General features: G+C 32.3%; 4 protein-coding genes across 7 annotated transcripts; 1 reads left to right on the top strand and 3 right to left on the bottom strand.

Annotated features, from left to right (window-relative positions):
- Nucleotides 1–309: 309 nt before the first annotated feature.
- Nucleotides 310–2,945, bottom strand: LOC112293466 (cytochrome P450 77A3). Its single transcript, XM_024542912.3, has 4 exons — nucleotides 2,460–2,945; nucleotides 1,692–2,216; nucleotides 1,125–1,400; nucleotides 310–903 (listed from the first exon to the last, which is right to left on the bottom strand). The coding sequence occupies exons 1-4, from the start codon at nucleotides 2,793–2,795 to the stop codon at nucleotides 418–420; spliced, it is 1,623 nt and encodes a 540-aa protein (XP_024398680.1). The 5' UTR covers nucleotides 2,796–2,945; the 3' UTR covers nucleotides 310–417.
- Nucleotides 2,946–4,212: 1,267 nt separating this feature from the next.
- Nucleotides 4,213–10,965, bottom strand: LOC112293465 (uncharacterized). 3 transcript variants are annotated; one of them, XM_090257037.1, is made up of 20 exons: nucleotides 10,775–10,915; nucleotides 10,080–10,408; nucleotides 9,589–9,675; nucleotides 9,243–9,311; nucleotides 8,961–9,093; nucleotides 8,712–8,758; nucleotides 8,314–8,400; nucleotides 8,122–8,183; nucleotides 7,812–7,854; nucleotides 7,486–7,566; nucleotides 7,239–7,355; nucleotides 6,969–7,074; nucleotides 6,685–6,745; nucleotides 6,481–6,523; nucleotides 5,835–6,050; nucleotides 5,453–5,614; nucleotides 5,204–5,335; nucleotides 4,923–5,069; nucleotides 4,623–4,778; nucleotides 4,213–4,440 (listed from the first exon to the last, which is right to left on the bottom strand). In XM_090257037.1, the coding sequence occupies exons 2-20, from the start codon at nucleotides 10,209–10,211 to the stop codon at nucleotides 4,339–4,341; spliced, it is 1,983 nt and encodes a 660-aa protein (XP_090113163.1). In that variant the 5' UTR covers nucleotides 10,212–10,408; nucleotides 10,775–10,915; the 3' UTR covers nucleotides 4,213–4,338. The 3 variants fall into 3 exon arrangements, with proteins under 3 accessions (XP_090113163.1, XP_090113164.1, XP_024398678.1); XM_090257038.1 differs by having other exon boundaries at nucleotides 8,961–9,067; nucleotides 10,080–10,965; XM_024542910.3 differs by lacking the exon at nucleotides 10,775–10,915 and having other exon boundaries at nucleotides 10,080–10,532.
- A 60-nt stretch (nucleotides 10,966–11,025) lies between these two features.
- On the bottom strand, nucleotides 11,026–14,134 carry LOC112293467 (uncharacterized). Of its 2 annotated transcripts, none has more exons than XM_073539524.2 (8): nucleotides 13,999–14,134; nucleotides 13,271–13,587; nucleotides 12,942–13,148; nucleotides 12,616–12,823; nucleotides 12,326–12,435; nucleotides 12,045–12,180; nucleotides 11,673–11,765; nucleotides 11,026–11,429 (listed from the first exon to the last, which is right to left on the bottom strand). In XM_073539524.2, the coding sequence occupies exons 3-8, from the start codon at nucleotides 13,061–13,063 to the stop codon at nucleotides 11,208–11,210; spliced, it is 891 nt and encodes a 296-aa protein (XP_073395625.1). In that variant the 5' UTR covers nucleotides 13,064–13,148; nucleotides 13,271–13,587; nucleotides 13,999–14,134; the 3' UTR covers nucleotides 11,026–11,207. The 2 variants fall into 2 exon arrangements, with proteins under 2 accessions (XP_073395625.1, XP_073395624.1); XM_073539523.2 differs by having other exon boundaries at nucleotides 12,942–13,051.
- A 21,374-nt stretch (nucleotides 14,135–35,508) lies between these two features.
- Nucleotides 35,509–37,657, top strand: LOC112292979 (uncharacterized). Its single transcript, XM_024541977.3, has 6 exons — nucleotides 35,509–35,618; nucleotides 35,883–35,968; nucleotides 36,214–36,350; nucleotides 36,484–36,613; nucleotides 36,979–37,170; nucleotides 37,290–37,657. Exons 2-6 carry the CDS (start codon nucleotides 35,915–35,917, stop codon nucleotides 37,497–37,499), a joined length of 723 nt encoding a protein of 240 aa, XP_024397745.2. The 5' UTR covers nucleotides 35,509–35,618; nucleotides 35,883–35,914; the 3' UTR covers nucleotides 37,500–37,657.
- Nucleotides 37,658–60,948: the final 23,291 nt, after the last annotated feature.

Raw genomic sequence — 60,948 nt, 5'->3', positions numbered from 1 at the left:
TTGTTTTATCAGCTTACAAAATATAACACTAGACATTACTTTTTTAAACATTCAATTGTATATTCCGAAAAAAACAGACATTCATGTCACATTATCTTCTCAAAAATATTTAAAATTAATTCATTCGTTTTCATATGAATAATAGTTATGAACTACTAAACCATGATATAATTTTTTTAATAACCATTTGGCCATAGAACACAAATCAAATAAGCATTAAATTTTCTTAAGTTGTATCATCATCAGTTTCTTAATTAGAAATTTTATCACAACTACGACAATCAAATAAATTATTGATTGTTTTGCAAATTCTTATTTTTATAGATATCAAGGCTAATCTTATATTCATTTAAATCAACATGTTATCATTATACTCCATTTCATGCCCAAAAGAAGGAGAATGAGATATTAATCAAATCACAAATGAGGATTCAAACATGCCACCAAAGGTTTTCTCAAAACATTGATTACACCCCATTCAACTGTATCACTTGTTTTAAAAGGCATAATTTCCACATATAAATGTGAAAATTCAAAACATTGCAAAAGTTTTACCAAAAAGATATACACATGCAAAATTTCCAACCCTCTACCCGGACAAAATTGTTGTGTCATCAAATGGACAATGTTCTTTTGTTTCTCAAATGCATTGTTAAGATTTACACCTATCCCAATGAATCGATTTGGATCAAAACATGATGGGTTTTCATAAATGTTTGCATCTTGACCCAAAGCACCGAGGTGACAAACAATTTGAGTATTCATGGGAAGTTGAAACCCACCAATATTAAGTTCTTTTGTGGTTGAATGTGGGATTGTCAACATAATTGGAGATGAAACTCTCATACTTTCTTTTACAATTGCAACTAAATAAGGCATGTTGTCAAATTCAGTAGTTGAAATCTACACTTAATAACAATATGGTAAGTTTTTTTATAATTGTTTTTTGATATAATGATACATTGGTTTTTATTTTATATATATATATATATATATATATATATGCATTTATATGTAATCTCATGTGTAATACAAGGAAACAATACATCTTTGTACACTAAAAACATTATATATCACCAAAGTATGTATGGATATATATATATATATATATATAAAGTACTCACATTGGTTCGTTTGCTGCATACAATATCAATTTCTTGATGTAGTTTTGCTTGCACTTGTGGGTTTGCCATAAGATGAGCAAAGGTCCATTCCAAAATGGTAGAAACATGGTCCGTACTGGCCAATATTAATTCACTCAACAACCAAACAATTTCTTTGTCCTGTAATTGTTCATCCTTTTGAAGACAAACTAAGTGGTCTAGTAAATCAACAGGTTCTGATCGAGGAACTTTGATGTTTGCTCGTTGCTTGTATCCTCGAATAACATCAAGCAAGACCTAATATATCCCACCACACCTAAATTACATACATGCATAATTCTTATATATATATATATATATATATATATAAATGTGTGTGTGTGTGTGTATATATATTCTGTTTTACACATGAAATTGGAATTACATGAAAGATAAAATTCCCACAAAACATTAACACAAATTAGATGTGTTTAAAAGTTATACATTATACATAATTTATTTTTATTATTATTATTATTATTATGTTACAATTTTTTTAAGTGTAAAAAAATACAAGATGGTAATTAAACATGATAAAATGTTTTGTACCTTTTCAATGGTTCCCGATATTGCGGCACGTTGTATATCAATGGGTGAATGGAAAGGGAGTGATGTTGGAACAAAATCACTTATGATGAATGCGGGACCAAGTCTAATAACTTCAATGAATAAGGCTTCAAGTTGCATCATGAGGGGGTCTTTGTGAGAGCCGACACCACCGGCAATTGCATCCACATGTCTCCCAAAGCAAATGTTAAATATGAATTTGAACGAGGCGTGGCGCAAATGAGGCCGTAATCCTATTCCAAATGGCTTCATGCCACCTTCTTTGGTCATCTCATTTTCAAGGTTTTTTAGCATTATTTGGATGTCAAGTTGATTAATGGATTGGAAACTCATATTATGTGCAACTGGCAATAAGTGATCAATATAAATTTGCCATAGCTTATGCCATTGTGTCCAATTGTATGGTAGAACACATTTTAGGTTTTGATAATTGTCTGGATGCAAATACTCACATGGCCTAGGAATGTTTTTGGGATGGCCAAATTTGAATTTGTATCTTTTTAAAACCTAAAAAAAAGTTTTAAATCAATTAAAACTATATACAAAAAAGATATCTATTTAACAAGTTAAAAATGGATTTAAAATAAACACAATTGGTTCAATTACTAAACATGACATTACATATACAATACTAAATTATGTAGGCACCATCTTTATTTTTTTGACCAAGACATGAACAAATGAAAAATAAATAAAAAAATTGAATGCCTTTGCATATTTGTTTGTTTAGAATTGGCCCACATGAAGTACCTGAGTTGCAATCACTGTAGATGTGATAAGAATTGTGGGAAATTTTCCCAGACTTAAAGTCATTATTCCTCCATACTCACAATTGCAAATTTTTGCCAAAGCCTGGCATGGTTTTTTGGATTGCATTGATGTGCAAAACACATTCCATGGAGGAGGTCCTGGAGGCAATTTTATCTTTACTCTGAGATAATGTGTGTTGTATAACACATAAGCACCCCCACAAACAACAATCAATCCAATGGCACTCAATACCAACTGTGGGAATTTTGAATGAGTAGTTTCTAACCCAATTGTTGGCAATGCTACATCAAAACTAACATCATCATCTTTTTCCATAAGCACATGTCACTATAATGTTGTTTGTAAATAATAAAAATGTAGGTATTCTAGAGCAATCTGTTAATTGATTTAAAAAAAAAAAAATCATTACAAGAATTATGTGTATTTATAACATTTATTAATCATTCTAAAAGTGAGCATGCTTTAATATATACATACACAATCATGAACATTCTTTATATATACTAACGATATTTGTATGAACTGAATTTTAAAATAAATAAAGATTTTTGTTACAATCTATTTTGTGTCATAAATCATGCTCGTTAAAATACTACGCACTTTTGAAGATTTCTCATATCATGCGCCCCTTCAAAATCAATAAATCGTTCAAAATAGTCATGATGAAATATTAGCATCTTAGGATATTCTTATCCTACAGGATGATTGCATTCATCTGAAAATGATTTTTTTGGGTGGATTCTGATGTATGAATCATGCATTTATTGTAAACAGTATTTAATTATGTAAATTTATACATAACAATATGTTAGGTACAAAAACGGGGGATTCTATTCACACACCTCTTACAACTTTATAATTATTTCTCTGCACAATCAAACAAATTTTGGTAACCTTACGCGTTCGTGCATTTTGTTTGTAATCCAATCCCGATTTTTTTTCATGTGTGAGAAAATCAAGGATTTGCAGTCACTTGTTGCGGTTAATGCAGACCACAGAATCCAGGATGACATGGGTTCAGTGAAGTCATTTGACTAGGGAAGATATGGTCCACTTTCGTTAAATTATTCAAGCCATTCAGATGTTTCTGAAAGGATTTCACTTCCATCGTTGAAAAATATTCTAATCAATTGTTCACAATTTCGAGAGTTTCTTGCAGATCTTGTAACATGCTAAATTACTTTCCTTCCCCATTCTGAAGACACCTTACCCGTCCGTGTCAGATACTAATTCATATTGTTCTTGTACATGGACAAGCTCACGCAACTGCGATGACAAAATTCGTTTCAAGACCTTGGATCGCATACCAATGCCCTCTTGCACATGATATGCTTCCGATCCTGCAACAAAATCTGATTTGACAGTCTTTGCATAAATTTGGCCTCTTTCTATAATTTGTTCTTGTTGCAACGCTCAAGGATTACCTCAGAGGATAGGCATGTTGGAAATCATGTCACCTTCATATTGGACTACACTAAAGCAGAAAGATTGGAGGATTTGAGTGCAGACATGAAAATATGTTACCAACTCGTCATCACATGTTCAAACAGACGGTTTTGAATAATTTTAACGTTTAGCTCTTCACGTGGATCAAGGTTAGCAATTAAGAATTAGTCACTCATTTCGATTGGAAAGCTTTACTGAAAGGTGATACTGCCTCATTGCAACAGAAAGAGAGTGGATGATTAAGAACCTACAAAGTAGGAATAAAGAACACGTCATAACGGATAGATTAAATCCACAAAAAACTGCGTGGTTTGTCACGATAAAATTCATCAAATTGTATAACAAAATGCAGCTCTTTTGGAGCTGAACCACATATATGAAAGAACGAGCCTGCTTGCAGATTAAGGCGCTCCTACCTGGCTGCTCGCTTTGCCTTGTCTTTACCTTTGCGTGTAGGTTGAGTCTTAGCTTCTTCAGCTTCTATTGCCTTTTGTTCAGCCTCGAGTTTCTCCAGCTGCGCAGAAGAATTCATCTTTGTGATTAACAAACGCATATACACGCCTTTGTATAGCATATGCACAATCAAATAAAGCAGAACTATAAAGAACCATAGAGTGGTCTTCGCACAAGTACGAGCAAAAAAGTCTACATGGAAAACATAAAAAAATCCAAGTTTAGAACTAGCAGGAAGTTGACCTCGTCAAGAACTGGACGAAGCTCCCTGTAGCGACCCTCTGCTAAATCAAACCCATCCTTCCGTAGTTCTTTGCCAGTATGTTGAGTGTGCTCGTAGGCTGCCATTTGCCAATACATGTTTGTTCGAGCAAAAAAATCCTTCAAGCTTTCTCCTGGCTGCAGTCATTTCATTCTAATGTCAGTTCATGTTGCTCCAGTAATGAGAAACGAAATAAACTAGCTTCGTTGAAAAATTATCCCCCTCTTTACAGGCAGCAGATAAGCCGGAGAAACATAAATGTCAACTAATAGTGCACGTACAGCAGGTGTTCGAGCAGCATCTGCTAATCCAAGCTCTGCACGTAGTTTTGCTATCTCAGCCTTCCTGTCTTTGCGCTGTAGCTTCTTTCCTTCACCTCGGAGTAGCGCAGCTGCTGCTTCTGCTGTGGTTACTGTAGAACTCCCAGCCTACAATTGATGGACCAGAGTAAGTTATACTGAACCAATCAAAATATCTATCTATCTATCTATCTATCATTGCATACATACACACATACACTTTCCAGACCACATGTGAATTTAAAACAGATATAGCGGTTTACTTTCTGATCGTCTTCGTCGTCATCATCTTCATCATCACCATCTTCATCGCCATCATCATCCTCGTCGTCATCATCCTCATCCTCATCATCATCTTCGTCATCAACTTCTATCCACTCATCTGTGTCTGTGGCCTGCAAATCAAATCAACATGACATTACAGAATAAGGCTCTCAAAACAACTCACGACAGCAGATTACTTCAACAATAGCGCAAAATAGGACAGCACATATGTGCAAGATATTCTGTACCTCAATAACAAGATTCCAAGCATCTAGCTTGTTTAGATCCATTGAATATAAATCATCAAGGGTCACTTCCCGTTCCCCAATTTCCATCATGCCTCCATAAAGGTAGAGCGTGTCACGACCAACAACCATTAAACTATTTATACGACCACAAGGTTTCACAATCTGCAAAATCACAATTCCAATGTATAAGTTAAAATCTTCGTACTTCCCACAAGCATACACACGTACATACAGATCCTTTACTATCACTCCCGGTCTTCGTGAGAACGATGCCTACCTACATAAAGTAGGTGATCTTCTATTGAAGCTACTATATCTCAAACAAGAAAATACATGACATCATAAAGATTAGACAATGGTAGTAAGAATACAAAAAGCCGACCTCAGGTTCAGCTTCGACATCAGCAGTAACTGTGTCGTCAATCACAACATTATCCTCAATGCGTTTAGCCAATCCTTCACTCTCATGGACGCTCACATCGTTGCTTGAAACGTCCATATCAACATCATCGTTTGCAGGCCTAGCTTCTTCGAAATCAAACGACTCTGCAATTGCTTTCTGCTTTTTACTCTTTGATGGTCCAGCCTGACCTTTAGCCTGTTAAAACAAGATTACAATATCATAACACACACCGAAATTGGAGTTTTCTTCCAGAACGCATCACAAAATCATATGCAGAAGTCTCTCCAGCTTTCATTTGACTTGGTACACTTAAGTGTGGACCACTCCAGATCAAAAACAGTGCAGCTAATGCGTCACCGTTAAGATTTAACTCACAACACTTTCCAATCCATAATTGCATGACGTTGCAATGCACTAGTATTGCTCAGCTCCCTACATTAGATACCATTGGCGTTGAAATTGAAACTATGCATACGGCTAAAATGATAAGTTATTTGAAATGCATCAAGATTTTTGCAAACAACACTAATCCAAAGTTCACGCTCTTATTGAAGTAGAATAGAGGAATTTGAAATTGCATCATGACCACAGTGAAATGTTGGGAATAGAAAATATGTTATCATACTTTCCCTTTCGGTGCCTTTGGCCGTCGCAGCTCCAGAGGAAACCTGGCCAACAAGTACAAGCATGAAAATAAACATTAACTTTCAAAATTAAACTCTAAATTTCCTTGCAGTATCTGGAAGAAATTGCGATGTAAGTGAGCACATCCGTCTGCTTTAGTCTGTATATTGTCCAAGAATGAGTTTGTAGGAGTTAAAGTACTTACCATCGCCGATTGTCCATTTGAAAAGCGTACATTTCATTCATAAATGTACTACGTATTACATCTGAAATTGAACACCAACGAATAAATATCAGATATTGCTCAATACCCCACTTCATTTTGCAATCTAAGTTAATCAAATAGCCGGAAGAAATGCAAAAATTTGACAAACGCTTCTGATTTCATTTGTAATCAGAAGTTTAGCTAAACAGTAACTGACAAGGTTTGAACCAGCAAGTGCAAGACGTGATTAATGTACCAAGAAGATTGAAAACATGTTGGGGTACCTTTATCTTCAGTGTCTACCACTCCGCCAAACAAAATAGCTCTCTTTTTATGGATACACATTGAAAACCCTGCTCTTGGTCCAGGAGGCATTCCAAGTTTTTTGACCTGATCACAAGAAATCAATGTTAAAATAGTGCAAATAATTAAGAATTTCCAAAACCTAGTAAGATATCCGCAAGTCTAGTAGGGATCAAATTCAACAAAAACAAAAACAAAACAAAAAACAAAAAACACATTGGATTGACAGACATCGGTGCCCAGAATATAACCTTATTCCATTCAAATGTGCGAGGGTCCAACACCCACATATCTGCATGGACCACACCTTTTTCTGATCCATCCTTCTCATTCCCAGCATCTTTGTAGTAACCACCATACAAAAAGATCTGTTATCAACAGACACATTTAGCCACATGTTCTAAATCAACAATTATATTCTTCATTATTTCGATAACACACGATACAACATCATCACTTCGCCAAGAATGTATTTGAAGAGAGTTTAGACAAGAAAACCTCGTCAAGGTAGGAGGCAAACTGAAACGCACTTCTTGGTGATGGCCAAGCAGCTCCGGGTTTGGGTTTGATTTCTTGCCACTACACATGCAAAACATGACTTGAGAAGTAAGAATATTGCATACCAGTCTTCAAAATTCTCGCTTACAGTAATATCACAAATAAGGGACTCTGAAGTCTAGCTGGACGTTTAAACTGATAATCCAGTTTGCACAAGAAAATAATTAACACATCTGAGACATGCTAAGGTGCTAATTGTTAGCACGAATAAGCTATGTTTGCGCAGAATCATATGAGCATAGCTAGCACGTGAAAAGATAGAGTACCTTATAGTCATCCAGATCAAGCACATGAAGATCGTTGTAATACCTGATCCATAGCAACCCGACCAACATGTGAGACTCGTTAAAGCAGTCTTCTCTACATACAAGTCTAGACCAACTAAGCCTAACTACATGTCCTGCATACTGAAAGCTGGTGAAGAGTACACCAGTATGCTTTAACACTGCTTCAATCTGAACGGAATCCTCGATGCCCATCATTTACCGAAAGCCCAAAGAGAAGCTCATCCCTAATATCTAATCTTCCCGAAATTCAACGTTGAAGTAAACAAATTTTGAAATAAAATCACCTTACCTGACTTCTCTAAGGGTATCATAAAAGCCTCCGAAGATAATAAGCTTGTGCTTGTAGAGAAGCTGCATTCTCCACAACGATGATTAACTACCATCTAGATAATTAATATTTATTTCAATGTACTAGCTCACACACGCAAAAACCTAGTACTGCTGTCATAAAAAGTACATGAATAATGAGGCGAGGCAGTACCATTCTATGCCCAGACCGTGGACTCGGAGCACCCTTAAGGCTCAACTGTTCCCATACGTTTGTATTGATGTCGAATCTCCACAAATCCTGCTCACAACAAACCATATACATATAAGAATAATGAATCACATGAGCATTGCGATTGTATTGAGCCATAGAAACTACTCATTGACTTGCAACTACATCATTTGCTAATCAGAGACAAGCACTATTCACAGCGCCCTCAAGTTGCGATTGAGTATCCAAACAATGAATCTATTTTATAGATATAGTTATTCATTCTGCTAAACTTGAGACTGAATGTTGGAAGATTTAACGTGATTGTCCGGAAGCTATTGAATTGAAGATATATTACTATAGAGGAACTATATTTTGTCCAAAAATACAGAAAAAGCCACCTTGTAGTGATGGAACTTCTCTTGATTAGGAGAGGTGAATTCTCCACCTACAAATATACCGCAAGTAGATTATGTTACGCATGAAAAGCGACAGTGCAATCAACCATGAGTGGTACATTTCTTAGACTGATATATTATAAGAAATCTCAGGGAATTAAAGAAATCTGAACTAGAAAATAAGTTATCCTATTATCAATCAATGGAAAAATAGAAAGAAAAAGATTAGCCTTCAGTGAGTAAATAACATACCAAAAATGAAGAGGGAGTTTTTCCAGGCAACAGCTTGATGGGCGCTGCGAGGGGGTGGACTGTTGGGGCTTGACACCAGCTTCCAATCACCTTTCTCCACGTTAAATCTGTACAAATCCCCATAGACAAAAGTCTGACAAAGAGACTCTCAGTATGCTGACAAACTCTACTAAATCTTTCAGAAATTCTTGAGTACCACGTAAGCTGAGGCCTGTACTACAGCTACACAAGCCATCTATCTAGAACGACGGGAGGGTGAATTACGAATTCTAGAATGCATACTTTATCGCCATTGTAGTACTCTCCTCCATAGAAAATTAGCTCGGTGTCCTTCAGGGGATTCACTGTCATCTGCAAAAACACTCAGACTTACAGGTCAGACTTACACAACAATACAGATAAGTGCAACAGCTTTGGTTTAACCGTTTGTTCAAAAGTAAAAATTGTCCAAGTCATCAGTTCAGCTAGAAGTTGCCAGAAGGCGGAACGAGTAACAAGGCTATCAAAAGGCACTATTCGGATGGAAGGAGCAGTTCAATTGAAGCGATCACTTCACCCTGTCAATAAAGCACTGCAAAGAGTTCGCTGGCTAAAAGAAAAGAAGGCCAACTTGAGGAAATTCTCATACCGATCCATTGCAGCGAGGCGAAGGAGCAGGCACATTCTCATCTACGTGAACCGCAACTTTTTTAGCCTCTTCTTTCTTGATTTGAGCCTGTCACGAACACAGAACTAACACAATTGCTACAATATCCAGGTTGCTGGAGGAAAGTGCTACAACATAATGCGGATCCTGGAGTTTTTCTTTACACTCAACATTACGCTCCGTTATACTAGAATGACAATCCACAGCGAGACAAAATCGTAAATCCAACAATCGAATCAGATTACAAACATTCCGAACTCAAATCAATAAGACTCCAACAGTACAACACTGCATTGGTCCCGAAGTTATTATCATCCAAATCCCTCTAAAACCCTAAACCCAGTTCACCCCAAAAATTAATTGAGTCCTAAAACCCTTCAGAAACCTGCGACCAGAATGGAGGCTTCGAAAAAGAAAATTCAACACAAATCCAGACCACAACAGAAGATCACAACAAGGCACTAAAACGATACCAAAATGGCATCAATGTCGTCTTCTTCCGACACAAGCTTGTCCTCACGGCGATTCCGCTTTTCAGTGGCCTTGGCAGTCTTGCGCTCGGTCTTTTCCTTGCCCTTACCGGGCTTCTTTTGCTTCTTCCCCATCACGATGGCTACGCGCTCCCCCTTGTCTGAATCCAATCCACGCTTGCTTCTGAGGAAGCTGGGGGATTAGGGTTTAAGGGGTTTGAGAGTTATAACTAGAACACTGCACATGAATGCATCCGAATAGATGAATGCAGGTAAGATGAATGAACCATCGCGGTGCCGATGGGATGGATGAGAGGCGGTTCGAACAGGCCCTGTCGCATGAACACGGTTGCCGTCGGTCATCAAATTTTGCACGAAATTGTTTGCAGTCGCATAAAAATTTGCACGGTGTAGAACTGTTGATGATGCTGCAATATAAGCTTCTCGTATGATCTTAGAAACTGTGGCTATATGTGATTCTGATGGAATTCTGTAGAGTATCTGGTAAGTGTGATTCTCATACGATCTTGTTTTTCGGGTGATCTTTTTTTTGTAGCAGCATCGCCTGTAGTTAGTGATCGTCTTTTAGTTGTCATCACCACTACTTTTGAAAGAGTATGATAACCTTAAATTGTTGCAATGTGTTCTGTTCTAACCTTTGCGACTGATCATCTATACTTGCTTATAATAGTTCTTACCTGCCATTACGTTCCTTATCCTTGTGGACAAGACCAACGGCGGGGCGGTTAGAGGTTTTGGCTAAATTGGCCAAAGACATTGAAGCAGCTTTTCCCCTTCAGTAACATCGCAGTTTCCAATACTTTCTGGCGAGATTCTCGAGGAAAACTTTTGTAAACTTTAGTCAAAACGTCAAGCTTTTTGGCGTTAAGACTCTAACTTCTAACGTAAAACCCAAATAAACTTAGGTAGAGAACTTAGGAGCACTGCCTTCTTTCAAGAATAGCTTCGTTCAGAGCGGTACCAATTAGTACATCATAGGTCTAGTGAATTTCCATAAAAAACTAAATTGATCAACTTGAACGGTGAACTAGAAGGTTTGATGTGCTTGAGTCCAATCTCTCATTCGGTCCTGCAGTACAATTTAACGATTAAGATTGTTCATTAGATAGCTCAGTTCTGTTGTGCTTCCTTCAATCTTTGTTTGAGAGTTGACATCCTGCCTGAGGAGGGGAGGTTAAGAGCCAGTAATGCCCTTCGAACTTCGGCCGTATCCATGGCTTCGATCTGCTCATCTGATAGAGCTCCAGAAAGGGACTTGGGAAGTGGTGGCGGGGCGGGTTCGGAACCACCAAGAATGCGGGGAGGTGATTTCCATGGGTTGAGTTTTCTACCCTGTCATTAACGTCGTGACTCTAGGTTAATATACATCTCTTCCCGGCTAGAGTCATGATCCAGGAAACTTTTTACAGCTGAAAAATTATCCATTGAAAGAGAAAAAAAAAAAAAAAAAAAGAAAAAAAAGAAAAAAAAGAAAGAAAAACGGTGATGCAACGGGATGCTGATAAATGGATGAGCCTGGACCACAAAGCATGCCAGCAAAATAGAATAAGTTCCTGGATGAGATGAAAAATCTACCTCTCTGACTGCATCCTCGACCGCTTTGTATGTTGGCTGGGAAGGAAACACCCCAACGACTTCTGATTTACCATCTAACAGCATTAAATGGACCTGCATACCACCACCACCAAACTGCTTAGTGATCCTTGTCAACAACAAATTAGCTTTCGAGAAAAACAGCTCAATTGTTCGATTGGCCTGTGATACTAAACAACAAACTCCGTAACTTTGCAGCCGTAACTGCTGCAATCACCTGCTTAGCTGCTTTAACTCCAACACCCAAGCAGATAATTAAGTGGAATTCAACATATCAAATTTCTATATGATTTATGCTAAAATTCCTGGTGTACACTTTTGTCCGTCCATTCGTTCTTCCAAACACAGGCATACCTGCCAACTGCCTGGATAGCATTTTAAGATGCGCACAACCCCGCCAGAGCTGGAGGTGACGTTGGATGCTTCACCGACTCGTTGCTCTGTCAACGTGTAGACAATCTCGAACGAGTTCACAAACTCTTCAGCCTGTCTGTCAACACCCTGATAGTCACTACGGAAATCTTCTAATGCTTATTACTTCTTCATTCACAAGTAATTGACAATTAAATAAGTCCGAACACAAAGAATAACAGGATGGACGAATTGTAGATGAGGATTGCAATTTCCTCAACGACCTTCTCCATGGACCGAAGCCGAAATCGGATACCACTTGCCCAGAATTTCGCCATTGCGGATTTATCAAAAGCAGTGGGCGATTTTCATCACTGCTCGCCAGTGACCGGATCTGCCCTAAAAAAATCACTCAGTTAGACTGTTTTGTGTGTACTAGAACATTGCACCAGAAACAAAGTGTAGGTTGGATTGTAGGCTTCATGAGTCGGGTTTGGTCAAAATTCTGAGAATAAGGATATATAAAAGCACTCATCCTTGGTTTTCCGATTCGCCATCTAACCATTCTACATACCTGCTTCAGGGACTCTGCGATAGGAAACACAACTGCAGCGATACTTTTGTCAGCGGGATATACAAGGCCAACAGGATCCATTTCATTGTCAACTTCCCCTATGCGCCGCGTCTCAACTTTGTCAGCCGATGGAGAGATGGTCTGGAAGATTTTCCCCACCATTTTAACGCATGCTAAGTACTCTGCTCCAATTCCGCATGGATAATCCCTGCAAGCACATCAAGATGTCGGATCCAGGAACCTGAAGAGGATACAACCTTCAATAAGTACATTAAATTACATATCACGAACATTTTATCAAAGAGTACCGCCCTCGTAGAGCTTACCTGGGCTCAGTGTCGAGGTAGTTGAACTGGCGTTGATCCACAGGGAGCAAGAGCTGTAGCTGTTGCCTCTTCTTCCCACTTGCTAATGCCCTTTGCACTGCACCACTAGCCTTGATTTGCATTCATCCAGGTTCCTCTCGTGTGAGAGGCGAGAACACAGAAAAGAGATTATTCTTGCTTACAAATGTGTTCCAATATCATCAGAATCTGTCAAAGAAGTATCCGTGATTGCATATGTTTGATTAAATGACGGTCGATTCGTCTTTACCTGATTTAAAAAATAAAAATAAAAATGAAGCACTGTTGACTATAAACGGATAATAAGTCACCTGCTCAATGGCTTCTTCAATAGTCTGGGGGATTGACCACTGTTCAGTATCAACTCCACTTCCTGCACTGACTTCTTTGCCAGCGTCAAGGGCCATGGTTACTGAAAGCCTTCTGGGAAACACCCTCTGCCATGGAGAGTTCAATCTACTACCAGTTATCTGCTGCGGATTCTCTCCTCCGCATTTGATAAAGGCGTCTGAAGTTGAGCATGTAAAAATGCCACCGGAGGTTCTCTGTCGCCCATAACCAGCTCCATTGCACAAGGATGACAATGCAGACGATACCGCCAAATTTGTAGACGCGGCCATTGTCACGCCTATCGATAGAATATGCAAAAAAGATGGAAAAAGAAAGCGATGTGATACAGCAGCCACAGGACTACAAAGCTGATAACGATAAACATTCACAGAACTTGACAATCCAAAAAGTTAACCAAGAAAACTTTCCCGAATACAAAAAGCTGAAACATCTTGCTCGATCTCGATCTCTCTCTCTCTCTCTCTCTCTCTCTCTCTCTCTCTCTCTCTCAATTCACAAATTCATCACACGTTGCAGTGCGAATGCCACAAATTAGATGCAACGAGTCACATTCAATTCATCCACAGCACAACCATGAAACGCTCAATCAATTTCGGATTAAGCTCACCACGAAGTTGCTTCAAGAGCATCACAATCTAAGTGGAGAAAAATGTACAACCACGACATCGAATTAAAAGTTATACAGAACCTTAAGCACAGCGCGCAACTCGCATCCAACTTACGCCACCTACGCTTGATCCCTCTCTCTCTTTCTCTCGCTCCGCGCGCATCCAGAATTCGAACAAAGCTGAACGGGGTTCAGTCACGGAGTCACACCAACTACAGAGATCAGTAATCGCGCCACATCGATGAGCGAAAAGGAAAAATATTTCTCCTCAAAGCAGATGACAGCACGAAGATTGCGGGAGAGAATCCCGGGAGGACCAATTGGGGGCAGCTCTTCCCCACTGCCTCCCTGCCCGCTGCCCCCAACCCCGCCCCCGCGCCTCCTCTCAATCCCCTTTCGGATATTCCCCCGTTCACACCGTATGAACTCCTGTCCTTTTCGGATCAGCTGGATGCGTGGCTACGGTTTCGTTTCTGGATGGATATTTCACTAAAGTTGAATACTGTTGACGAGGGATTTATTTTTTAATTCTCTTGCTTTTCTTAATCTTTATGACATATATATATATATATATATATATACACATTTTAATATTTTTATAAAAGCATTTTACAATCTTTTGAGAATTTTAAGTGAAGAAGAACATATTTTTCAAGTTAATACACTAAATGATACCAAGCTACAAGTCTAGTTTGCCCTTACAAGTATTGAAGAAATAAGGTGGAAAAAATAGTAATTATAAATTAATAAATCTAGATAAAATATGGCACTTCATCTTATGTTAATTTTTACATACTTATATCAACACACTTGTGATCTAGCCTTTTCACATTGCATTCAAATTTGTAGAGGCTCTCCATACATATCCATGTTGAGTTTTTATCACAACCTAATTTTAAGATTCAATCATTATTCCAAATGCACACTGAAATTGTGGCCAAAAAAAAAATTCTAACAATTCTTTTTTATTCTTTCTCTTAATTGTGCATATTGTATTATGACATCTAAATATATATATATATATATATATATACACACATAACAATTGACTTGTACATTTCATCTTCTAGACTTTCATATTCTTTTAAAGTTTATTTTTTATTGACTTTCTAATAATATTATTTTATTATGTTATCTTTAATATGCCAAAATTATTTTTTATTTATATTTTTTTATGTTATTTATGTTAAATAGTTATGTCATTATTATGCATTAATTCATTTTACTTTAAATATCAAGTTTAGTTTTAAAAAAATTGACATAATAAAAAAATATAAAATATAAAATATAAATATAAATATAATAATAAAACTTATATATATATGTGTATTTATTTAATATAAAAAATAATTTAAAAGTGTGCATCAAAATTACAAATATTATAAATTCTTTTTTTATTTCAACAATAAGACATACATTTAATATCACTTCATACAAATTTGATTTTAAAAACCAAATAAAAATATATAATGATTTTTTTCCTTTCTTCTTTAGCCAATATAGTTTCTACTCATTTCTTTTTACAAAAAAAAAAAAAAAAAAACAAAACAAAACAAAAAATATATAATTAATAAAAATAACCTTCTAACTTTTATAAATGCTTCTATAATTTGCCTCCATTTTATAAAAAGGTGCCTCTAGCACCTCTTCCTAATAGATTTGATTCCAATGTCTTTCTCTTGCCTCTTCTTTAGAGGAATGAACTAGATGGATGTAATTTTTATTACAACCAATTTAGTGTGATTGACAAAGGGATAAGCTGTTAGCAATAGAAGAGACAAGTTTTACCAAAGGTGGTTGTAGGTCTCCAAGAATGGCTCAACTCAGCAATGGTGTAAGACAACAATGGAATAAATACCATCTAATGGAATACAAATATAAAAGAGGTATAGAATAGTTATGTATTTCAATACTTGTTGAGATTGTCACACTTGACGACTTTTATATTATAATATTGAGATGGACAACATTTCCATTAGTCCTACAATTTGGATTCTTGTACAATTGTATTGGCTAATATAATATTTGTGCTAAGCCTACTTCTTATTTCTATATATGTAGAAAAATTCCTTCATAAGAAAGCTATGGTGTGGAGGCATCAAATGAGACTTGGTCACGTGTATATTGCATATTATAACCAACAAGATTAATATTAGTGAGATCAAGGTATAGATTATAATAAATTAAATCAAATTCCATATCTAAAAATTTAATGGCTTCTATTTTGGATCAAATTGTTTGAAAAGATAATCGTTATTTTTCTTTGTTCTAAGTAATGATGCAATATAATCCTTTAAACTTGGCTAGAAACTTATCTAACTTTTGTAATATAAAACAACGTCTTCTACCAAAAACTTTCTTGTATATATTATTTTTTTTATCATATTCTTCATTTTGTAGTTGTTGGGCCTTACTGATGTTGTTATGAGCATGTGTATGTAAATAATTGTGGCATTGATGTAATTCATTTAAGCATGAAAGTATATCAATTGATTCTTGTACTATTCAAGCTAAGTGTTATGGCACAATAGATAGTTTAGATTTATAACCATAAAGTCTTTTAAAAGAAACAAAGACTTTCATGAAATATATGCTTGTGCATTATGCAAACATAATAGTCGATAATATGATATGCTAGTATTTGCTATATTTACCATTCTTCTCCATAAGAAAGTATAGTATACAATTCAATCTTTTTGTCACTTTGTTGTATTATAGGTGATATTTAGAAGTGGTTGTATGCTTTGTTTGTAGATGGATGACTAACATATCTATCAACAAATAACAAAATTTGGTTCCAATGTTTGTTAAGATCTCCATAGAACTATTATGTTGAATCATGATTGAAGAAAGAAGAATAAGGCAATTTTCTTGTAATCCTTTAATTTTAATACTTGGACTTTTATTCACTTAGTAAAATATCATGTGGCTACTATGACATATATGTGTCTTATGTTGGTTGTTATTAAGGGCCCCATGAGATCCATCTCCACTCATACAAACAACTCTAAAATAAGAATTGAGGTTGGTATGTAGTATATGATACTTTTATTATGATTATATTTTATTAAACATATTAATATTGATAAATTAAATTACTTATATTATCTACCATGCCAATTTAATAATATATCTCTTGAAGGTGCTTGAAATTTCTTTGTATTGCAAACTATCTCTACATTCTTACTATGTGAAATAATTCTAAAATCTAAAAGAGATTGAAGGCTTTAAATACTTGTAGAATACAAAACTTCTATAGAAATATATTTTTATTAAAAAAATATCAAATTAAGTGAAATATTGGAGTAGATAGTACCTTATTCTTTGGCCAAATTTTTATCTAGATTAATGGCAATTGAAATAATTTGGCATGCCTTCACAAATGCTGTTGTATTTTGTGAAGTTTGCTTGAAAATGCACCAAACACGTAGCTGTGGAAGATAAAATAGAACTTGCAATAAGATCCTAACAACTCTAATAGAATCCTAAAAAAATTCCAATTAAATTGTAAGAATGCTAATAAATCTTTACTTAAATTCCAAATGAGTCTTAGAAACTTACAAAAGAAACATTAAAAAATCATAAATTAATCTTAATATATATAAAATAAAAAATCCTAAAAAATATCAAATAAATATTTCAAAAATATTAAAAAATAAAAATTCTAATTGAATTCTAATCAAACTTTAATATAGTCTTCAACAAGTTCTAATGAAATCCTAAATCAATTCTAACCAAATCCTAAATAAATCTTAATAAATTACTATAGCTTTTTGAAATCTCATTAATATTAATTAAATTATTGGTCTTCACTAAAATCTCAATTAGACTTCAATCAATAAGAAATTATCAAGCACAAAAAATTTGAAAAGAATCAAACTTTTCAATTGCAAGAAAAGCTCATAAAACCTCTTTGTTGTTAGTTGCCTTCCTTCTCTTACTTCAATATAAATCTTTCAACAAAGAATTCTCTTTACGAAACCATCCAATTCTTCCAAAAATTGAGTTATATGAACTTATTCAAGTCTAAATTGCTATCCCAAATTTTTGCTTCAATCAAATTGGAAAATATTATGAGATTGTAAAATCCTTCACTCACCATAAATTTCAATTATTCAAGATTACAATCTACAAAAACTCTCATATTCTTTAATCTAACCGCTTGATTGATCTCAAATTTTTCACTTACATTTACAACAAGTACAATAAAAAGTTTCCAAATTTTAATTTATAAATATGCTATGAAACTTGAAAAATCTTTAAATTTGTAAATTTATTTATATTTCTCAAAATCCACATCCATTGAATACATGACTATCTTCAAAAATCCTTCAAAACCTCAATATTAATCAAAGTGAAACAAAATCATTTTTTTTTTTTTCATAATTTTTCTTCCTAATCTCTTTTTGTGATTGACAATAAAATCCTAAAATCATCTCAAGTACATAAAAATTATTAAAAATTGATATCCAATTTGAAGTAATTTTTGCTTAAATCTATTATTAATTCTCTTCTAAAAATATCTATATTATTTATTTATTAAATTTACTTTATTTTGAGGCATTTATGCCCCTAAAAAATAAATAGAAGTTATTTCTATAAAAGAAAATAATAAGACTAATTTTTTTTACTACCTTCCTATCATTTATCTTTATTTTTTTTTATATCTTTCTACTAGGTTCTTTTATAATAACATCCATATTTTTATTTTTTACTATATAATTGAGTTACCACATAACAACACATCAAATAATACAACCTCTATTACAATTATTTACATACTTCTTAAGCAACTCACTTTGTTTGATGGTCAAATCAAGAGTGCTTACTTATGTGAATTCAATCTTTAATTATCCACACCAACTATCATAATAATAAAGTTTATTGTGATTTATTCATGATTTTTGATAATTTCTAAAAAAAAGATATAGGTTTAAATTTTGTATAAAGATTTTATATTTTTAGTAATTTTAATTTGTATATTTTGATATGTATGTAAAAGTATCATTGGAACCATAATCCATAAGTTGTAACTAAGACATATGATATTTATATAAACTAAGATAACAAATGATATATCTTTTTGTGTCCCTTCTTTCTTCCTTCCCCCCCCTCCTTCTTCTCTTTTTTTTCTTTCAAATAGTGTCACATGATTTATAAAAAAAAAATAAAAAATTAAGATCCATTAGTGATGAAGTCGATTATAAAGTCTTAAAGCTAATAGATGGAATCAAGATTCTTAAATATTATATAAGATTTGGAAGCAATAAGCTTGGCTTGTGAATAATAGTACAATTATAAGATTATAAGATTAAAGGCCATTGAGCCATATGCTTGTCAAGGACATGAATCTCAAAGAAAAAAAAATCCTTAATATATTCATGTATCACTTAAAAGAACTCAAAAGTCACTTAAAGGTGATATATTATTGAATTAGAATGGCTATTGTCAAAAACAAAAAGACTAGAAAAACTTCGAACAAGACTAAGGATTAAAAAAGCATTGACAAGAGTGAAGAAGGCTTAACTCTTACCTCCATACATACTCTTAATTAAGAGCTATGTGGCAATGTCCTATAAGAACTCTAAAATATGTTGACTTTGCAAGACACATATCTTAAATTGCAAGACAAGTTTTCTATATGTATGCCACATAGTTAGCTTATTCTACAAGCTATCAACATGTGATTAACTTGTTGACTAAGTTTCTAACCTATCAATGAACTATAAATATATGTAAAGTCAAAGTAGTGTTTATAAAGTTTTTAGAAAAATTCTCTAGGTCTTATGAAATTAACTTGTTTTTATTTATTTTTACCTATTCCTATTTAATGATATAGATATTTACTAGAATACCTATGTATACCTATGACAATACCTCCACTTCTAGGAGCAAGATCCATAAGGAGCAATCTTTATATATTAAAGAAATCTAAGATGTGACAAATTGTATTTGCCACATATTTTGAACTTTGTTTTCTTTGAAGATGGTTGATAGGTCTTCTTTGCCATCAATACTGTATAATATCAAGACAAGAAGACTATCCAATTACTTGATCATAATTGAGGCCTTCTTAACTTCTTTCAAATAAAACATTTGAAACACCGTGAGGAGTTGTTCATACTTCTAATAAAATCACCAAACACTGGAACTTTTCTCTAAGGTCATGATACCAAATACGTTGTATCTTGCCATCTATTCAAGGAAGGACATGTTGTTCTTGATGATCTTCATCTCAATTTTGTCGACTTGAAGGTTATAACAATTATAATGTCTCATTTGGTGACTTCGCAAATGATAATTCTTGAGTTGAATCTACTGATTGTTGGTTCTCTATCTTTTTAGTGTCACAAATACACAAAAGCTACAAAAAAAGGTAGAAGGTAGAATATTATTTTCCTTTAATCTTGTTTCTTTTATAGCAAAGATTTTTTATTTTTTATCTTGATTTTGATGGATGTCATTGATGAAAAGCTTCAACTCTCTTTGCTATATTTGTAAGATTTTTTGCTGGCTCCCATGTGTATTCACTAATATCATATCCATGCCTATAGACAAGATATTTTAACTTATTCAACACTCCCTAGAATCTAAGATTTCTTCCACCTCAAACTCTTGATTATTAACCACTTCTATAGGAGGAAGTGGCATTTGTCTTCTTTCCAAGATAGTTATTGTCTTATATGGTTCAAGAAGAGATATGTGAAATATAAAGTGGATATTCATAGAATCCAATAGATATAATCGATAAGCAACAAAATTGACTTATTCACAAATAAGAAAAGGTTCCAACTTACGATAGTCCATCTTATCACAAGAACGAGTATTCTTGATATTACGATGAAGTAATCATAGCTTGTCATCTACATTGAATTGTGGTTATTTCTTGTGATAGGCATCTACATTGGTCTTTTGTCGTTCTTAAGCTTCTTTTAATTATATCTTTATTATTACATATACTTTTGACAAACAATTTACTAAATCTTTTGTTGTAGGATTATCAACTTTTGAAAAGTCAAAAGTATGAAGTTGTAGATGATAAAAATAATTAAAAAAATAGGTATTTGTTGAATGGAAGAATGTATTGAATTATTGTATGTAAACTCTGTCAATAGCAAAAGACTTGTTCAATTATCTTGATCATAGCTGATGGTACACGTCAAATACTACTTCAAAATTTGATTCACCTATTCCATTTTCTTATCAATTTGAAGATAAAAAGCCAAAGAGAGATTTATATCTATTTTTAGAATCTTGAATAAGATTTTCTAAAAACTTGATACAAATTGAGTCTCCTTATTTAATATAATATCCTTTGGTAATCCATGATAGGAATAGCTATTATCAATGAAAAGCTTAGTTGTTTCTTCATCTAAAATAGATTTTGTATATAATACAAAATGTGCCATTTTGGTGAAGCAATCTATAATATGAACTTAAACATGGAAGATGTAAAATTAAAAATATAGAGTCATATGAACTTAAACATGGAAGATCTATAATAAAATCTATAGAAATAGAAGACCAAGGTTGTTGAAGTATAGGCAATTCTTAAAGAAGTCCACAAGATCAATGATGAAGAATTTTTAATCTTGAATAAACATCAAATGATTAGACAAAGTCTTTTACTACCTTTTACATTTGTAATCACCAAAAATCTTTGGATATAAGCTCTAAAGTCTTGTTATATCCAAAATATCTTGCTGTTGAAAAGTCATGATGTACTTGAAGAACATGTAAATATGCTTCTTCTTCTAGAACATAAAGGCATCCTATGAAATAAAATAGATTGTTATTGAATTCAAACTTTGAAATACCATGAGACTTAGAAGAAAGATTCTTGATATCATAAATAAGAAGATTAAAGGACATACTTGATTGAATTTGTTTGACAAAGGTCAAATCAATAATCAATGTTAATTTTATTGCTTCAAGATGAAAATACTCTAGCTTCAAGATAATTGTTTTTTATTGATCAAAAGATATAATTCTTTCTTTTGATACAAAATAAGAGCATTTAGAAAGAACATCTCATAAATCTTCTTATTTTTCAGATGGATATGTGATTTTAAAATCAAACCTTGATAAAAATATCTTCCAACAGACTTGGCGATAATTCAAAGTATGTACTAACATAAAATATTTGAGGATCTTGTGATCTATATGTATTATGACTGGACTTGAAGCACCTTCTAAATAATAACGCCATTCTTAAAAAGAATGCACAATTGTAAGAAGTTCTTTGTTGTGGATTTCATAGTTAATATCGGCTACTAAAAATTTCTTGGAATAGAATGCTATTAGATGGAGTTTGTCATCTATTCCCATTTATGACAATACTACATCTAAGGCAAAGTTTGATGCATTTGTTTTCATAAAGAATGCCTTAGAAAAGTCAACACAATATAAAATTGGTGTGAAAATAAATTCTTTTTTCAAAGCAATAAATGATGTTTTGGCTTCTTTATTGTACTCATGTTTGTCTTTACAAATCAAATATGTAAATAGAGCTGCAACTTGAAAAAAAATCTTGATGAAGATTTGATAATAATTAGCAAAGTCCAAAAAGTATTGCACATCTCATATTGTTCTTGAGATATTTCAATCTATAATAGTTTGGATTTTTTTTGGATCCATCATAAGGCCTTCATTGGAAATGATGTATCTCAAAAAATCAACTTGAATAGTGTAGAATGCACACTTTTTCATCTTCATGTATAATCTTGCATATCTTAGTTTTTGTAACACACAATAAACATGAACTTTATGTTCTTTTATGTTCTTAAAATAGATTAAAATATCATTCAAATAATGAAAGATAAAATCATCAAGAAATTCATAAAAGATATCATTCATAAGATGTTGAAAAGCAGTTAATACATTTGTGAGTCCAAAAGGCATGCCATTATATTTGAAATGTCCATACCTAGTTTGGAAAGCAATCTTCCATTCATCTCTTTTTTTGATATAGATCAAATTATATGCTCCTCATAGATCTATTTTTGTATAGATCTTTTCTTGATTTAATTGATCAAGAAGTTCTGAAATCAAAGATAGAAGATACCTATTTTTAGTAGTGATCTTGTTAAATCTTCAATAATCCATATACATCTGTAGAGATCTGTCTTTTTCTTCACAAATAAGATAGGAGCTGGGATTGGAGATTTAGAATGGCGTATAAAGTTTTTAGCCAAATTCTCATCAATATATTCTTTGAGTGTATCCAACTCATTTTGTAATAGGTTATAAATTAGACCAAATAGTGGTTGAGTTCTTTCTTGAAGATTAATGGTACTATCACAAGGATAATACTTTGGAAAAATATCTGTATTTTTGTTTTCAAAAATATCTTAGAAATCTTAATATTAGCTAGAGATACTACTTGATATCTTCTCACTATTAGCAATGGACATGGCATATATAGAAAAAGATGGTCTTTCATTTGTAGCATGTATGAAAGCTCTTGCATCTATCAATAATTTGAATGTATAAGATTTATGGATTTCTACTTGCCTAAGATGACCTTGAGGTAAACTATAAAAAAAATCAAGATTGTGAGAAATCCAGTTTATTTGAAGGTTATATCATTCTAATCACAATAATTCTAAAATAATTGGATTAGAAGGAGATTTAATTACATTAAATATTATGAAATTATCATAAGCACTAGTTGCTACTTCTACAAGAATAGTTTCATATGTAACATCCTTAGAAGATAATAAACATACATCTATTACTTCTACATGCATAGGTTTTATTTTCTTATCTAAAGATATATCTTGTTTTTTGACAAAGTCTTCATCTACAAAATAGGTTGAGACTCTTGAATCCAAGAAGCTAAGACTTTGTGATTTTTTAGTCCTAAACAAACTTCTATCGTAAAACAAGATGAGAGATCTAAAGAGAGAATAAGATCTTTATCAGATGTTGCATATGATTCTAGCTGCACGGTCCCTACTGTAGATGAAGTAACTTATTTTTTGACACATTGTCTTCTTTGTCCATTGTGCTTCTTATTTTATAATTACATAATTTCTTTGGATAATATTGAGCAAAATATTTAGCTTCTTTATAATATAAGTATAAGCCTTCTTGACATTGTGAATTCTTTTCCTGCTCTATGAAGGTTTTAAAACGTTTTGTATCAATTTGCATTAGTTCTGGCCTAAATGAATAAGTTTTTAAAAATTTAGGAGTTGCCTTTATTATTTGATTTATTTATCTCTAGCAAAATCTTTATTCTTGATGTCTTTTAAATAATCAATTGCCACATACAATGGCTTAAGTAATGAATTATTCAAAAGATTTTATTTTTGATATTGTCAGTAACAAATCTTTGACACTATCTTTTAATCCATATCCAAATGGATTGATAAGGGCTTTATTATTCAAATCCATGTTGCAAGTAAGGTTTTGAAATTCAATAGCATATATAGTGTCTCACCGTGATCCTTGCCATAAAGATAAGAATTTGGTCTGTCATACTCTTTTTCAATGACGTTCTTTGAATGTGGCCTTAAACACTTTTTGGAATGAATTCAAATCATAAAGGAGTTGCAAATCTTTTTTTATTAAAGATGCTAACTAAAAAAGAATACTTTCTAATAAAAATTTGCCTGTAAATCTAATTTGAGTAAATCCATTGAAATATTAGAAAGGATGCAATCTTAGATAGTGCTTGACTTATTACAAAAATCAAGAATCTTATCCTTAAATTTTTGATTTGTTACAAAAATTTAGGATCCTTATCCCTGTCATACTTGTAGAAGCAAAACTCCTTAAATTTGGTTGTAAGGTTGATTTACTTGCTTCCTTCAATTGCACAAATTTTTGCGGTAAATTCTAAACTTCTTCCATAGGCATAGGCATAGTACTTCCATGATTCACGTTAGAAATACATGACATTTTTATTCTTATGAGCTAATAAAAATTGATTAGAAATCTTCATGAGCTTATTATTCAAAATACAACAACAAAAGTGGCATAATCCACTCACTTCTAAAACAAGACAAAAATAATACATTTTTACTTTTGTCAAATTGTCAAGGGCATGAATCTTGAAAAATGAAAATCCTTAATATACTCATGTATCATTGAAAAGAATTCAAAAGTCACTCAAAGATGATATATTATTGAACTAGAATGACTATTGCTAAAAATAAAAAGACTAGAAAGTCTTAGAACAAGACTAAGGACTAGAAAAGCATTGACAAGAGTGAAGAAGGCTTCACTCTTACCTCCATATATACTCTTAATTAAGAACTATGTGGCAATGTCCTATAAGACCTCTAAAACATGTTGACTTTGCAAGACACATATCTTAACTTGCAAGACAAGTTTTCTATATGTGCGCCACATAGTTAACTTATTTTGCAAGCTACCAACATGTGGTTAATTTTTTGACCAAGTTTCTAATCTATCAATCAACTATAAACATATGTAAAGTCAAAGTAATGTCTATGAAGCTTCTAGGAATTTTTTTTAAAAGGTCTTATGAAATTAACTCATTTTTATCTACTTTTATATATTCCTACCTAATCATGTAGATATTTACTAGAGTACCAATGTATATTCGTGACAATACTCCATCAAATCACATGAATATATGGAGACTTCAAGAAGGTGTGGTCAGTTTTAAGAACAAATTATGAGTCATGAAGGTATAATTAAAAGTGATTGAGAACAAAGATAATAGCAATGCCTTCTTTGTTCATCATACTAAAATATTTCTTGGCTTTTAAAAGATATTACAAAGTATATGTGATTACTTATTTTTGATAATCAATATTTAAGTAAGGATAGTTTTAACAACGTCTTAGTTAGTACCAACGTCTTAGTTATATATAAGATAAAGGATAGATAGAAATGTAGATAAATAATAAAAGAAACATTGTATAGGTGGGTCTTGAATTTATCAAAAGTAGCATATTTTATATGACTCCAAATAAAGACCATATCTTTTTTAATAAAACAATAGAATAGTGCAGCAAGTATTGCAAAATCTTTGACATACAGTTGATAGTAGTTGATCAGAACAATGAAAGATTAGATACATTTAAGGTTTATATATCCAAGAAATTGAGAGATTACTTGTACCTTGTTAAAATCGAGGCATAAACCTACTATAAAGATGACATGTCCAAGGTACATGTGCTTTGATAGACCAATGATATATTTCTTGGACTTAAATTTGTGGCTTGCACATCAAATCTATGTAAAGATTTGTTAAAAATTAATAGGTGAGAATCAAAGACTCTAAAGTATATGTTATCATCAATATATACTAGGATACATTTTTAGCAAAGCTTGTCTAGTACCATATATATGATACATTGAAAAGGTTGTGTGACATTGCAAAGATCTATAGACATGGTATTAAATTGAAATAAGTCTTGTCAACAAATAAAAGGTGGTTTTTCTTTCACTTCATTCAATCACAAGACTTGCATAAATCTATAGATTAAGTAAATATTAAAGAAGATTGTAAGTCCATATAATCAATCAAATGTATTGTCAATTTGAGAAAGAAAGTAGGTGACCTTCTTTATAATAGAATTTGTATTGGTAGTCAATGCCAAATCAGGTGGTATCATTTAATTTTTCTATCAAAACTACTAGCAAGGCCTATAAAAAATGAGATGGATTGGCTACCTTCAAATTGAGTAATTTTTGTATTTTGGCTTTAATAATGTCATACTCTTTTACAATTTTTTAATAGCCTACTTGTTGCATAAGAGGTGCATCTATGAAAATGTTGTGAGTGATTAAAGTAGGTATGCTCAAAAACAATGGAGCTTATACTAAATTATTGAGGTTATTGTAGATAAGACATGTAACACAATATCACTGCTCTATCATAAGGAAGATATCTAAATATATGTCTTGTATGGTGGCAAAGAATTTCTTATGATCTTTTTGTCTGAATCTAGATTCTTCTTTTGTATTGGCTAAAACAAGAATTATACAAGTTTTAAGAATCTTTCTTTAATACATTATCAAGCTATCATACAAAAATATGCTTGTTTCTCCTTGAGAGACAATAAGATATCATATAGCCTTAAAGACACTATAATGCTTGTGCCCAATATCCTAGTAAATAGAGCGTAGTGGGTCAATTATCACAAGTATGATGGAGAAATTATTTGACCAAATATGAAAGTTCGCCAATTGAATCTACTTTCTAGGTTGAAAAAGCATGGTAAGTCTTTTGTTATGTAATGATGGAATTGTGAAGATCTTATATAGATATTAGTATAAGTTACTACTAAGTAAGTGAATGATTATGTTTTTCTTAAAGAGCTGATTTATATTATCCAACTAATAAAGCATTGAGATTTCAATGGTAATGTTTGAGGTGACAAGAAAACTTTAGGCGATTAAAACAAGTAATAGTAGGAAGAAGTGAAAAATTTAGAACTCACATTGCAAATGGTATCTTTTGAGAATGATTCTTACATTAAATCCGCTTAGTTGAGAGAAAAAATGGATTCTTAGATCTAATGTGGAATAAGATTTTTTTTTTGATTATGAATTCATTAAATCTTTTCTTTGAAATTATTGTTATAAATATTTGCTAGTTGATACAAGAGAGAATTGGATATCGAGCACATGAATTAGAAAAGATGCATGAGCCTAGGAAATATGTGTTAAAAAAAAGTGATAAAATAAAAATAAAGTAGTACATATATTAAAAGGAAATTAGAATGGCTAATGCCAAAAGACAAAGAAACTAGAGACTCTTGAATCTAGACTAGAAGCAAGAAAGGAGTTGATAAGAGTGAAGACAGCTTCACACTTGCCTTTATATATATCATCTAATTAGGAGCTACATGGTAATGTTCTATAGGACCTCTAATATATGTTGACTTTGCAAGGCACATGTCTTAAAATACAAGGCAAGTTTTCTACATGTGCACCTCATAGTTAACTTGTTCTTCAAGCTACCAACATGTGTGGCACATGGCTAACTTGTTGTCTATGTTTCTAACCTAAAAAATCAATTATAAATACCTATAAAGTCAAAAGAGTGTCTATGAAGCTTTTAAGAAGCTTCCATAGAAGATATTAGGAAATTAACCTAATTTTACTTATTTTTATATAATCATATAAGTAATTATTGATTTACATGTATATGTCTGTGACATTCAATGCGATTCCATTATGATAAGAGATTCTTTTTTTGATCAAGGTCATCTATGTTGAGTTACTAAATCTTATGTATTAATTGCTCATCAAAACCTTATGAATGTTTAAGAATCTCCCAAACTTACTAACTTAGTATTTTTCTATTATCTATCAATCTCAAAGATAAGAACATAATAAAGAAAAATAAACAAGTGAGACTTCTTTCAAAGAAAGATGACAAAATAGAAATAACTTGATTTGTACATTAAAAAAAGGAACTGAAATGACTATTGCCAGAAGACAAAAAAACTAGAGACCCTTGAAACTAGACTGGAAGGAAGAAAGGAGTTGACAAGAGTGAAGAGGGCTTTATTCTTGTCTCTATATATACTATCTAACTAGGGGCTATGTGGCGACGTTCGATAGGACCTCCAATATGTGTTGACTTTATAGAATACATGCCTTGACTTACAAGATAAGTTTTTCTACGTATGGGCCACATAGTTAGCTTAGTCTTCAAGCTAACAACATGTGTGGCACATGGCCAACTTGTTGACCACGTTTTTAATCCAAAAAGTCAATTAAAGACACCAATAAAGTCAAAGTAGCATCTATAAAGCTTCTAGGAAGCTTTCATATCAAATACTATAGAATTAATTTCTTTTTACCTGCTTTTACTTACTTCTACTTATTTATACATGTAATTATTGGCTTACATGTGTATGTTCGTGACATTACCCTCTCTTCTAGGGACGAGTTCCACGAGGAGTAGTAATCATATGTTGAAGAAATCTATGATGCGACGAATTGTATTTGCCACATACTCTGATCTTTGTTCTCTTCAAAGATGATTGATAGGGCCTCTCAACCATTGGTAGTGTCCCATACTAGGACGGAAGGACCACCCAATTATTTGATCATTATTGAGGCCTTCATAACTTCCTTCAAATAAAACATTTGGAACACCATCAGGAGTTGTTCCTACCTCTAGTAAAATCACCAAACATTGGAAGTCCCTTCCAAGGTCGTGATACCAAATGCGTTGTATTTTGCCATCTATTGGAGGAAGAACATGTCGTTCTTGAAGATCTTCATTTTGATTACGTTGTCTTGAAGATTGAAACAATCGTAATGTCTCATCTGATAAGTCAACAAATGAAGGCTCTAGAGTCAAATCCACTGATTGTTGGTTCTCCATCTCCTGAGCGTCACAACTACAAAGAAGCTACAAATAAGGATTGAAAGTAGAATGTTATCTTGCCTAGATCTTAATTCTTTTATAAAGAAGGTTTTTATCTTGATTTTGATAGATGTCGTCGATAAAAAGCCTCCACCACCTTTATTGCATTTGTAAGATTCTTTACTCGCTCCCATGTGTATTCATTAATATCATATCCACGTCAATGGACAAGATATTCTAATTTTTTTTGGCGCTGCCTTGAATCTAAGATTTCTTTCACTTCAAATTCTTCATTATTGTCCACTTCTATAGGAGGAGGTGGAGCTTGTCTTCTTCTTGGTATGTCCATTATCTTGTTTGGTTCAAGAAGAGACACATAGAATACTGGATGGATTTTCATTGACTTTCGTAGATATAAACAATATGCAACTCGATTAATTTGTGCAGAAATAGAAAATGGTCCAAGCCTTCGATAATCGAACTTATTACAGGGACAAGTGGTCTTAATATTGCGACGAAGTAACCATACCTTATCACCCATGTGGAATGGTGGTTGTTCTTTTCGATAGACATCCACATTGATCTTTTGTTGTTCTTGAGCTTCTTTTAACTGTGCCTTCATTGTTGCATGTAGCTCTGACAAATGAATTGCCAAATCTTTCGCAGCAAGATGATCAACTTTTGAAAAGTCAAAAGTATCAAGTTGTGGATGATAACCATAATTAATAAAGAAAGGTGTTTGTTTGGTAGAAGAATGTACCGTGTTATTGTAAGCAAACTCTGCCAATGGCAAAAGAGTTGTCCAATCATCTTGTTGGTAGTTAATGGTACATCTTAAATACTGCTCCAAAACTTGATTAACATGCTCAGTGTGTCCATCATTTGAGGATGGAATGTCGAAGATAATTTTATATCCACTTTTAGAATCTTGAAAAGAATCCACCAAAATCTTAATACAAATTGAGTTCCTCTATCTGATATAATATCCTTGGATAATCCATGATAGTGATAGATATTGTCAAGAAAGAGCTTAGCTATTTCTTCACCTGTGTTAAATTTTGTACATAATACAAAATATGCCATCTTAGTAAAACGATCTACTATCATGAATATAGAGTCATAAGAACTTGAGATTGGAAGGTCCATGATGAAATCCATAGAAATAGAAGACCATGGTAGTTCTAGAATGGATAATGGCTGAAGAAGTCCATAAGGTCGATGACAAGGAGTTTTTGATCTTGAGCAAACATTACAAGATTGTACAAAATCTTTGACTGCTTTCTACATTTGTGGCCATCAAAAGTCCCTGAATATTAGTTCCAAAGTTTTATTGTATCCAAAATGTCATGTTGATGGAAAGTCATGACGAGCTTGAAGAACACGTAATCGAGCTTTACCTTCTAGAACATATAGGCGTCCCTCAAAATATAATAGATTCTTCTTAAATTTAAACTTGGAAGTATCATGAGACTTTGAAGGATTTTCCTTAATATCACAAATAAGAGGATTAGAAGACATACTTGACTGAACTTGCTTAATAAAAGTTGAATCAATAATTAGTGTTGATTTCATTGCTCGAAGATAAAGATGCTCTAGCTTTAGGAGAATTGTCTGTTGTTGATGAAAAGCAGCATCTCCTTCCTTTGGTGCAAGATAAGATCGTCTAGAGAGTGCATTTGACAAATCTTGTTGTTTTTCTGGGCGATAAGTGATCTTGAATTCGAATCTTGACAAAGACATATTCCAACAGACTTAGCGACGATTCAAAATACGTGCTGACATAAAATATTCAAGGTTCTTGTGATCCATATACTTTGTGACTGGACTAGAAGCACCTTTTAGTTAATGGTGCCATTCTTAAAACAAATCCACGATTGCAAGAAGTTCTTTGTCGTGGATCTTGTAGTTGATCTCGACTGCTAGAAATTTTTTGGAATGAAAAGATATTGGATAAAGTTTATCTCTATTTCCATTTGTGACAATATAGCACCCAAAACAAAATCTGATGCGTCTGTTTCCATAAAAAAATGGCTTAAAAAAATCGACGTAATACAAGATTGGTACTAAAACAAAGGTTATCTTCAAAGCTTCAAATGCTATTTCTGCTTCTTGATTCCATTGAAGTTTGTCTTTGCAAGTCAAACATGTAAGAGGAGCTGCAACTTGAGAGAAGTCTTTGATGAAGATCCAATAGTAGTTGGCAATTCCCAAAAAAACATTAGACATCTCTTACCGTTTTTGGGATCTTTCAATCCATAATAGTTTGAACTTTCTTAAGATCCATCATAAGTCCATCATTTGAAATGATGTATCCTAAAAAGTCGACTTGGGTAGTGTGAAATACACACTTTTCTATCTCAGCAAAGAGTCTAACATCTCTTAGTTTTTGTAATACTTGGCGAACATGAAGTTCATGTTCTTCTGGGTTCTTAGAATAGATTAAGATGTTGTCTAGATAACACACAACAAAATCATCTAAAAACTCTCAAAAGACATCATTCATTAGATGTTGAAATGCTACTGGTGCATTTGTTAGTCCAAAAGGTATGACGTTGTATTCGAAATGTCCATACCTTATTCGAAACGCAGTCTTTCATTCATCTCCTTCTTTGATGTGTACCAAATTGTATGCTCTCCATAGATCTATTTTTGTATAGATCTTAGCTTGATTCAACTGATCAAGAAGTCCAGATATCAAAGGTAGTGGGTACTTATTTTTGATAGCGATTTTGTTGAATCGTCGATAATCAACACACATCTGCAATGATCTATCTTTTTTCTTCACAAATAAAATTGAAGCTCCTACTGGACATTTGGAATGGCATATGAAGTTCTTGGCCAAATTCTCTTCAATATATTCCTTGAGTTCAACCAACTCATTTTGAGATAAATTGTAGATTGGTCCAAATGGCGATTGTGCTCCTTCTTGAAGGTCAATTGAGCATACATAGGAACGATGTTTTGGAAGAGTATCTGCATACTTTTTCTCAAATACATCTTGAAAATCTTCATATTGGCTTGAAATGCCACTTGAAGTCTTTCTACCAGTAGAAACAGGTGTGGCATAAATGACATAAGGTGATTCTTCTTTTGCAGCATATAAAAAAGTACTTGCATCTATAAATATAGGTTTAGTTATACTAAACTGATGACTTTCTACTTGATTAACTACACTCTTAATTATACTTTCAGAAAACTCAAGACTACGAAAAGTCCAATCTATTTTAGGATTATATTTTTCTAGCCATGATAAACCTAAAATGATTGGATTAGAAGGAGATCTAATAATATTAAATATTATAAAGCTACTATGACCATTAGTTGTTATTTCTATAGGAAGAGTTTCATGAGTAACATCTCCTGAAGACAATGGACGACCATCTATGACTTTTACATGAACAGGTTTAGTTTTCTTTACTAAAAATATGCTATGTCTTTTAGCAAATTTTTCATCTAAGAAACATGCTAAGGTTCCTAAATCTAGCAAGGTAGAGGCTTTGAGATGTTTAGATCCTAGAATAACATTTATCGTATAACATGGAGAGGATTCTGTAGAGAGGATAGGACCTTCACTAGGCGTTGTACAAGGTTCCAACTGCACGGTCCCTATTTTAGCTGGACAAATTCGTTTTCCGACATGCTATCTTCTTTGATCACCGTACTCCTTATTTTACGGTTGCATTACTTCTTTGGACAATGTTGAGTAGTATGCTTAGGTTCTCCACAATATAAGCACAATCCTTCTTGACGACGACGAGTCTTTTTTTGCTCAGTAAGAGGTTTGAAACGTACTGCATCAATTTGCATATCCTCTACTTCCGAATATATGTGTTGAATAGATGTTGGTGTTGCTATTGAATTATAGTAATATTGAAGTCCACTTGTACGGTTCTCAGATCGGAATTCAAAAAGGTGATTATTGGACTTCACAACAAAGTCAATTGCTTGACTCAATGTTTGAGGATCAAATAAGTTGAACATTAATTTTTTTACCTCATATTATAATCCATAGAGAAATTGGCTAATAAGTGCAACATCATTCCACTTGATATCAGTTGCAAGTTGTCAAAATTATGAAGCATACATCGTTATTGATCGATTGTCTTATCGTAAAATACGAATCTTATTAATTGCAACACGAATTGCATCATGTTCTCCATACATGGATCAAAATTCCGCCAAAAAAGCATGTAGATTATCCAAAATTGGATCTTGTTGTTCAAGATAAGATAAAAATCATGATAATGGTGAACCTGAAAGAAGTGTACCAATGAATCTAACTTGTGATCATGGAGTTGGATAGCTTTGGGATTGAAGTTCAATCATAAGTTGTACTTGATTGATAAATCTTCTAAACTTTGATCTGGTGCCATCAAACTTCTCGGGTAGGGCAATTCTTAGTTCTTTAACATTGGAAGCGCATTCCACCATAAGATGAGGAACATGATTTGGTGCAGATATTGAAGCAGTTCCAATCATTTTTATATCTTCACTTCCTGCCAATCTTGTTGCTCTTTGTGGTGGTAAATTGAGTTGATGCATCGCAAACATTAACTCCTTCAATTGTTCTTGCATTTGTGCCATTGCACTCTTCATTTTAGCAAGTTCTGCCATGATAACACTTAGAAAAAAAGATGTCTAATATCGCTCAAGACAAATAGAAGAGAGGACTTGAGAACAAAGAAAATACTAAGGACAATATCAGTTTAGAAGAAGATAATCTGCAACTTCTCATATGCTTATGTCTTATCAAGAAAAAGAGGTAATCCACTCTTAATCAAGATTAGACAAAGCTCTGATATTGTAAGTGTACTCTTGTCAATCTGTCAAGGACAAGAACATTATAAAGAAAAATAAACAAGTGAGACTTCTTTCAAAGAAAGATGACAAAATAGAAATAACTATATATGTATATTAAAAAAAGGAAATGAAATGGCTATTGCCAAAAGACAAGAAAACTAGAGACCCTTGAAACTAGACTGGAAGCAAGAAAGGAGTTGACAAGAGTGAAGAGAGCTTTATTCTTGTCTCTATATATACTATCTAACTAGGGGCTACGTGGCGACGTTCTATAGGACCTTCAATATGTGTTGACTTTGTAGGACACATGCCTTGACTTACAAGGCAAGTTTTTCTATGTATGGGCCACATAGTTAGCTTGGTCTTCAAGCTAACAACATGTGTGGCACATGGCCAACTTGTTGACCACGTTTTTAATCCAAAAAGTCAATTAAAGACACCAATAAAGTCAAAGTAGCGTCTATAAAGCTTCTAGGAAGCTTTCATATCAAATACTATAGAATTAATTTCTTTTTACCTGCTTTTACTTACTTCTACTTATTTATACATGTAATTATTGGCTTACATGTATATGTCTGTGACAATCAAATAGAGCCCTAACAATAAAATACTTGCCACAATTGATGCACATTAAATTTGTGCGTTTGCAGATTTTCATATTATATCCTATATCTCTACCAAAGAATTGGATGGACATGATTGTTATTACAACCAATGTGGTATGATTGGCAAAAAGACAAGTTGTTTACAAAAGAAGAGACAAGTTTCATCAAAGATGGTCATGAGTCTCCAAACATGGCTCAACTTAACAAAGGCATGAGATGATAATGGGATGAATACCATTCAATGTAGTACAAGCATAACAAATGCATAGAACAATCATGTATCCTAATACATATTGAGGTTGACGTACTATATAACTTTTATATTAAAATATTGAAATGTACAACATTTTTATTCATTGTACAATTTAGGCTAAGATAGGATTTGTACTAAGCCTACTTCTTATCTTTACACCCCCTTGATGGTGCCACCGAAGTTGGCATCAAACCTCAAGACCTGCTATATGTGGTGCATAGAAGCGCCTAGGAGAGGGCGATATGGCAGCGGATGTGAAAAAGGCCACTGGGACGCAAGAAAGTAAGTGACTTTGGATTATTATTATTCCACACGGAGAAGGGAAGGAAGAGGACACACCATCGCCAACGCCATCCGAGGAAGCGAAGAAACCTACGAGAGGGCGACGACGAGGTGGACGATAAGAAATACCACGACGACGACGTGAATGAGGAGCAGCACTTGAAGAAGAAGAAACTACTTTCGGAAGAAGCAGCACCACCATCTGCGTTGTCGTCGGAACACGAGAGATCGGCACGAATGGCGATGCGATGCACCGCGTTTACATGCCGCCACTTGGCCCCTCCCATCTGCCTGCTGCGTCCCCTTTTCTACTCCCCTGCCCCTGCTGTTGCTCCTTCTGCTCCCATTGCTCATTCCCCGCTTTTCCTATCTTCTCAGCTCCGCGTCCATCACCCTCACTTCGACATCTCCCAGCTTGCCCGCACTCAGCGACAGAGGTTTATCACCACGCGCGCAGGTGAGGTGGATTCTCGCATTGTTGGAACGATGCCGGCGTTTTCTGACTCTTGTGTTTGCGTTGTGGGGTTTGTGATTGGTGGGCTTTTGGTGTGAGGTGGTCTTGTAGTTCTAAGGGTTGTGACGCGGTCGCTTTTGTGACCAGACGATGAACTGTTGTGGGTTTGTACTATTATCTAGGCTAACGTGGTTTTTGTTCCGTGTGGGCGGGGTTTGTGGGCACTCGTGACATGCTGTTTATTATTGTTTTCTGTTTGAATTGCAGCGTCTAGGAAGGACTCATTTAGGAGCCCCACGATGGCTTTGCTTCTTGAGAAGTTACAAATTCAGCGAAACGGGGATGCCAAAGATGTAAGTCCTTTGCCGTAATCTCTGCTGTTGGTGTTTATCGTGCTCGCACATATTTGTTGCATTTGTTAGGCTTCTTTAGATTGAAGTGTTGAAAGAAGGGTCGTTTTTATTGGGCTTTGTATTCATATCCGTCCTCAAACCTAGCCAGAAGCTTTTGGTCGTGTCCGTGAGATAACAATCACAGCGACTTGGTTCTAGATCAAGCTCGGAATCAGATGGATTGTTGATGAGTTTGGTTTGTCCAGGTCTTCGACGTGTATGTCGTTGGAGACGAGAAGGCCCCTGGTGTTGTGGTAGTGCAGGAATGGTGGGGCGTTGATTTTGAAATCAAGAACCACGCAATGACTATTGCGCAGAAGGGATATCGTGCTCTCATTCCCGAGTAAGCTTTTCCTGCCCTGAGAATCCATTGTTAAATGTATTCGTGCAACACTTGCACTGGCTTTGAGAAGATTGCATGAGGAGTATGTACACAGCAATGTAATTCTCTACGTTTTCGTCATTGAGTTGTGCAGCTTGTACCGCGGAAAGGTTGGTTTGGATGCAGCGGAGGCTCAGCACCTGATGGAGGGTCTGGATTGGCCTGGAGCTGTCGCTGATATAGCTGCCTCCGCCAAATGGTTAAAAGAGCATGGCTCTCCGAAGGTTGATGTTTTATTTAAGCAAATGATTATGCTCATCTCAGTTGAACTCATGGAACGCGTAGTGATTTAAGTTAAGTTGTAGAGACTGTAGCGTATTGTTAATTGGTTCATTCCTTGTCTAGTATCGCTTTTTGAATTCTTGGTTGTTTGACTTTCCATTCAATATCTGAGATGCATGGGTAGTAGGCCTCCTAGCAGTATCTTCTTTTTTGAGTTATTTCAACGCCTCATTCTCAATCCCATTTGAGTCGTGGTAGTGGAGAAATAATTCTGTGCAAATTGAATCGTTCTGGACAGGTTTTGTTTGATTAGTTTTTAGTTTTTTTCCATACAAGATGTCTGAGGCGTGGCATTTCTTGTTTGTAGGTTGGAGTAGTGGGTTTCTGCATGGGTGGAGCATTGTCTATTGCAAGTGCCGTCCGCGTCCCAGAAATAGACGCCGCCGTTGCTTTCTACGGCATTCCACCTCCCGAGCTTGCAGATCCTACCCAGGCCAAGGCACCTGTGCAAGCTCACTTCGGACAAAATGATAAACTGAAGGGCTTTTCAGATGCTGAGGTGAATCCTACCCATATGGTCTCAAATGTTTCCAAACCTTTCTGAGTTTGGATTGGATTCTGCAATTGTCGAGAAGCCACAAGCATTGTGATTCAGTCGTAACATGCATGTGTGTGCAGAGCGCAAAGGCATTAGAGAAGCAGCTGCAGAAGTCGGGTGTGCCAAGTGAAGTGTACATATATCCCAATGTTTCTCATGCATTCATGAACTCCTCCCCTGAAGGAGTTGAGCGGAAGATCGAAACTGGCTTCGGTGAGCACCACCAAGAGGTGGTGGACAAGGCTTGGTCCCACTTCGATGCCTGGTTTGGCAAGTACCTGAAGGCTTGAGGGAGCATAGTTAGAAGGTGTTTCCATTGTGTAAAGGTGGGGTAGGGTAGGCTGTTGTACGCAGCACACTGTCCAAATCGTCTGAAGATTCTGCAAAGAATGGAAGCTGTATAGTGTGCGGGACTCGGAAGTAAATCGTTGGATAACAGTGTTTATCATATGGAATGTATTGAATTCCCTGGTAGTATGTGTTGGTTTGATTGTGGTGTGTTCGATAGTTAATCTTAGGTTCACTGGCTTTAACAGTCCACATTTTGCGGTGCTTTTGTACATGTTTGCATGTCTCCAGTCACATACTTGATTTCTGATTTTCTATTTCTATTTCTATTTTACTTTCTTTCCAAAAGTGCTTCCAGAGGCATCCCTATCCTCGGGTTGTCAAACTGGATGTTCGTCACGTATGGGCAGGATACGAAAAGGTTGCATGTCTCTTGTAATTGGCAAATTGCAGTTTTACTCTTCATGAAGAAATGATGTGGGATACTTTCTGTGTGTACATTAATGTGTGGAACCGAAGTGTAGAATAGTATCCAAAGGTGCGCATCCGCACAAGTAAAACAGATTTGAAATAGAGATTTATTAAGTTGAAATTTTCCCTTTTTGGTACAATTCTCTGTAATGTGTTCGTCTTTCATGAAATGGAATGCTCGGTACCATGTGAGCCAGAGGTGATTAAAATGATATTATATTATCATTTAAGAAACCAAACAAAAACTCAAGCTCTATTTTTTCATTTCTTAAAAAGATCGAATTTGAAACAATCCATAAATCTGGCATTGGAAACAGAATCTATGTTTGATGTCTTCAAGTTTCCTAGAAATTGTTCAGACTAGAAACATGATGGTTGCAATTGCAAGTGATAGCCAGGGCAACCCCTGTGCACTTCGTAGTTCTTAACACAGTAAGTATGATTTTTTTCTACATTTTTTTTTTTATACTTGCTATTACAGATACACAAATGTGTGTGTGTATATATATATATATATATATATATATATGTAAGAGATTTCCAGTATAAATAGTCCAACAAATGCCTGTGGTGGGGAGAAGCATGGAATAAAGGAAGTTGAATAAAGGACAATAATTTCCCCAATATCTCTTTGTCTTCTGCAGAATTGTTTGAACTTGCATGGGTCCAACAAAAGAGAGAGAAATACATTATGTAGAAACTGGAAAAAGTACCTTCTTCCAGTTTAAAACATGATGGTTATCATTAAAACATGATGGTTGCAATTAAATGCTAGATTTTCTTTTCTCCAGTTTCTCCAAAAAGGAAAATCTAGCATTTAATTGAGAAAGTAAAAAGAAAAGAAAAAGGCAATGAGAACAGTAAAGCAGAGCAAAATATCATCATGTTCTTTTTCTTTTTAGTAGGTTCTTTTCTCTTTCAAAAAAAAAAAAAAAAAAGTAATGTGGAATGGTTATGTGCTGTCAAAACGCAATATTTAAAATATGTAAGTTTTGAAAATAATCTTAAAAACACAATGAAGAAGTTGAGGGCATTCCTCATATTTAAATTTATAGTTAAGTCTAATAATTCTTGGAGTAACATGTAAAGATGGATAATGAAAAGTTGTCGTAATTTTGGAAAACATGGTTTGAATTCTATTAGATATGCACAAGTTTTTGAATTAGTTTCAAATATATTTAAGGGAAATGTTGAATACACCTCCCAAATTGCTATTTTCACCCCCTAGGTGACTTTTGGGCTATCTCTAAAGTGCCTCCAATGCTGAATATGAACACTTTCTATAATTAGAATTCCTATCTTCCACATGACTTTTGAACTACTCCTAAAGTATCCACAATGTTAAGCATACCTCCAAATAGACTCATCCTCCAAACCTTTGAACCACCAAGTCCCCAAACCTTATGGTATTTTAATCACAAATATGTTATTTCCACCCAAAACTTCCTACAACTCAAAAGAAGAGATGATGCACTATGTGAAGACATTTGCTCACATCTAAAGCTATGTTCCTACAAAGTTACGCTTTGATCATGTAAAAATATAATACAGCTAGCACAAGTAAGTACATTGTGGCTAGTTTGATTATACACTGTACACTTTTATACACGAGTTATATATAAAGATTGAGAAGATGCACCTCCAAGTAAGTACCATATCCAAACGAATCCTCAACACAAGATAGATATTCAAATTAGAATGAATTTCTTTGTATTGACGATTTGTTTGGATATTATAGTTGCTTAGTAGAGCCTCTTGGACATCTATGAATATGTTACATTGAAAGATTTTCTAATACTAATATTTGTAATGCCATCTCAAGTACTTGATTGTGCACCCACTCTTGCTCATGAGGTGCCAACATGTGATAGGTGCCTCTAACCTCATCAAAGATGAATCTAAGGCTATTGAAACACTGTTCTGCAATGCTTCTATACTACTTGAAACACTTCCATATATAGATTCAACTTCTAGTCCAAGCTATTACACATTGAAAAGGTGCCAAAGAAGATAGAAATTATCCACAAATAGGTGCACCTTTGCTTCAATTTTTATCTTCATTTGGTGACAATAAGGCAAGTCTATAATAAGTATAAAAGCATAGAAGCAGTCATTGATGTTCTCTACTTGAGCATATTTGGCTTGTTTTGTGACCAAACTAAATTCAAAGAATGAGATTTGTTTCACAATATTCTTAAATAGATCGTGGTTGCACTACTCACTAATAAAACTTGCTGTCATATTATGAATGTTCTTGCTTGAAAATACAGGAGGCACCTAATTGTGGAAGATAAGTAGAAATGCAACAACAATCCTACCAAGTTTAATAGAATCTTAAATAAACTTTAAATAATCTTTAATAACTCTAATAAAAATTTAATTAATCTAAAATAAATTTAAATGAAGTTATAAAAGAAACTCAAAAAAGTCCTAAATTAATCTATAAAAAAAATCTTAAAAAATCTTTAAAAATCTTAAAAATAAATCTTTAATATATATATATATATATATAAAGAAAAAATAAATATATATAAATATATATATTTAATTCACCACTTTTTGCTTCAATCAAACTAGTAGATATTGCCAATTATAAAATCCTTCACTGATCATGAATCTCAATTATCCAAAATTATAATCTACAAAATTTTCATATATTTAAATCTAACTACTTGATTGACTTTAAATTTTTTACACACATTTATAACAAGTACAACAACAAACTATCGAATTTCATCCATAAATATACTATGAAACTTAAAAAATCTTAAAATTTTATATATCTATTTTTTATTTTTTAAAAAATAAATCCACCAAATATATTATTAATTTTAAAAATCTCTAAAATTTTTAATATTAATCCAAATAAAATAAAATAAATACTCTAAAATCTCTACTTAATCTTTCTTTCAAATCTTACTCTTTAATTTATAAAAGATCCTTGAAGTCACCATAGGTGCGTGGTTTTGTGCTTTGAGGTCTGATTTTGACCCAAGTTAGCAATTGGTCCTTTCCAAGTATCAAGTTTTGATAAATTGAAGTAATTTTTACTTTAATATATTTTTAATTATTTCTTAAATATGTCTATATCAATTTCTTATCTTATTTACTTTTATTCGGCTCATTATGCCTCTATAAAATAAATAGAAGTCTCTTCTACAAAAAGTAATGTTAAGACTAAACTTTTTACTACCTTTCTATCATTTATCTTTATTTTTCCATTGCATCTTTTTATTAGGTTCTTCTATAATAATATCCATATTTTTATTTTTTACTATATAATTGTATTATCACACAACATTATTCTATACTTGCTTGTCCTTCAATTTCTTTGATATATTTTTTAAAGGCTTAGAAAGTCGAATTTGAACTTCTAAGAGGTATTTGATAGAAACTTGTAAGTAGCTTTTGAACATGGGATGCATGTCTTTTGCTTAGCACTATTGACATTCCAAAAATGTATTGCATAATTTGTTTATCCCTCCACAAAATACTCCTTGTACATAATCTAGATTGTTTGAAGAAACTGAAGTGTAGTTGAGATGTTCATATACATTTTTCAAAGCATGTTCTATTGAATAATGAAAATTTTAATTCTTGATAGCCAAATAATGTTTATCTATTATTATTGAAAGTTTTTTTAATCTTTGTTTGTCCTAAAATACTTCTTGTAATTTGTAAGAATATTCTTTTGAATATGCCAAATATATAGAAGCAATGTGGCATCAAGAAAGGTAATTGGTAGTACATTTATAAGATCTAGTTTACAATTGACTGTGATGGTTATTGGCTTGATTTCTTTATAAACACTTGTGAGTTGTTAAAGTATCCATTAGTAGTAGCTTTTGCTTTCTTTTCATATAAAGGCAACTTCAACAATGAAGAAGGTATTGAAAGTTGTTATACCAATGATATGGAGCATTATCATACAAAATTGATTGATCTTGTAGATGTAGTCCATCACTAGGGCATATAATAAACATGTATGTTATACTATCATCATTATTAATATAGTAGTCAAAGTAGAAGTTGATTCATGAGAATAAAGATATGTGAATAATTATCAAGTTAAAATTTTTAAATGTGTACTTTCTTATTATGAATAGTCTTTGCTATTGCCTATATGCTTAGATTGCTTTGTCTTAGAGTGAACAAGATGACATTTGGAGCAATGCTAGGAGCACCCATTTTTTGCATTGATTTATGCTAATCAAGCTCAAAAAGGTGTGTATCAAGATTTCTAATAATGTCACAAGAAAGGTTGTGGTTGCACTTATTTTTGGTGACAATAATATACCAAAGCTTGTCTGACTTACATAAGCATCTATTGAATTGAAACAAATAATTAATCTTTTGCATGGATCCTTTACAAATTTGTTATACATCTATTAAGCTCTATAATAGATTATATTTTCATCCATAGTTACATTTCAATACAATCTTCTTTCAAAGAAGATCACAACATATCTTTGTAAAAGCATGGCCTTAGATGTGAAAAAATGCTTTCGTAGAGAGCAATATTTCTTCTTGTGAATTTTTAAAAGTTTTAAGTAGAGATAACATATTTGCAATTAAAATGCAACAAGATTTGGAAGTTTGAGTGTATGAATTAGAGTAAACTTTTATTAATTGGAAGTCTAATTTAATTCATAATAATTTTAATTATCTATTTTTTCTAAAAAAAATCCTATTAGCATTTGATTTATATTCAATACTTTCAATAACTCTTCAATTGTAAGTTAGATAAAACCCTCTAATAAGAAGTTTTTTTTTTTAACTCACAACTATTACTTAATTATGAATTAATTAGCTAAAAAAACCTCTTATTTCTTATTTAAAAATCACTAAGCTTTTTAATTGATCAAATGGCACATTCTTACATTCATAGTACCATAATACAACCACTTAAAAAATTCAAAAGACTACACACTTGAAAAAAATATATATATGATTTTTATTTTAATTTTTTAATATTAATTATCATCAAAATTTTAAAAATTCATCCAAAAATCATTTCTTATTTTCAAATGATTTTTCATCTGAAAATAAAAATTCATCAACTTAAAATAAATTTTTATTCACCGAAATTCATCCAATTTGACTTATTTTCATCCATAAAATATTTCATCCAATAGGATTTAATTTCATTATTAAGTTCCAATAAAAATATTCATCCATAATAGTGAATTAATGGAGTTATAATATTATCCAAATAAGAATCAAAGATAGTTGGCATTTCTAAATCTAGTGTTGTATTCACCTTCATAATAGAATATATCATAGCTAATTGCAAGCTTCAAATTAAATCTAATTAGTATTATTAGAAAGAAGACTTAAAGACACATCCACTTTCTAAATTTTACCTTCAAATTTAATTGAGTGACTCTAATATTACCCCTCAAAATTGATGCTTCAATTTGGCAACGCAACAAACCTCTTTTCACAAAATTAAACTCTATAGTCTCATATTGTGATATGACTATATGATGAAAATATAATCAAAAATGGATTTTTAATTAATATTTAATTTTCTTGATTTAATGATAATTCATAAAATTTCAACATGGCTTTTATAAAAGATTCTTAATTTATTTTTTTCTCTTAATAGCTAGTAGAATAAATGTTAGTTAGTAATTTTACCTTCTAGGCTATAGAAACTCTTTTATTGCCTTAAAAAGGCCATAAATTAATAAAAATAAGATAGAAGAGGTAAATAATTAATATGGTTGACACTAGAGTTAAGTTGAGGGTAGGATTGGACTAAAAAATTCCTTCGATAGGTTGGATTGATAACTAAGGATTGACCATTTGTAGGACAAGATTGAAATCAGACCTCTAGTGACTAAACCGACCACCTAGGGCAAAATATGGAGGCATTTGGAGATTGGAAATTAAGATTGGAGATCTGGCTTTAAGTTTGTTTCAAAAGCATAAGGCTTATTTTCATAGGATTTAAGATGACTTTGCATTTGTTATTTAAAATTAAAGTTTGTATTGGTGACTTTGGATTTATGCAATACAATTAAAACTAGTACTCTTAATTAGTTTGTGCAATTGGTATCACATCTATAGTTCAAAATTTGACAGTGCTTGGTTGATTAGATACATTAAGTGTATAAAAAAAAAATTATTAATCTAATAGTATAATTAAAAGACATCAAGTTTTTGATACAAGAAGATATTAAGAATTAGCAATTTGAGATTAGATATAATTTCTATGATATCTAAAGTTCTATTAGTTGAAAGAAGGTAAAATTTGGTGTGCTATTAGAAGACTTAAAGATTAAGCTATATACCAATTTTGAGCTGAAGTTAATTATTGAAGAACAAGAAATTGCTACTAGAATATTTGCATCAACTTTTGAGTTGGTGGTCAAGTGACATATGTATTATTTTTGGATGTTTTTTCACAATTTATGAGTTGGATTGGACTAAATGTTTTTTTGAGCATATAGAAGATTTATAGTAGTATTAATATGTAAAATTTTTCATCAAGTGGATAGTCAAATTAGAAATTATAACTTGCTAAAGTTCATTGATTACCATTAGGACTTGCAAAGAGAAATCAAAATTTCCTAATTATGAAATTAACAAGGCAATTGGAGTTTGTGTATAATTGAGGTTACTAAAAAGAATATTTTTGAGCACTTTACATTGGCTTTAAGCACTTTTGAATTGAAATTCGAATTACATTCTTTTTATATAGATGAAACCTATTAGGATTTTTTAAATACTTATAAAATACAACTTCACCTTCTATAAGCACATGCCCAATGCATTTCCAAACAAAACAACTTATAATATGACAACAACTTTGTCCTTGATTATTCTTTAGTAAATCTAAGCTTGTTGAAATTTTAACTCAAAATGGCACTTACTTTCAAAATTTGAGCCCTTGAACTACCTCAATCTTCTTAATTTTATCTTCTAAAATGGTGCTTTTACTTTGCCACCTGAATTTGGAGATAACAAATTCTCTGCCACAAGAATCATTACTTCTACTATGCCTTGGCTCTAATATAATTAATTCTTAGCTTTTTAAAAAATATACTTTATCAACTCTAGAAAAATAACTCTTAATGCTTTACAGCTTATAAAACCTAGGAAAAAATTGGCATGGCTGTATTTATCAACAAAAAGAAGATGAAGAAAAAAGATCTTGGTTGTTCAATCCTTTTATACAAGTTTTTGAAGTCCTAAGAATGGTTGCTATATCTCCACTATTGAGATTCCATGAACCTAATTAAGATCTATAGTTTACAAAGCTTCAAAAATCTATATCCGATTTTAAGATTTGAAGCCCTTATAACTATCCAATAAATATGTTTTTGGAAAAATTAATGCTACTATTGTATTCAAAATACATTTAATCGAAAATAACTCTATTTTAGTCCAAATACATGAAAAAATATAATATTTATGTAATTTTAAAGAATTATAATCCAAAGCTAATTAACTACTTAAATGTCTAAAAGTTAGTTATTAATTGGTGTTATAATTTTATCAAAGAACTTATAGAAGTTAAAACACTAAGTTAAACTTCATATTTTTTAAAAGATTATAGGCTTTAAGAAATTATAATTCTTTAGAGATTTTAATATTTCTAAGAAGTTAAAAAAATACTAAAAGTTAGTATTTTTTTTAAGGACACAAGCTTAAATCTATCCAACGAAAGATAGAAGAAAAAAGAAAAAAGAAAAAAAATTAATATAAATAAATAAATGAACTAAGAACTAAAAATGAATAACAATGTAATTTTTTTATAAGAAAGAATTTAATTTTAAACCTTTAGGACTTATATATCTTCTAAATTACTATAATTAAAAATTTATTGTACTAACACTAATTTTACTTTATTTAAAATCTTCTAAACTAATCTTCTCCTAATAATTTTAATTTGGTATTCTAAATATATATTTTTATTCTAAAACAATTAATAAGATCATTTAATGATTTACATGGAATTTGAAAGTTGAAGGTATTTGAGGGTTTGAAGATTGAAGGTATTTGGAGATTCAATGCTTGATGTCACTGATATATATATATTTATTCTAATAATTATCTAAAATAGTATAAATTAATAGAAATAAATAATAAAAAATTAATTTAATAATATTTTATTGAAAAGATTCTTAAAACCTTCATAGATGCAATTTCACATGTATACTTATTTATAAGTGATTAATAAGTTAGAAACTTGGCTAATAAATTAGCCATGTATCACTTGTGTTGGTAGCTTATTGTATAAGCTAATCATGTGGCACATACATAAAAAACTTACTTTAAAAATTAAGATACATGTTTTGTAAATTAGATATTTTTCAGAGATCCACGAAAAAATATCACCACGTAGCTCTTAGGTAGATAGTATATGTAGAAGTAAAAAAAAAGTCTTTCTCACTCTTATCAATTCTTTTCTTTTTGTTAGTCTAGTTTCAAAGGTCTTGTCACGGACATAATCATGTAAGCTAGTAATGACATATATAAATAGGTAGAAGTATGTAAAAGTAGGTAAAAGTAAGTTAATTCTATATTATTTAATATGGAAGCTTCATAGAAGCTTAATAGACGCTGCTTTGACTTCATAGGTATCTTTAATTGATTTTTTGGATTAGAAACGTGGTCAACAAGTTGGCCATGTGCCACACATGTCGTTAGCTTGAAGACCAAGCTAACTATGTGGCCCACATGTAGAAAAACTTGTCTTGTAAGTCAAGGCATGTGTCCTACAAAGTCAACACATATTGGAGGTTGTATAGAACGTCGCCATGTAGCCCCTAGTTAGATAGTATATATAGAGACAAGAGTAAAGGCTTCTTCACTCTTGTCAACTCCTTTCTTACTTCTAGTCTAGTTTCAAGGGTCTCTAGTTTTCTTGTCTTTTGGCAATATCCATTCCAGTTTCTATTTCAATATACATACTCATTTATATATATTTTGTTACCTCTCTTTGAGTGAAGGCTCACTTGTCTGAATTATTTTTTCATCGAGTTCTTGTCCTTGACAGATTGACAAGAGTACACTTACAATATCAGAGTTTTGTCTAATCTTAATTAAGAGTGGATTACCCCTTTTTCTTGATAAGATATAAGCATATTAGAAGTTACGGATTCCCCTCTTCTAAACTGATATTGTCCTTAGTATTTTCTTTGTTCTCAAGTCCTCTCTTCTATTTGTCTTGAGCGATATTAGACATCTTCTCTCTTCTAAGTGTTATCATGGCAGAACTTTTTGAAATGAAGAGTGCAATGGCACAAATGCAAGAGCAATTGAGGGAGTTAATGCTTGCGATGCATCAACTCAATTTACCACCACAAGGAGCAACAAGATTGGCAAGAAGTGAAGATATAGAAATGGTTGGATCTGCTTCAACATCTGCACCAAACCATGTCCTTTTTCCTATAGTGGAATATCCTTTAAATGTTAGAGAACCAAGAATTGCCCTACCCGAGAAGTTTGATGGCACCAGATCCAAGTTTCGAGGATTTATCAATCAAGTGCAACTTGTGATTGAACTTCAATCCCAAACCTATCCAACTCTAGGATCGCAAGTTAGATTCATTGGTACACTTCTTTCAGGTTCAACACTATCGTGGTTTTCATCTTTTCTTGAACGACGAGATCCAATATTGGATAATCTAGAGGCTTTTCTGGCACAGTTTCGATCCATGTATGGAGAACATGATGTAATTCATGTTGCAACCAATAAGATCCGTATTTTACGACAAAACAATCGATTAGTAACATTATATGCTTCACAATTTTGACAACTTACAACTGATATCAAGTGGAATGTTGTTGCATTTATTAGCCAATTTCTCTACGGATTACAATATGAGGTAAAAAAATTAATGCTCAACTTACCTGATCCTCAAACATTGAGTCAAGCAATTGACTTTGCTGTGAAGTGCCACAATTGCCTTTTTGAATTCCGATCTGAGAACCGTACAAGTGGACCTCAATGTTAGTATAATTCAATGGCAACACCAACACCTCTTCAACACATATATTCTGAAGTAGAAGATATGCAAATTGATGCAGTACGTTTCAAACCTCTTACTGAGCAAGAAAAGACTCGTCATTGTCAAGAAGGATTATGTTTATATTGTGGAGAATCAAAGCACACTGCTCAACATTGTCCAAAGAAACGACGCAATCACAAAATGAGGAGTATGGCTGTGAAAGAAGCCAATATGTCAGAAAACGAGTTTGTCCAGCTACAATAGGGACCGTGCGGCTAGAACCTTGCACAACATCTAGTAAAGGTCCTATTCTCTCTTCAAAGCCCTCTCCTTATTTTACATTAAATGTTATTTTAGGACCTAAACATTACAAAGTCTTTGCCTTGTTAGATTCAAGAGCCTCAGCGTGTTTTTTAGATGAGGAATTTACTAAAAGACATAGCATATCTTTAGTAAAGAAAACTAAACCTGTTCATGTAGAAGTCATAGATGGTCATCTATTGTCTTCTGGAGATATTATTCATGAAATCCTTCCTATAGAAGTAATAATCAATAGTCATAATAGTTTTGTAGTACTTAATATCATTAGATCTCCCTCTAATCAAGTCATTTTCAGTTTATTGTGATTAGAAAAATACAACCCTCAAATAGATTGGATTTTCCAAACTATTACTTTTTCTAAAAGTATAACTAACAGTGTAGTTAATCAAGTAGAGAGTCATAAGTCTACTTCAATTAAATCCGTATTTATAGGTGCAAAAGCTTTCTTGCATGCTGCTATGAAAGAATCACCATATATTATTTATGCCACACCTGCTTCTATTGGTGAAAAGACTTCAAGTGGCATTCCAAGCCAATATCAAGAATTTCAAGATGTATTTGAAAAAAAGAATGCAGATACACTTCCGGAACATCATCCCTATGATTGCTCAATTGACCTTCAAGAAAGAGCACAACCACCATTCAGACCAATCTACAATTTATCACAAAATGAGTTGGCTCAACTTAAGGAGTATATTGAAGAAAATCTAGCCAAGAATTTCATACGCCATTTTAAATCTCCGGCAGGAGCTCCAATTCTATTTGTGAAGAAAAAAGATGGATCATTGTAGATGTGTGTTGATTATCGAGGACCCAATAAGATTACCATCAAGAACAGGTATCCACTACCTTTAATATCTAGACTTCTTGATCAGCTGAATCAAGCTAAGATCTATACAAAAATAGATCTTTGGGGAGCATACAATCTAGTATGTATCAAAGAAGGAGATGAATGGAAGACTACATTTCGAACTAGATATGGACATTTTGAATACAACGTCATGCCTTTTGGACTTATAAATGCACCAGCAGCTTTTCAACATCTAATGAATGATGTTTTTCGAGAGTTTTTGGACGATTTTGTGGTCTGTTATCTAGACAACATCTTGATTTATTCTAAGAATCCAGAAGAACATGAACTTCATGTTCGTCGTGTGTTACAAAAATTAAGAGATGCAGGACTCTATGCCAGGATAGAAAAGTGTGTATTCCACACTACTCAAGTCGATTTCTTAGGTTACATCATTTCAAATGATGGACTTATGATAGATCCTAAGAAAGTTCAAACTATTATAGATTGGAAGATCCCAAAAACGGTAAGAGATGTCCAATGTTTTTTGGGATTTTCCAACTACTATCGGATCTTCATCAAAGACTTCTCTTGAGTTGCAACTCCACTTATACGTTTGACTTGTAAAGACAAACTCCAATGGAATTAAGAAGCGGAAGTTGCTTTTGAATCTTTGAAGACAACATTTGTTTTTGCACCAATCTTGTATCGTGTTGATTTTTCCAAAGCATTCTTTATAGAAACAGATGCATTGGACTTTGCTCTGGGTGCAGTTTTATCACAAATAGAAATAGATGACAAACTTCATCTAGTAGCCTTTCATTCAAAAAAATTCTCAGCAGCAGAAATCAATTATGAGATCCACGACAAAGAACTTCTTGCAATTGTGAATTCTTTTTAAGAATGGCGTCATTATCTAGAAGGTGCTTCCAGTCCAGTCACCGTATATTCGGATCACAAGAACCTCGAATATTTTATGTCAACACGCATATTAAATCGTCGCCAAGCTCGTTGGAGCATGTCTTTATCAAGATTCAAGTTCATCATCACTTATCGGCCAAGAAAACAATAAGATTTGTTTGATGCCTTGTTTAGACGTTCTTATCTTGCACCAAAAGAAGGAGATGCACCTTTTGAGCAAAAAAGAATGGTTCTCTTGAAGCCGGAGCAATTTCATCTTCGAGCAATAAAATCAACATTGACTGTTGATTTAACTTTTTTTAAGCAAGTCCAATTAAGTATGTCTTCAGACCCTCTTGTTCATGATATCAAGAATAATTCTTCTAAATCTCATAATCCCTCTAAATTTGAATTCAAGAACAATCTACTCTATTTCAAAGGATGCCTATATGTTCCAAAAGGAGAAGCATGTTTACGTGTTCTTCAAGCTCGTCACGACTTCCCAACAGCAAGACATTTTGGATATAATAAGACTTTGGAGGTGATATCTAGTGATTTTTGGTGGCCTCAAATGTGGAAGGTAGTTAAAGATTTTGTACAATCATGTGATGTTTGCTCAAGATCGAAAACTCCTCGTCATGGATCTTTTGGATTTCTTCAGCCATTATCCATTCCAGAACAACCATGGTCTTCTGTTTCTATGGACTTCATCACGGATCTTCCAATCTCAGGTTCTTATGACTCTATATTCGTGATAGTAGATCGTTTTACCAAGATGGCACATTTTGTACCATGTATAAAATCTATCACAGGTGAAGAAACAGCTAAGCTCTTTCTTAACAATATCTATCGCTATCATGGATTACCCAAGGATATTATATCAGATAGGTGAACTCAATTTGTATCATGATTTTGGCGGACTCTTTTCAAGATTCTTAAAGTGGATATAAAACTATCTTCGACATTCCATCCTCAAAATGATGGACAAACAGAGCGTGTTAATCAAGTTTTGGAACAATATTTAAGATGTACCATTAATTACCAACAAGATGATTGGACAACTCTTTTGCCATTGGCAGATTTTGCTTACAATAAGATCATACATTCTTCTACAAAACAAACACCTTTCTTTGCTAATTATGGTTATCATCCACAACTTCATACTTTTGACTTTTCAAAAGTTGATAATCTTGCTGCGAAAGATTTGGCAATTCATTTATCAGAGCTACATGCAACAATGAAGGCGTAGTTAAAAGAGGCTCAGGAACAACAAAAAGTCAATGCGGATGTCTATCGAAAGGAATAACCATCATTCATCTTGGGTGATAAGGTATGGCTACTTCGTCGCAATATCAAGACCACTCGTCCTTGTGACAAGTTGGACTATCGAAGGCTGGGACCATTTTCTATTTTTGTATAAATCAATCCAGTTGCATATTGTTTATATCTACCGGAATCAATGAAAATCCATCCAGTATTCCACGTGTCTCTTCTTGAACCATACAAGAGAGTGGACATACCAAAAAGACGACAAGCTCCACCTCCTCCTATAGAAGTGGACAATAATGAAGAGTTTGAAGTAGAAGAAGTCTTAGATTCAAGGCGGTGCCGAAATAAATTAGAATGTCTTATCAATTGGCGTAGATATGGTATTAGTGAATGCACATGGGAGCCAATAAAGAATCTTGTAAATACAGCAAAGGCGGTGGAGGCTTTTCATCGACGACATCCATCAAAATCAAGATGAAAACCTTCTTTTTAAAAGAAACAACATCTAGGCAAGATGACATTCTACTTTCAATTCTTGTTGGTAGCTTCTTTGTAGTAGTGACGCTCAGGAGATGGAGAACCAACAACCAGTGGATTCGACTCAAGAACCTTCATTTGTTGGCTTGTCAGACGAGACATTACGATTATCACAACCTTCAAGATGACACAATCGAGATGAAGATCTTCAAGAACGACATGTTCTTCCTCAAATAGATGGCAAAATACAACGCATTTGGTATCACGATTTGGGAAGGAACTCTCGATGTTTGTTGATTGTGCTAGAGGTAGAAACAACTCCTGATGGTGTTCCAAATATTCTATTCAAAGGAAGTTACGAAGGCCTCAACAATGATCAAATAATTGGGTGGTCTTCCTGCCTTGGTATGGGACACTACCGATGGTTGAGAGGCCCTATCAATCATCTTCGAAGAGAACAAAAATCAGAGTATGTGGGGAATACAATTTTTTGCATCATAGATTTCCTCAACATATGACGACCGCTCCTCATGGAACTCGTCCCTAGAAGGGGGGTAATGTCACGGACATAATCATGTAAGCTAGTAATTACATATACAAATAGGTATAAATAAGTAAAAGTAGGTAAAAGTAAGTTAATTCTATAGTATTTAATATGGAAGCTTTATAGAAGCTTCATAGACGCTGCTTTGACTTCATAGGTGTCTTTAATTGATTTTTTGGATTAGAAACGTGGTCAACAAGTTGGCCATGTGCCACACATGTTGTTAGCTTGAAGATCAAGCTAACTATGTGGCCCACACGTAGAAAAACTTGTCTTGTAAGTCAAGACATGTGTCCTACAAAGTCAACACATATTAGAGGTCGTATAGAACGTCGCCACGTAGCCCCTAGTTAGATAGTATATATAGAGACAAGAGTAAAGGCTTCTTCACTCTTATCAACTCCTTTCTTACTTCTAGTCTAGTTTCAAGGGTCTCTAGTTTTCTTGTCTTTTGGCAATAGCCATTCCAATTTCTCTTTCAATATACATACTTTTTTATATATATTTTGTTACCTCTCTTTGAGTGAAGGCTCACTTGTCTGAATTATTTTTTCATCGAGTTCTTGTCCTTGACAGGTCTCTAGTTTTTTTTGTCTTTAGATAATAGCTATTCAGTTTTTTTCTTGAATATACATCCTTACTTTTTTTAATTCTTTATCTTTCTTTGACACATATTTCACTTCTTTATATATCTTCTTTGAGTCCTTTTCCTTGATAAATTGGAAAAATTACACTTATAATATCAAAGTTTTGTCTTATCTTGATTAAGAGTGGATTATCCCTATTTCTTTGTAAGACATAAGTATATTAGAAATTATAGATTATTCACTTTTAAATCAATATTATCTTGAGAATTTTTTTTTTCAAGTCCTTGTTTTTACTTATCTACACTAATGTTAGATATCTTTTTTTTTATTGAGTTAATATGGTAGAGCTTATTAAATTGAAGAGTGCAATAGCACAAATGTAAAAGCAAATTATGAGGTTAATACTTATGATGCATCAATTTAATTTACCACAATAAGAAGCAATAAGATTTGCTAGATATAAAGATGTAGAGATGATTGGAGCTACTTCAACATTTATACAAAATCATATTACTTTTCATATGGTCGAATATTGTTTAAGCATTAGAAAACTAAGAGTTATTTGGATTGAGAAGTTTGATGGCACAAGATCAAAATTTTGAGAATTTATCAACAAAGTACAATTAGTGATTGGACTTCAACTCCTAAGATATCTAATTTCAAATTATAAGTCAAGTTTATTAAAACATTACTTTCAAGTTCTAAACTAACATATTTTTTTATCTTTTTTTTGAACAATATGATCCTATATTGGATAATTTGGAGGCTTTTTTGGCAAAATTTTGATCTATATATGAAAAACATGATGTAATTTGTATTGCAATCAATAAGATCTATATTTTTTTAACATAAAAAATAGTTAAATGATAATAAATTAAAAGTGCAAATGCCGCATTTTTACAAAGTGGGCTTCAACTTACTTTGAAGGACTATAAATAAGGCAAAATATGGTAGATTAAAAAAATAAAAAATATAAGCATATGTAAGGAAAAATTAGAAGTTGATTTTAGTAAAAATTACCTCAAGAAAAAAAAAATATTCAAAGAAGACTAGTTATAAACTAAGGTCAAAATTAAATCTCGAGAGACAAAACCATGCACTTGAAGCAATTTTGGAGTTTATTTGTAAATTAGAGAGTGGAGTTTGAGAGAAAACTTCATATGATTTCTTAGAACATTGGTATTAAGTGATTTGAGTTTGTAATGACTTTGTCAAAGCTTTAAAAAGTCAAGGTTGTTTTAGATGACTCTAGATTTTCTGAAATAAAATAGGATTTATAATTTGGACAATTTTGTGAGTTTTGTAGTAGATTTATGAGTGAAATTTTGTGTAATTTTGAATATAATTGTGCTGAATTTATGTTGTGAATTTGAGATTAATTGAAAAATTGAATTTCCTTTTCAATTTTCTATAAAAATTTAAAGCCTGATTTGTAGGTTTTTACTTAAAGAGCTTTAATATTAAGGACTCAAAGAAAAAAAACGGTCTTCTTCTTTCAATTAAAGTGATCTTCATTAGAAATAATAATTGAGTTAATTTCCAATACTTTTGCATAATTTGAGACTAAGTTAATAATTCATTTGGAAAATATTGCTGCTAGAAGATCAATATTAAGAGCAAAGATGGAAGCCGATTGACACCTGAGTGGGTTATGATATTTTTCTTCCATTTTGTAAGTTTAATTTTCTTCAAATTTATTATGCTCATTATTAATTAAGAGATTTAGAGATGTGTGAAATTTTAAATAAAATTGACAATTAAATTGATAGATATTGAGGTTCTAATATTGTCCTAGGATTAATTTGAATTGATAAGGCTTTAATTAGGATTAATTTAAATTGATTAGATTTTAATTAATATTTTTAAAAAAATTTATTATGATTTGATTTAAAATTTAGAATTTGATAAGGATTTGGTTTAAAATTTGATTAAGGTTGATTTAGGATTTAGAATTCCTTTAAGATTTCTTTTGAATTTCTTTAGATTTTCTTTAGGATCTCTTAAGTATTTCTTTAGGATTTTATAAATATTTCTTTAAATTTCTTTTGTATTTTCTTTAGATTTTTTTATTATTTCTTTATAATTTTTTTAGAAACTCTTTAGGATATCTTTGTATTTCTTTTATAATTTGTTTAAAAATTTAATTAAACTTGATCAATATTTGATTATGTTTTTTAAGCTTTAAGTGTAATTTATATCTAATTCTATTAGAATTATTAGGAATTATTATTGCAAATTTCTTTTATCTTCTATAGCCAATTATTCAATGTAATCTCAAGTAAGACTTCACGTAATACAACAAAAAATTTATAATTTAATGGTTATAATATTATTTTTTGAATAAATACATTTAAAAATAAAAGATATGTAAATTAATGTAGTACATTTCAAACCACTTATAGAAGAAAAAAAAAGACTTATTATCAACAAAAAGGATTGTACTTATATTGTAGAAATCCTAAGCACATTACTCTATATTGTCCAAAGAAGTGATGCAACTACAAAATAAAAAAAGTGGTTATCAAAGAAGTCAATATGTCAAACAATGAGTTTGTCCAACTATAATAGGGACTCTACAGCTACAATTTTGTATAATACCTAGTGAAAGTCCTAACTTCTCTTCAAAACCTTGTCCTTGTTTTTCAATAGATGCTAATTTAAGACCTAAATATTACAAAGCATCTACCTTACTAGTTTTAGAAACTTTAGCTTATTTCTTGGATTAATTTTTTTTAAAATATAATATTTTTAATAAAGAAAGCTAAATCTATTCATATAAAAGTTATAGATGATTGTTTGTTGTCTTCTAAAGATATTACTCATAAAACTATTCATATAGAAGTAGCAATGAATGGTTATAGTAGCTTTTTGATATTTAATATAATTAGATTTTCTTCTAATCCATTTGTTTTAAGTTTATCATAGCTTAAATAATATAATCTTCAAATAGATTAGATTTCTTGAAGTCTTAATTTTTTTGAAAGTATAATTAAAAGTTTTGTCAATCAATTAGAAAGTCAAAAGTCTAGTATAACCAAACCCATATTTATAGATACATGAATTTTTTTGCATGCTACAAAAAAAAAAATCACCTCATGTTATATATGCCATACTTGTTTTTAATAGTAGAAAGACTTCAAGTGGCATTCTAAGAAAATATCAAGATTATGAAGATATTTATTAGAAGAAAAATGCAAATATTTTTCCAAAGAATTGCCTTTATAATTGCTCAATTGATCTTCAAGAGGGAGTTAAATTGCTATTTGGACCAATCTATAATTTATTAGAAAATAAATTGGCTAAATTTATAAAAGACATTGATGAAAACATGTCTAAGAATTTCATATGCTATTCAAAATTTTCAATATGAGATCTTATCTCATTTGAAATGAAGAAAGGTTGATCATTGTAGATGCATTGTCGTATTATGTGTTGTCTTGTTCGGGAATACACTGGGTATCTAGTTGTGGAAGGTATAGTTGTTTTTGCAAATAATAAAGAAACCCTAATAGATTTTATCCATGTATGAAGAATATAATTGAAATATCAATTTCCAAGTATTTAAAAACACTCCTCATAGTCATTTTAACCATAAAATATTCCAATTGCTTTATTTCTTTTACAATTAAGTTGTTTTTGTTTTTCTTAACAAGCCCTAACCCTAGCCAGTGAGCTTTGATAAGCTGTAACTTTTGATCCAATCGTCCACTTAGTGTGAAATTTTGCACCCAAATACCAGTATAAGCCTTCTATATGCTCAAAAAATTTCAGCCTAATCCAACTTACAGATTGCAAGAAAACGCCCAAAAACCGCACTGATGACACTCGGCCGCAACCTTGAAATTTGATGTAGAAACTCCAGAAGTGATTTCTCCTTTGTCAACTGTTAACTCTAGCTCAAAATTGAATAGCCGCTTGATCTCCAAATCTTCTATTACCAAGCCAAAAATTATGTCGATCCAACTAATAGATCTTCAGATATCACAGAAACCCTATCCAACCCTAGACTGCCAACTTCCGACAACCCTTTGTACTAAAACCCAGATATCTCTTGATTGCATCGTTAGATTAACACAAATTTTTGTATACACTTAGCACACCCAACTATCCAAACAATACCAAATTTTGATCCATAGATGCTACACGACTTGCACAAACCGATTGAGAATGCAAACCATCAATGTTTTATATAAAATCCGAAACACCAAAATAAAAACTGACTTTGAGTAGCGATTGCTCTCCCCTCACAAACCCTAATGAAACCAAACTAGTGACCTTGAAAAGAGCTTGAAGCTAGCTCTTTGATCCAAAAAACTCGATCTGAAAAAAAAATCTCCCCCATTTATTAACCTTCTTCCCCTTTAACCCTAATTCTCCCCTCTTTCAAACCCTAGCCTCTGAATTTCTTCAATCTTCCGTCTTGGATCCGGAATTGGCTCCTTCCGTCTTAGATCCAAAATTGGCTCCTCCCGTCTTGGATCCGAAATTGACTCCTTCCGTCTTAGATCCGGAATTGGCTCCGTCGTCAGAGCTTTCTCCTCCATTTTTACCTTTAAGAGATCCTTTTACCGAAAGGACGTCTCCGGAATAGCACAAAGGACAGAACAGCCTGAAACAGAATCGGAGCCCCGTAATCGGAACAACATTGAGTCGCCCGACCAATTCAGGTCTCATATTGGATAAGAGGCACGTATTAAGACCTGGATGTTTCCGCAATTGGACCGCATTGGACTGCCCGACCAATTCAGGTCTCATATTGGGTAAGAGGACATGGATTGGATGTCTTGAAATTGGATCCAATTGGCTCTTCGAACCAAGCTCACCCGTCGTTGAATTGGTCCTTTTCCTTTCTGCTGACTCCCGTTATTGGAATCGAATGGAGCATTTCAGTAAGCCCCGGCTGACTGTAACGGGGTGACTAAACCTAGCCTCTCAGTATTTGCACTGGAATTGGTCGTTGCTCCCAATATTCGAGGTAACTGAACATTAATAAAAGTCCTCTTTCTTTATATTTTCACAGTATACTCGTGTTACAAGACGACAGCGTGTGGATTATCAAGAACTTAACAAGATCACCATTAATAATAGGTACCCTCTATTTTTGATATCCAAACTTTTTGATCAATTGAATCAAGTAAAGTTTTATACAAAAATAGATCTATACATAGCATATAATTTAGTATACATCAAAGAAAGAAATGAATGAAAGATTGAATTTTAAATGAAGTATGGACATTTTGAATATAATATAATACTTTTTGGACTAACAAATACACCTACAACTTTTCAATATTTAATGAATGATGTATTTTGTGAGTTTTTAGATAATTTTATTTTTTTTTATCTAAATGACATCTTAATATATTTTAAGAATACAAAAGAACATAAACTTTGAATTTGTCATGTATTATAGAAACTAACCAATATAAGATTTTATACAAAGATAAAAATGTGTGTATTTCACATTAATTAAGTTGGCTTCTTTGGACACATAATTTGAAATGAGAGAATTATGATGGATTTTACAAATATTCAAATTATCATAAATTAAAATGTTTCAAAAATAAAAAAATATATTCTTAATATTTTTTGAAATTTTCTAATTATTATTGAATCTTCATTAGAACTTTTTTAAAGTTACAACTCTAATTATATTTTTGACTTCTAAATATAAAATTAAGTGTAATTAAAAAGCCATAGTAACATTTGAATTTTTAAAGATAATCTTTGTTTCTATACCAATCTTATATGATATTGACTTCTTCAAGCCATTCTTTATTGAAACATACTCATTGGACTTTGCTTTAAGTATTGTATTGCCACAAATTAGAGCAAATAAAAAACTTCATCTAGTAGCTTTTCATTCAAAAAAAATTCAACATGCAGAGATTAATTACAAGATCTACAAGAAAGAACTTCTTACAATTGTGGATTCATTTCAAGAATAACATCATTATTTTAAAATTACTTCTAATGTAGCCATTTTGTATATAAATTAGATGAACTTCAAGTATTTAATGTTAGTACATGTTTTGAAATGTTGCCAAGTCAATTAGAATAGGTTCTTATTAAAATTCAAATTTAAGATCACTTTTCATTTAAAAAAATAAGATTTGTGAAATGTCTTTTCTAGACAATCTTATCTTACATTAAAAGAAAGAGATGCAATTTTTTATTAACAATGAACCATTCTCTTGAAGCTAAAGCAATTACATCTTTAAACAATAAAATCAATACTAATTGTTGATTCAACTTTTTTAAAGCAAGTTCAGTCAAATATGTCTTCTAATCTTCATGTTTGTGATATTAAGAAAAATTCTTCAAAATCTCATGATACTCCCAAATTTAAATTTAAGAATAATCTATTTTATTTTGAAAGATGCTTATATATTTTAAAAGATAAAATATAATTATGTATTCTTCAAGCTCATCATGACTCTCCAACAATAAGATATTTTGAATACAACAAGAAATCTCATCTAATATCTAGAGATTTTTGGTGGCTACAAATGTGAAAGACAATAAAAAAAAATATTGTACAATCAAGTCATATTTATTCAAATCAAATACTCCTTATCATTGACCTTGTAAATTTCTTTAGTCATTACCTATTCTAGAAAAGCCATCATCTTTTGTATCTATAAATTTTATCACAGTATTGTACTATATAAAGTTTGCTTGAGAATGCACTTGATACTTAGCTATAGAAGATAAAATGAAACTTTCAAGAAGATGATTGTAATAATTTTAATAGAATCCTAAATAAATTCCAAATAAATTATAAAAAAATTAATTAATAGTTAATTGAATCCAAAAGAAGTTTCAATTATTTACAAATGAAACATAAAGAAATAATAAATTAATCTTAATAAAATACATATAATATAGAAATATTTTAAAAATATATTAAAAATAGATATTTTAATTAAATCTTAATCAAATCTTTATGTAATCTTTAACAAATCTTAATAAAAATCTAAATCAATTTTGATAAAATCTTAGTAAAATCCTAGATCCTAAATCAATTCTAATTAATTCTTAATCAAATTCTAAATTTTAAATAGATTCTTAACAAACCATATAGCAAATTAAAAATTCAACAAATAATGCTTGAACCATTGCTTTTGATTCAAAAAATTTAAACTTTAGAAAAACTAAATTATCAACAAGCACAAATAATTTGAAGAAGATTGCACATACTAATTGTAAGAAAAGTTTCCAAAACCTCTTCGTTGTTGGCAGAACTTTGGAGCTTAGATGTGACTGTATTTCAACTTATGGTGTTTTGAAATGCATGCTACAATAAAAATTTCAATTAGCATGAAGTATAATCACTTTTAAGGTTAGCTTATGAAGCAAGTGTCTTTTTATCATTATCCATACTTCATGTTCGATTACATAGGAATCTTTTATTTATTCAAGGTGGTACTAGTATCTACTTCCAAACTTTTCTTTCACTTTTTACCAACTTGGCATTTTATTCTTCATTGCACCAAAGTTTTAAGCTTCTAATATCTTCCAATATTTTTTTAAAATGAATCTTTATTTTTTTTTTCAATATTTCATTAAAAGAAACTCCTCATAAATTATTTTTTCATTCTAAGTAATTGAATTGATCATCATTGACATTAGTCTTAATAATGGCATGACATACCACTCTGACCTTTTTTCAACTATATCATTGTTTGTTTTTTCCATCTCTTTGTTTGTTGTGATTACTGGTTCTCTCAAACCTGATTGAACTAATTTTGCAACTACAACTCTCATTTTTTTTATATATAAGCATAGTTAAGGAGTTTATAGATTCTTCACTACTATTATCAAAATTTTTAACTATGTACAATTTGTATTTCCTATGACTACAAGTTTGGTAGATAATAGTGCATACTAATCTACACTTTACAGCCACTTCTTAATACTTTTGAGTAAGAAATTAGTCTCTTTCTCTTAAAAGTAACGATTCTTATTCTCGTTTTATTATATATATATAAAAAAAAAAAAAAAAAAAAAAAACATATATTTTAAGTCTGTGAAGATTAATAATTTATTTACCCTTTTTTTTTTCTTTTTTTTTTTTTTTACTTTAGCTTTTCTTTGAAACCTTCTATAATCAATGTTGTCGCAATCAAA

Source organism: Physcomitrium patens, chromosome 16, assembly GCF_059467195.1.
Source record: "Physcomitrium patens ecotype Gransden chromosome 16, ASM5946719v1, whole genome shotgun sequence".
In the NCBI taxonomy this organism is placed as follows: Eukaryota; Viridiplantae; Streptophyta; class Bryopsida; order Funariales; family Funariaceae; genus Physcomitrium; species Physcomitrium patens.
The sequence above is the reverse complement of the archived record's forward strand: the minus strand, read 5'-3'. Positions and strand labels throughout refer to the sequence as shown.

Excerpts from the sequence above, each read along its gene's own strand:
- LOC112293465 (XM_090257037.1), bottom strand. The coding sequence starts at position 10,211 with ATGGGGAAGAAGCAAAAGAAGCCCGGTAAGGGCAAGGAAAAGACCGAG. Across the intron at positions 7,855-8,121 it reads GATACCCTTAGAGAAGTCAG|GTATTACAACGATCTTCATG; the intron begins GTAAGGTGATTT and ends GCTATGGATCAG. Across the intron at positions 7,356-7,485 it reads TTGCCTCCTACCTTGACGAG|ATCTTTTTGTATGGTGGTTA; the intron begins GTTTTCTTGTCT and ends TGTTGATAACAG.
- LOC112293467 (XM_073539523.2), bottom strand. The coding sequence starts at position 13,579 with ATGGCCGCGTCTACAAATTTGGCGGTATCGTCTGCATTGTCATCCTTG. Across the intron at positions 13,052-13,270 it reads TTGAAGAAGCCATTGAGCAG|GCTAGTGGTGCAGTGCAAAG; the intron begins GTGACTTATTAT and ends ATGCAAATCAAG. Across the intron at positions 11,430-11,672 it reads TCGAGGATGCAGTCAGAGAG|GGTAGAAAACTCAACCCATG; the intron begins GTAGATTTTTCA and ends CGTTAATGACAG.
- LOC112292979 (XM_024541977.3), top strand. The coding sequence starts at position 35,915 with ATGGCTTTGCTTCTTGAGAAGTTACAAATTCAGCGAAACGGGGATGCC. Across the intron at positions 36,351-36,483 it reads TATCGTGCTCTCATTCCCGA|CTTGTACCGCGGAAAGGTTG; the intron begins GTAAGCTTTTCC and ends TGAGTTGTGCAG. Across the intron at positions 36,614-36,978 it reads AAGAGCATGGCTCTCCGAAG|GTTGGAGTAGTGGGTTTCTG; the intron begins GTTGATGTTTTA and ends TCTTGTTTGTAG.
- LOC112293466 (XM_024542912.3), bottom strand. The coding sequence starts at position 2,795 with ATGGAAAAAGATGATGATGTTAGTTTTGATGTAGCATTGCCAACAATT. Across the intron at positions 2,217-2,459 it reads CTACAGTGATTGCAACTCAG|GTTTTAAAAAGATACAAATT; the intron begins GTACTTCATGTG and ends ACTTTTTTTTAG. Across the intron at positions 1,401-1,691 it reads TATCGGGAACCATTGAAAAG|GTCTTGCTTGATGTTATTCG; the intron begins GTACAAAACATT and ends GGGATATATTAG.